This window comes from Cibotium barometz, chromosome 51 (genome assembly GCF_041138505.1).
Source record: "Cibotium barometz isolate CiBa-2024 chromosome 51, ASM4113850v1, whole genome shotgun sequence".
Classification (NCBI taxonomy): domain Eukaryota; kingdom Viridiplantae; phylum Streptophyta; class Polypodiopsida; order Cyatheales; family Cibotiaceae; genus Cibotium; species Cibotium barometz.
The window spans coordinates 31883244-31955332 of record NC_141096.1 but is presented as its reverse complement, the minus strand read 5'-3'; the positions used below and the strand labels follow the sequence as shown (position 1 = coordinate 31955332).

At 41.5% G+C, this 72089-nt stretch overlaps 1 protein-coding gene across 1 annotated transcript; it reads left to right on the top strand.

Moving 5' to 3' along the window:
- Positions 1–41424: 41424 nt before the first annotated feature.
- PBA1 (N-terminal nucleophile aminohydrolases (Ntn hydrolases) superfamily protein) lies at positions 41425–71717 on the top strand. The gene is made up of 10 exons (XM_086787417.1): positions 41425–41582; positions 41698–41764; positions 67596–67672; positions 68597–68652; positions 69077–69149; positions 69447–69558; positions 69634–69707; positions 70941–71015; positions 71107–71240; positions 71354–71717. The coding sequence occupies exons 1-9, from the start codon at positions 41535–41537 to the stop codon at positions 71230–71232; spliced, it is 708 nt and encodes a 235-aa protein (XP_086643543.1). The 5' UTR covers positions 41425–41534; the 3' UTR covers positions 71233–71240; positions 71354–71717.
- The last annotated feature ends 372 nt before the right edge of the window (positions 71718–72089 follow it).

Genomic DNA, 72089 nt, shown 5'->3' with positions numbered 1-72089 from the left:
TTTCCCAAATAGCATAGAGCCTAGGAAGCTTAGACCAGAGTTCTTGACGGGAAAGAGTCTGAACAAGGGGGGCATATATGAGACCCTAGATCAAGTGTACATATGATATTTCAAAAACGTGACCATCAGTCTAAACCATTGCGCGGCGGTAAGGGGGGTGTGGGGAGGGCCTTGTGTGCAAATGAGCCATATATGCAAGTTAACATGGCTTGAATATTATTTTGGTAATAAATTGGTTTCAAGGGGAGGCCGAAAGTAAATCTCGACACATCCAACACTTGGTGTTTCCCCCCCCACTGAGCGTCCTTAAAAACGGTATTTTCTAAATAGAGATTTTTAGCCTTCGACCCTCCTTTTAACGACACATTGGGGAACCTTTGCTTTGATGGTAGCCAACCCACTTTAATGCTATCGCATTCTCTCTGGGTTAAAACCTAAAGGGAGAAAGTGTGCTTATCAGCACAAACCCGGCTTTTACCCTGCCCTTTTTGTGGGTTGATCGGCTTCAATCTCTTCCTCCATTCAAGGGCTCCCGTTGTTGGAAGTGCCTACAAGAACTTTCTCGGCCTTTGACTGCCCACCCCTCATTGTTCTCCCGGGGACTCACTCACTTTAGAGATTTTTCTCTGTCTATGTGGGCTCTAAGCCTTGCAGGCTAGCTTGAACTATAAGTGGATCCCACTCTATGTGACAACACCACTGAGACATCCATGCGAGAGAGAGAGATCGAATTTGAAGACCTAAACGTTGCATTGGTTGGAGAGGAGGAAACTCAATCTTCCCGAGATGGAGCCGTATGACGCGAGAGTTTCACGTATGGTTCTTTGAGAACGGTGTGGATACACCTATTGGGCTAAGGGCCATAGAGACACGTCCTCACTCTCCTAGCCAATGTACACCGCCTTTCTTGGGAGGTTGGCCGCCCATTTTAGATCTTCCTAGTTTCCAGGGAACCCCGGGCTCAATCTAGTTTGGTATAAAGGAAATTTTCTTTTCGTTCATATATATATGGGTTCACACAGCATCTCTATGACATTGTTATGAAATTAACCAATGAGACTTGGACATGAAAAGTCTTCCTGCCTTTATCATTAGCTTGAGTAGTTTCTGTATTCGGCTTTCCATTAGCCTTTGATTGGCTACCCTAATGAATTGAGCATACCATGATGTTGAACATCATAATGGGGTTCTGTTCGGGAGAAAATGGCATCCAGACCCCTCTGCCATGTCAATGGAAATTTTGTAAATAGAATGGCCTTCTTTGAAATTGTCTGATCGATGCTTCTTTGGGGGTGGAAGCACCGACCAAGAAAAGAAAAGGAAGAAAGAATCGATACCCTAGCTACTACTACGGTGACTCCCAGCGGTGTCATAAGCCTAAACTAGGACCGATCAAACCACAGAGCACCACAAATCTTACTGAATGTTATTTTTCTGATAAATATGGACCAAAAATTGGGTTGAAACGCAATTACTTCTCAAAGAACCTGCGGATTGGTCTTTTGATGTATCCCTTGTCTCTCTCCTCAGACTTCTCCTTGTCTTCAATTCGTCATTTTAGTGGTGACGCATCCTCTCAAACTGAAAAATAAATCAAGGAATTGAGAAAGAAGGTGAAGAAAAGAACGCAAGATATAATGGAAAAAAGCAAGAGAAAATTAGAAAATGAAGGGAAGAAGACCAGATCATGGGTGAAAAAGAGCCATGTGGAAGTGGAAAAAAAACCAAATCGGGAGTGAAAAAAAAGCATATATCCCTTTTGTTGTTACCTCCTCTTGTTGAGAATAAGAACTCAGAGGCTTATATTTTCTCCTCGCCTCTATAAGGTTTGGACTTCTCCCAGGACATTTGGCAATGTGGGAGATTGTATTTTCCAGCAATCTTCGACCCGGCACAACCAATTTGCTGTGAAATGACGCTTTTCCCTTTGCCTTTGAATTGAGTATCAAAAGCGTTGAAACATGGGGGGGAGACCCCTACAATACCTGTGTTGTGGGCCACCCCTAAAGTAGATAGAACTAGAATCAAATCATGAAAGATTAATGGAATGAGTGACATAACTGAATAATTGTTTAGCTAGTGAGAGATTTTATGGGTCTTAAATGTTGCATGCTTCTCGGGGTGTTGGAGTATTGAACCTTTCTTTCCTCATCACCTAGCCCGGGATTTAGTGAAATTCCTCTTACACTTTTCAAGATTAAATGATCATTTTGAATGGACGATGCATCCTCCCTCCTTCTTTATCCGCACCGGCCCACCCCTTCCACCCACCATAGTGCTCCCCCATCCATTACTTCACCTTAGTGCTCTCCTGCCCGCGTAACATCACGAGAGGGTTAAGAACAACAACGACGACAGCGTAGTAAGGGGAAGCTAAATAAAAAGGGCTATAGGAACATGAAGGCCTCCCTTCATTGAAAAAGAAAGTGTCAATTGTCTATTGTTTAGGCACTCATGGGAAACTAATCTCTCCTAGAGGACACGTGTGGGAAGTATTCATTTCTAACAATCCCAAAGTCTTTAAGGTTTTGTCCATTTTGTGTAACCATTAGGATGCTTCGAAAAAGCACTGGAGTACAGGAAGGAAACATTGGTGTTAAAGCATTCTTTGGGAACCACATCCTGTTCTTCCTAGATGGATGATTTGCCCCATCAAAAGCTGACATGGAATTTCCTAGAGGGCCCTTTTTGAGCCCAAATTTTGCCTAATGATTCAACATAGCTACAATTTTCAGATTTTCACAATTGGATATCGTTTTGTCAAAACAAACCAATCTCACTTTTGCACCGCTTCACCAATAGGTACTGACTTGTGGGCCGATATAATCGCCCATTTTAGGAATTGTTTTTCTATCTCGGATCATTTCAGGGTGCAATCGCCTTATTCTTGGATCATTTACATGTTTTACAATCGACGAATTCAACTCTTAAATCATGGGTTTCTTCAATCACTCTATTTAACTCATGAATCATAGGTTTCTTCGATCACTCGATTTAACTCATGAATTGTGGGTTTCTTTGATCGTTCGCTCGATTTAACTCAAGATTGGATCATTAGCTTCTCCATTTGACCGATTCCACTCTTTGATTATGATTTCACTTTTAGAATTGCTTGGATTTCTTTTTCTCCAAAGATTTCACTCTCAATAATTTTACTTTTTAACCTGTTCAACTTTCTTTGGGCAATCCTACCTCGATCGATTCCACCTTTAGGGTCGTCTGATTCTACTTGTCGGGATCAATGAGATGACTCCCCTTCTCCAATTGCCCCATTGTACCTTTTCAATCGTCCGATGAGTAGTCGATGATTTTCCAATCGTCCCATCAATGATTCTCTAATTGTTCGATCCAAGATTTTCCAATCATTCGATCATCCCTCTCAAATTGTCCATTTTTACAATCATCTATGATTTTCCAATCATTTGATCGTCCCTCTCCAATTGTCCGATTTCACTTCTTCAATCACAGCAATCTAGGAATGTAATTGGCAATTCCTCCTATAGACCAATCGTCCGATTCTTCATACAATCTGGAGCCTTGAATCAATTCCAATCATCTAATCATTCCTCTCCAATTGTCTATTTCTATAATTGTCTGATTTCACTTTCTTCAATCACGATGATCCAGGAATCTAATCGTCGATGATTCCTCCTGTAGTCCAATTGTCCGATTCTTCATCTCCAGTCTTCCGATCAGGAGCCTTGAATCGATAATTTAACTGAGATTTTTCAATAGCTTTCCAATGAGTTCAAAAGTAGCAGTTTGCTAACTTCAAATTAATCTTTATTTTAGCATCTTTTCTTCTCAAATTCTCCAGTAGAGGCAGGTATGGCTAGTAGCTTGGCAAATGATTTTTTTGGTATTCTTTCCAAAGAGGATAAATTAGATCGGTCAAATAACTCAAAATTACTCCCTATGGAGTTTTAGGGTCATAAATGTCCTTGTTTGCATAGGCCTTATGGTGGGGGCATGACCCCCACCCTGCCCACAATCACTCTTGCTACTTCTTAAAGGGCTTAGGGCCAACAAATCCAACAATAAGTTCCTCAAATTACAGTTGAACAAAGAAGATGGGATTCTCATGATGCTCAAGCTTTAGCATTGATTGCCATGTCAGTTAAAAGGTCTATTATTCCATACATTCACTCTTGTAGAACATCCATGCTTGCTTGGAACACTCTAGAAGTTATGTATCATACTAAAAATGATGCAAGGATTACCTATCTCAAAAGATAAATTAATAATTAAAATATTCAAGAAAAGGGGTCCATGAATGAACATTTAACAAAGATACAGGACTTGAGAGAGAAACTTCTCAATATTAATTAAGTCATTCCTAAAAGGACATGATCAACATGACCCTTAATTCTTTGGTTGAATCTTATTTGGGTTTCAATGCTTCCCTTCATTTCTTATTAAGAGGCAATGCATCCCCTTTTAGCTATTAAGAGCTTGTAAGCTTAATATTGCAAGATTAATAGTCCAAAAAGAATGTTTCTGAGAGTTCTAGCAATGATCAAGCTTTAGTAACCAAGGAAAAGGGCAAGAAATTTCAATGAATGATGACCAATTCCAAAAAAACTTATGAGTAGTAAGGGTGATTCTGAAAAGCCAAAGAAGGTGACTTATTAGTATTGTAAAAAACCCGACCACGCAATTGAAAATTTCTTTAAACTTCTAAACAAAGAAGGAATCCAATAAGGGTTCCATTAGCTCTACTTTCAACAATAAGAGTTCTAAGGAAGAGGAATCAGCTACTATAATGTCGTTATATCCATCAAGACTTCTTACTTATGGCTATTTGTAGTTAATACTAAATAGGATACATGTCTCGCTAACAACTATCAGTTTCTTTGGAAATATTTTTATTATAAAAGTGTTATTTTCATTAGAATTAATTTCTATGCATAGAAAGATGCATATTGTGAATATTTTGATTATAAAAGTGTTACTTTCATCAAAATTGATTTTTATGCATAAATAGATGCATAAAAGAATTTTTTTATTATAAAAGTATTACTTTCAGTCAAATTGAATTTATGTATAAATAGATGCATAAAAGAATTTTTTTTTATTATAAAAGCGTTACTTTCATCAAATTTTGATTTTATGCATAGAAAGATGCATAAAGAATTTATTTTATTCCAAAAGTGTTATTCTCATCAAATTTTGATTTTATGCATAGAAAGATGCATAAAGAATTTATTTTTATTTCAAAAGAGTTACTCTCATCAATTTTGATTTTATGCATAGAAAGATGCATAAAGAAATTTATTTTTATTTCAAAAGAGTTACTCTCATCAATTTTGATTTTATGCATAGAAAGATGCATAAAGAAATTTATTTTTATTTCAAAAGAGTTATTCTCATCAATTTTGATTTTATGCATAGAAAGATGCATAAAGAAATTTATTTTTATTTCAAAAGAGTTACTCTCATTAAAATTGAATTTATGCATAGAAAGATGCATAAAAGATTTATTTTTATCTCGAAAGTGTTATTCTCCTTAAAATTGAATTTATGCATAAATAGATGCATAAATGGATTTTTATAAAAGTGTTATTTCCCACTGAAGTTGTTCTTATGCATAAATAGATGCGTAAAGAATCTTTATATCAAAAATAAGAATTCTCTTACATTCTATAAATAGATGTGATAAGATGTGATATGAATCAGATAGATGAGAAAAAATGATAAGGGATGTGAATGGATGTGATGTGATGTGAATCAGATAAATGTGAGTGAATAGACGAGATGTGATGTCATGTGAATCAGGATGTAAATGAATGATATAGGATGTGAATGAATGTGTTAGCATTTGAATAGAGATGTGAATGAATGATATAGGATGTGAATGAATGTGTTAGCATGTGAATCGGGATGTGAATGAATGATATAGGATGTGAATGAATGTGATAGCATGTGAATCGGGATGTGAATGAATGATAAGGGATGTGAATGGATGTGATGTGATGTGAATCGAGATGTGAATGAATGATAAGGACGTGAATGAATGTGTTAGCATGTGAATCGAGATGTGAATGAATGAGATGTGATGTGAAATGGATGTGATAAGATGCGATGTAAACTGGATAGATGTTAATGTATGTGAAGTGATGAGATGTATGGGTAGATGCAAGTGGATGAGATCTGATGAGGATAAATGAGGAAATAAGTGATGAGATAGAAAAAGATGTGATTAGATGAGATGTATGGGTAGATGCAAGTGGATGAGATCTGATGCGGATAAATGAGGAAATAAGTGATGAGATAGAAAAAGATGTGATTAGATGAGAATGGGAATACTTATGAAATGAATGTGGACTGATGTGGGTTGATGTGTGGATAATGTGGATTGATGTGGATGGATGTATGGATGATGTGGATTGATTTGTGGGTAATGTGGATTGACGTGAATGGATGTATGGATGATGTGTGGGTAATGTGGATTGACGTGAATGAATGTATGGATGATGTCGGTTCATGTGTGAATAATGTGGATTGACGTGAATGGATGTATGGATGATGTGGATTAATGTGTGGATAATGTGGATTGAAGTGGATGGATGTATGGATGATGTGGATTGACGTGTGGATTGATGTGGATGGATGTATGGAAGATGTGGATGGATGTGTGGATAATGTTGATTGATGTGGATGGATGTATGGATGATGTGGGTTGATGTGTGGATAATGTGGATTGACGTGAATGGATGTATGGATAATGCGGATAGATGTGTGGATAATGTGGATGGATGTATGGATGATGTGGATTGATGTGGATGGATGTATGGATGATGTGGATTGATGTGTGGATGATGCGATTGGATGTGGATTGATGTGTGGATGATGCGATTGGATGTGATTTGATGTCGGAATGATGTGATGTGATAGGGATCGATGAAGAAAAAAAATTGTGGGAGGATGAGAAAAGATGGGGACTAATGTGAAAGGATGTGGAGTGATGAGAAAAGATGGAAATATTATTGGAACTGTATTTGTAAGTGAAATCTGTTATTAAAGGACTGTTTTATGTCAAGAATGCTGGGGAAGCATTTTGACCATCTTGTGAATGAGGTCGTGGAGACCTATCTGTTAAAGTTGCAACTACTAACAGAGAGTCAACGGAGGACGTCTCGCGTAGCAAGGTCGACCGAGGTCTTGACCAGCCTCGGTTTGATTTAAATGGTGAGCTTCCGGTACAGTGGATGAGGGACCAAAAAAGCGGCCTATGAGTGAAGCGCTAGGTGACCTGCGAAGGATCAACTATACGGTGCTCGGGCTCTGGGTCACCGAAGATACCCACACATACGTCGGGGAAGCTATTGGAACAAGGAGTAAGAGTTGTTTTCTGAATTCGGGCATGGATCTGGTTGATTGACCTTGCTGGTCCTCAAAACGGATGAGTCCATGGCTCTTTTATATGGATCTGTTGGTTGATCTTGCTGATCTTCAACGGAGACTCCATTTTTGTTAAAGTGAATACTTGCCAGTTACTATGAGCTAGGAACTATCGAAAAGGCCCCTAAGTGGACAAGGGGGTGAGCGTTCTGGTTGCCAATGATGCCATAGGTACACCGATGAAGGAATGTTTGGAAATAAGGATTCAACTGGATAATTAGAGGATTATGATCAGTGACACTATGGTTTCATTAAATGATTGTTTTAAAGACTGTTGAATATGTGAAAAAGGTAATTTCATATTGGGTGTGTAAGTGGTGTGACTAGTTTTAAGTTTGCATGAATATCCGGCTAGGGGGCCTGGGAACTCTTTTCCCTGGTACCCGAGACAACCTAACTAAATTCTTAATTGGATCCCATCACTACAGTGGTTGGGCGGTTGGCTAACCCATGGGACTCTGGATGGGGTTAGGCTGGACTGATGGATCCCTAAATTGAGACTCAATTCTATTCTAGTTTGCTAGATGAAGTAAATCCGGGACAAAAATTGTTCTATGGAAAAGAATCAATGGCTGTGCCTCTCAATGAGGAAAAAAGCGTTGCTCTATGATCCAAGTACAATCTTTTCCTTGATCTGACTATGGGACTTACGGGTTCGGTCAGATCAGTTCAGTTAGTTAAGGCTTTTGACTACGTTAGAGAAAAGTTATCTTGGAGGAATCGCCCGTGCTTTCCGGGCAAGGGAAGTTTTTTTGGGGTTTGGTTTTGGAATAACCGATGAATTAGTCTCTTGTCCGGATATCCGTGGGCGAGGCCCCGAGTGTGGAACCCTGCCCCGCATAAGAAGTGCTACTTCTGCTGCTAGCACCCCTGAATTTGTTGCGTGGTGGGGATAGGGACCTCACAATTATCAATGTACGAACGTCAGAAACATGATGAAGTGCAACCAAGTATGGTAGTAGCTCTCCCATGAGAACATTGTCTTCCTCATCCACATTAAATGAAGGAGGAAAGATACAACTAGATGCAGGGATAACACATCCCTTTAATGGTGTATCATCGACAAGTAGTGTTCTTCTTGCATCATAGCCAAAGATCTTTGATGCATAAGCTAATGGTTTAAAATATGCTTCTGCACTTGGATTATCTGGACAACATATTTTTGCTGTCGCACATGTCTGGCATTAATCTTGTCCCCACACCATAAAAATGGAAGCTTCCCACCTGCCTCTTTCCAAAACCTTTATGATATCTACCACATAATTATCATTTGCAGCTGACCATATTCCCACATTGAAGCTATCCAGTAATGTCTTTAAGAATTCCAAACATCCTTATCGTAGAACAAGATACTCATGGCCACACTTCAAGCTCCGTAGTTTTTGGACTTCCGCCCAATAACACCTCACAAGTAATCCACACAAGTTAAATATAATTGTTAGCATTGGCCTATTAGTAAAACATGTGTCTGGTTCAACATGCACTACGCTTACCAACAAATCATCTGAGGGTGTTTTCATCACTTGTTTCTCTTCTAACTCTCCACACGTTCTAGACACTGCATCATCTTCTATTTCCATTTGCATATTGACCATGGCATCCCCTATCCTCTCCATTAGCTAACTTTCATTTCTATGCAACTCTATGTCATTGATTTCCAATGGCAAATTGACTAGCACATGATCATTAGACACATTATCTACTAGGTTTGCTTGATTTGTATTATTTTCAAGATCCATTTGTTGGACGACATCATTGTTATCATCCCCTTTGGAAATCGGGTTACGCCTCATAATGGACATGCTAGACAAATCATCCTCTACTATTAAATGAGGCATGTCACAAGGTCAAACTTCTCTCTCACGTTCTTCTACTCAAACTTCTTTGAGCTTTGTATTGTTGAGATCACTCACCCTCAGTTTCTTTTAGCTTAGTTTGGGTTGCCACCATTTCATTGTTAACTAGACAATGCACTAGCTGACTCCCCATCATTTGATCACTTGCACTAACCATTGCTTTTGAGTGAATTTGATTCTTTATTGGCATCCCTTTCATCTTTATATGCTTCCACCTCTATGAGCTCCACCACATCACCTTGTTGCACAACTCTATGTTAAGAGAATAAGACTAGTCAATCTCGATAGTCTCATAGTATCTTGAATTATATAGACAATACTAGGAAACCCTCAATTGATATGTTTCCTTCTTAAGATAACATCTTTGGAATAGGCCTTTGTAATAGGCCTATTATTAAGAGGCCATAGGGGTTTCCTCGAAGAAGGATATTTATAGCAATACATCAGGTCGATACCTCTTAAAGAAAAGGAATGTAGAGTCAACAACAAAGATTTTGCATCAGGCCTATGAGACCGAGGGGCCATACGGGTCCCCTAATAAAATTATTTAAAGCTAGAAAGTCAACAAGGCATCCTTTAGCTAAGTCATTTAATAAGAGGCCTATCACTAGGAGTATATAAGGGTTCTTTAACAAGTATTTATCTAGCAGAGAATGAGGGAAAGACATCTCTTTTGCAAAAGGAATATCAACTTGATAGCAAGGCCTTTTACAAGAGTCCTAAGGTCTCCTTCAAAACTGTGAGGTCCCCCGCCCGCTTTGGGGCTCGGCCTCCCGCGTGAGGCGGGGTCCACACTTCGGGGCCTCGCCCGCAAATGTCCAAAACGAGAGGCTAGCCCGGGCGGCCCCTCCGAGACCGGGGGCTCGGAAGACTCCCCTCACCCGGAAGGCAAAGGCGATTCCGCTAATTGGGAAAAATATTTGTTTAAGAAATAAATCTCAAAAATTAAATAGTCATAAATAATCTGATGACAAAGTTAAGTTGACAAAAATATTGTTTTGTCAAAATCATGAGGCGCACGGCCCGTGCTAGGCAGCCAGATCCTCTTACCGATGATGAAGAGTTAGATCCGGACGTTCGTAAAGCCCTACACCGATCCCAACCTGGTCCCTTCAAGGGTGAAGGGGAACAATTAGGAGAAGTAGTGGAAAAATGGATCGAGGCAATGGAAGAGTATTTTGATGTAACCGGTTATAAACGAAAGAGCAAGATTGCTCTCGCCAGATTGAAAATTGTGGAAATGGCCAAGGTCGCATGGAGGAACCATTGCGAGATAAACCATCTCGACCAAAATACCCAGACCGGGTCAGATCTTAAAGCTTACCTCAGGAAGAGGTTCTGTCCTCCGAGCTTCCTGGAAACCAAAATGAATGAGATCTTGGAACTGAAGCAGGATAGCCGGACGATTGAAGAATACCATCAGGCATTTGCCCTTCTCCTCAAATATTCTCCACTTTTGAATGAAGAGCAGTTGATGGCCAAATTCATTCGAGGGATGAACGAGCCATTAGACACTTTAGTGAAAAATGCCAAACCAGTCTCAATGGCAGAAGCTGTCAGAATGGCAAAGGACTTTGCCAAAGCATTTGTTGTTAAGGTCCTGCCGAAGCTTGCACCCTCAAACTTTAAAAGATTCCAAACCCCGGGAAGTGCTTCAAACTTTCCACCCCCAAAGAGGTAGCAAGGCCCTAATCAGAATCAAGATGCTGGAAGATTCAGAAGTGAAGGAAGACCTTTCCCTCAGAACACTTTCTCAGGAGCCCCACCTCTTTCAAGGATTCAGAGGGATGAGCTTAGAAGTGAGAACAAGTGTTTTGGGTGTCAAGGTTTCAGTCACCAGCTTAAAGACTACCCGACTCCTGCCATGTCAAGAGGACAGGGAAGTCAAGGACCCAGAGCGCAGAGACCAGTCCCTTTGTATCAGTCGTCTCGCCAAAATTAGGGGGGGCGATCCCAGGAGGACTCCAACTCAACCATCTACCTCTGTTCAAAGTAATCTCAGAACTCCCTCCCAGAACTAGGGAACCAAAGAGAAAGAGTTCCGCCCCAATCTGCAGAGCAGGCAGAGCAGTTATGATAGCAGAAGTAGTGGAAGAGGAAAGAGGTCAGATTTATGTCGCGATTGAAAACCAAGGGCCAAATCGTCAATTCTCTATCATCCATGCTCTAGCTGAGTATAAGGGTAAGCCATTTAAGCTTTTTATTAATTCAGGCGCAGTACTCATTCATTTATTTCCCCAGGATGCTTGCGTAAGCTAGTCTTAGAACAGAAATCAGGGAAGCCTATGCAAGTTGAATTGGCCCAGTGGGAAGATTCTTTTCACTCACCACCATGAGACAGATCGTATTCAATTTAATCTTGATGGGAATGTAACTAACTGCGAGTTCAGAGTCTTACCTTTGGGATTTTTTGACCGAATCCTTGGAATGGATTAGCTCCACAAAAATCAAGCTAACATTAACTGTCACAAAATGGAACCATTTCCTTCCGTGACCTTCACGGGAACAAAGTTCAAGGAACTGGAATTTCTGGATCCCTAGATCTACAATTAGTAAAAGCTTCTAGGTTACTGAAAGGACTTAGAAAGAAGCAGCTCATTTATGTTGTCGAAATGAATCTGGTAGACACAAAGTTAAAGGCTAAAGAACCAGAATGGTTGAGTGAGTATGATGATTTATTCCCAGCAGAGCTAACTGAGATGCCTTCGATTCGGGAAGTGGATCATGAGATAGAATTGACCCCCAGAGCTCAACCCCAGTAGCCCAGCGCACATACAAAATGCCAGTCCCTGAAGCCATTGAACTCAAGGAACAGCTTAGGCAACTGTTAGAACAAGGGTTTGTAAGACCCAGTGTTTCACCTTGGGGAGCGCCAGTTCTCTTTCAGAAGAAGAAGGATGGAACGTTAAGACTCTGTGTGGATTACACAGGTCTGCTGACAGTTAAGAATAAGTATCCTATCCCCAGAATTGATGAGCTTCTAGACAGGCTAAATGGAGCCCAAATCTTCACAAAGATAGATCTCAAATCAGGGTATTATCAGATCAGGATTAATGATCAAGATATCCCGAAGACAGCCATCAATACTCGCTATGGGCACTATGAATTTACTATCATGCCGTTTGGATTGACAAATGTCCCAGCTACATTCAATCGTCTAATGCAGGACATTCTCGGAGAATACTTGGATGATTTTGTTCTTGTTTTCTTTTATGATATTCTGATTTACTCAAAGAATACAGCTGACCATGAAGCTCACGTCCGTAAAGTTCTTGAGATTCTAAGGAAGCACCAACTCTTTGCAAAAAAGAGAAAATGCACTTTCTCTGTCGACCATGTTGAATACTTGGGCTTTCTGGTATCCAAAGACGGAATTTCTCTAGATTTCGCAAAAGTCCAAGCAGTCATAGATTGGCCTGAACCAAAGACAGGGAAAGAAGTCAGGGGATTCTTGGGGTTCTTGGGATTAACTAGTTGGTATAGAATTTTTATACCTAAATATGCTCTCATAGCTTCCCCCCTGACCAATCTTCTCAAGAAGAATACCCCGTTTCAATGGTTTTCCAGGTGTCAGAGTGCTTTTGATAAGCTGAAGACCACCTTGGTAACCAATCCCGTTCTAAAGTTGCCAAATTTCTCTCTTTGAGGTAGTAATAACTGATGCCAGTGGTTTTGCCCTGGGAGGTGCGCTCATGCAGGAAGGTCATGCAATGGCCTATGAATCCCAAAAACTCAGAACGCATGAGAGAATTATGTTTTCCACGACCTGGAGCTACTCTCAGTAGTCTATGCCCTAAAGTTGTGGAGACATTTCCTATTGGGTCAAAGATTCACTTTGATGAGACAGACCCCAGAGCTTAAAGTGGATCTTCACTCAAAAGGATCTCAACATGCGCCAAAGAAGGTGGATGCAAACCCTGCAGGAATTTGATTTTGAAATCAAGTACCACCCAGGCAAAGAAAATGTGGTAGCAGATGCCCTCAGCAGAAAAGCCTCCTTGCTTGCAAACACAGTGGTGTCAAATCCATTGATTAATGAAGCAAGAGAGAAGATCATGCAGGATAGATTCTTTGGCCCTATTGCTACCCTACTTATGCAGCAAAGCAAAACTCCTCAAGAGTTGAACCGAGTTCAAGGGTATAGCTTGGATGAAGGAATTATGTATTATAATAGCAGGCTATGCATTCCCAATGATGAGGGAACTAAGGGACAAATTCTTAATGAATCCCATGATAGCCTTATAGCAAGACATCCAGGTTTCATCAAGACCTACATGCCTGTAAAGAAAGCTTCTTTTGGCCCCCTGGACTAAAAAAGGATGTACTTAATCATCAAGACCTACATGTCTGTAAAGAAAAGCTTCTTTTGGCCCCCTAGACTAAAAAAGGATGTACTTAATCATGTACGTCAATGCCTGATATGTCAGAAAGTCAAAGCCGAGAGAGTAAAAATACGTGGGAAGTTACATCCATTAGACATCCCCCAGATGAAGTGGGAATGTATCAGTATAGATTTTATTACTGGACTACCTTCAGTGCAATCAGGTTACAACTCCATCTTCGTGGTAGTTGACAGACTAACCAAAGTTGCCCATCTGATTCCAGTAAAAGAAACCTACACTGCTGTGGATGTGGCCAGAGTGTTCCTCAAGGAAATCTTCAGATTGCATGGCCTACCCAGGAGAATAGTAAGTGATCGAGATCCCGAATTCACGTCAAGATTCTGGACTACATTCTTTGAAGCAGTAGGAACTTTCTTCGATCTCACCACAGCTTACCACCCCGAGACCGATGGTCAAACAGAAAGGGTGAGCCAAGTAAACAAAGATATACTTCGGTCATACTTTGGCGCAGGGAACCCAAGAAGTGGCTAAGCTATGTGCACCTAGTCGAATTTGCCTACAATGCTTCTTATCACCAAAGTATCGAGATGAGCCCTTTCAAAGCTCTGTATGGACAAGACTACCTAATACCATTAACTTGGTCCGACCCATTGATTAGGGTCAAGATGTCTAGCCAGATGCTTGACGACATGGAGCAGCGGATGTAGTCAATCCGCAAGGATATAAAAGCTTCCTAGGATAGACAGAAGCAGTATGCAGATAAGAAGAGGTCAGCAGTATGCAGATAAGAAGAGGTCAAACAGAAAATTCGAAGAAGCAGATATGGTCTTCATTCGAGTATGCCCCAAAAGAGGTTCTCTATCTCTTCGGAAGTAGAAGAAGTTATCCCCTAGATACTGTGGGCCATATCTAATTACAAAGAAAGTACGTGACTTAGCCTATGAACTTCTTCTGCCTCCTCATCTCAAAGTATATAATGTATTTCATGTCAGCCTACTTAAGAAGTATGTACCGAGCCCGAATCATGTGCTTAATGATGAACTCTTAACTTCTTCAGCCCAAGGGCAGATGGAACTCCAACTTGAAGAAATCCTTGATGTTCGAGAGAAGGTTCTCAGGAACAAAATTCTGAGAGAATTATTAGTCAAATAGAAGTTCTATCCTTTTGAAGATGCCACCTGGGAGAAAGAAGCCGAACTGATACGGGATTACCCCCAGTTTTGCGAGATGAGGACATCTCGCGTTTTTCAAGTGGGAGAGGATGTAAGATTCCTTCCCAACCCCTCAAGATGTCCATATTCTTCCACTGTAATCAATTCCCTTTTCACAATAATCAAAGATCTTGTTTCTACCTGTTTTGACCTAGAGAGAGAAAATATTTTAGAGAAAGATAATTCAGTTTTTAGATCCTTGGATGGAAAATAATCCCTTCTTATTAAAATAAATTCCCCCGAAATAGAAGTTTAAAAAGAAATTCCTAAGGTGCATTAGAAATAAATTACAATGTGCACAAAAGACCTTAGCCTAAGGGTCAAGATTTTTTGAAAATTTTGGATTATGGTCCAATTAAGGTTCCTATGGAGCAATAAGATTAATCCAAATGTAGGAAGGAGATAAATTGAAGAATAAAAGAAAAAACCCCCAAAAATAAGTAAATGCTCACATAAGATGAAGAGTGGACTAAGGACCAAAGAAAAGAATTAAAAATTTAATTTTGACACCTCATAGTGGGGATATCCCCTCATGAAGTAGGCGCCTTTTTCTCATCATTACCCCCAATTTTTAATCAATAAAATGAGATATTTTCATCTCTCCTCTCTCCTGTTTCAAAACTAGATCCAAAAAGTAAGCCAAACTGACCTAAAAATGGTCAAACATTGGCCAAACTAATCTGGAAAATTCTAGAATCAGTTTGCTTGGTTAGAGGCTCACTTTTTCCTATAAATAGAAGCCTCCTCCTTTGTAAAAGCTTAATGGTGTTTATGCATTAACCTCTACTCCTGTCCTGAGCCATCTACATTGAATTTTTTTAATAATTCAATTGTTTTTGGCCTAATCCTCTCCAAAGTGAATTGGTGGCCACTCTTGCTTCAAACAAGAGTAGAACCCTCAATCCCTCAAGCCAAAGGAGAGCTTACAAGCTCCATGTAAGCTAATTTTCTTACTTGTTTACCAATTTTAATGAAAAATCTATGGTTTTCTTGATTTTTATGTTTTTCAATTGATTGAATTAAATTCAAATGCTATGCCTTTGATGAAAAGGCCACCCCTTCTCTTCTTTACATTCCAACCTTTCTTAATCCTAGAAAGATTAATTAAACCCTTCTTATTGTTTACTCTCTTGAATTTAGAAAATTGTGTAGATTAGAGTTCTATAAATCTAAATTGGGTTAATTTAAGTTAAATAAAGAATGATAAAAATGAGAAATGGTCAGCCATACAAAGGAGGTTATGGCAAAATTTTCCATAATTTTGTGGAAAAAAGTTATTTTTATGTTATTCCAAAAGAGTAATTCCCACCATTTTTGCATCTAAAAGAAACATTCTAATTACTCCATGTACATATTCACCTATGAATATGCATGGATATCACTGATATTAATTTTTAAATTTGATTTCTATGCATAGAAAGATGCATAATGAAATTTTTTTTATTATAAAAGTGTTATTCTTATTAAATTTGATTTCTATGCATAGAAAGATACATAGAAGAAATTTTTTATTACAAAAGTGTTATTCTTATTAAATTTGATTTTTATGCATAGAAAGATGCATAAAGGAATTTTTTTATTACAAAAGTGTTATTTCTAATTAAAATTAATTTTTATGCTTAGAAAGATGCATAAAGGAATTTTATTATTACAAAAGTGTTATTCTTATTAAATTTGATTTTTATGCACAGAAAGATGCATAAAGGAATTTTTTTATTATTACAAAAGTGTTATTCTTATTAAAATTGATTTTTATGCATAGAAAGATGCATAAAGGATTTTTTTTTACAAAAGTGTTATTCTTATTAAAATTAATTTTTATGCATAGAAAGATGCATAAAGGAATTTTTTATTACAAAAGTTCTATTCTTATTAAATTTTATTTTTATGCATAGAAAGATGCATAAAGGAATTTTTTTATTACAAAAGTGTTATTCTTATAAAAATTGATTTTTATGCATAAATAGATGCATAAAGAAATTATTTTTATTTTAAAAGTGTTATTCCTATTATATTTGATTTTATGCATAAATAGATGCATAAAAGGATTTTTTATATAAAAGTGTTATTCCCATTGAAGTTGATTTTTATGCATAAATAGATGCATAAAGAATTTTTATATCAAAATTAGAATTCTCTTAAATTCTATGAGTAATTGATAAATGAATAATTAAATACTCTAAGAGAAATTTCTATCGTTTTATATTCACACAGATTGTAAAAAGAAAATTCAAGAAATCTATCGAGATCAAAATATTCAAATAAATGAGTAATTTATTCTTCATTGGAATTCGTAACTAATTTAGAAATCAGTTAAGTGAATATCAAAGAAAGAAATTCAGTAAAATAATAACTGAATTATCAAATCTTTTCGAGAAAGATAGTTCAGGAAAAATCTTATCCGACTCGAACCTTGAATCAGACTATGACCAAGACCAAACTCTTCGCCAGTTTTGAGAGGAAAGAAGGTGTGACCAGTTTAGAAAAATACACTCAAAACTTACGCCAAATCTGAAACTAAGTTTAAGACCCTTTGAATTGATCTGTGGATCAAGATTATAGAATTCGAGAAATTCTGGTATGAAATTCAGAATGCCGATCAAGAAGTTTTGGGGATACTGATTCAAGAAATACTCCTTGTATTCAAAAGAAAATCAAACTGAAAACTTGCATAGAAACCCTGTTTTCTTAAAGAACTGTCTTACGCCAGAATGCTGGAGGGAGCATTTGGTATATGTTCTTCTAAGGGAAGTTCGATGGCCTACCTAAAAGTGGTAGAATATCACAAGCAACTCCCAAGGATCTTCAATAGCCATTATATCTTGTTGAGCTTATCGCTTACTATTCTTTTGTCTATGTTAATGTAGCAGCTGATCCATGAGTACATATCCATACTCATGCACTATGGAGAACCTTTTCACCAAAGCCTCACCATCAAAAAATTCCAAGTATATCTCTGGATGGGAGGGCATGGTGGGCAAAAGCCTGGTCAATGGTAAAACCCATCGCCTGGAATTTTCCTTCAAATTACAAACCTCTCCAAATGGCGCTACCATCTTCACAAATCAATAATCTCCAATCCTTAGTGAAGATACTTTATCCTCACACAAGTCGACATAATTCTTTTAATCCTCACTAAAACAAGTGGCTACTTTGACAAAAAGCAGCAGCAGCTTAATAAGAGTCTATTTGACTCAATTCTTGGACTTCATGTATATCTGCTTCATAAGAGCACTTAAATATACATAAAAAATAAAAAACCCATGGAAAGAAGCATGCAGGAACATGTCCTACTCAACAACATTTGACAAGAATCCTGCCACATAAAGGGACTTCATCAAAGACCAATTTCTTCAAATGATGAATGTCGCTCAAATGAATCAAATGAGGAACTGAGAATCACCATCTCGTTCTTCTGATGATTGTCTATGTTCCTCCGGATCCTTCCCTCTCTTCTCTCCCATTATTAACATGTCCTAGCATCCCCACTAACACAAATCACATGTAACCTTGCTTATGATTGCCAAAAACAAAGTGAGAAAAAAACCCCTTTTTTAAAAACAATACTCAAATATAGAAATGCAATCACTCACAAAACACCCCACCCCCACCCCATTAGGACTTCCCAATAAACCACTAACCTTTTCATTCACTAACTAGCTTTTCTTATTCCTTCCAGAGGAACAAAGACCATTGAAGGTCACTCAACATCAAAGCCATCGACAAAGCTTGTCCATTCTCCCCACACAAAGGTCTTCTCAACGCGATCACGAGGACGCAATCACCATCAGGAAAGGAGGGAATGTTAACCCATTCCTAGGGTTAACAAGAGATACTGCCATTATCTTACATCAAGGAGTCAAGGTAGATACACCAAAGGGTCATACATTCAAGATATGAAGCAACGGTTTCCAAAGCTAAAACTTGGATGGGCGCTCGTAATGGTCTGATGGAATACTTAAAGTGATCCCCACTTCAAGTACATGTGAGTAAGTTAGGATGAAGTCCTAAGTGATGTAGTTCATGGATATATTATGAGAGTAGTTATTATAATAGCATTAGGCCTCTTATGAGCCTAAAGTGTCTGTTCGGCCACAATTTAAGTGAGTGTAAACACTTATGGCCATGTATATAAGTGAATTTCTTATAATACAACATACTCTCCCATTGTGTGATTGAGTCTTGCTCTTGCTAATCAATCCTCTTATACTAATCTCTCTCCCTAATGCATGCTAGTGAGTGTGTGAGTGAAGTGAGGTGAGATGAGGGACAAGTACCCGTAGTGCAACGCGGCGGTGTGACAACGCTCGTGGAGAAAGCATTTGGTGCAAGGTTGCATGAGTGCACAAAGATTAAGGCGGTAAACTACACTACAAACTTGAAATACTGCTCTATTCCAACATACCATCAAGACCGCTTTTAGAGGTCTTTACAACCTGTTTGTCGAGCTCCTTTGGGGGCCATAGGGTGTCTATTCAAATGGACTTGTCAAGTAAATAATGAGGGTAAGGCCTGTGACCGAGCAGCCATAGGGTGTCTGTTCACTTGGACTTGTTAAGTAAATAATGAGGATAAGGTCATAGCATGCCTATTCACACTGACTTGTCAATCAAGTATGAGAGCAAGGTCTATGACCAATGGGACCATAGGTCATCTATTCAGACTTGATGATAAAGCCTACAATGAATTGGTGACTAGGGGCCTATGACCGGGAGGCCATAGGGTGTATATTAACATAGACTTGTCAAGTAAAGAACGATGGCAAAGCACAAGGGTGCTTATTCACGTGGAATTGACAAGTAAAAAATGGGGAAAAGCCCATTGACCAAGGGGCCATAGGGTGTCTATTCAAAATTGATTATAAGCCCTATCTTGATTATAAGCCCTATCTTGATTACAAGAGGACTATGACCAAGGGGACCATAGGTTGTATATTCAATTGGACTTGTTAAGTAAATCATGAGGGCAAGGCCTATGACCGAGCGGCCATAGGTGTTTATTCAATTGGACTTGTTAAGTAAATCATGAGGGCAAGGCCTATGACCGAGCAGCCATAGGTGTTTATTCACTTGGACTTGTCAAGTAAATAATGAGGGTAAGGCAAGTGACCAAGGGGCCATAGAGTATCCATTCACATGGACTTTTCAAGTAAAGAATGAGAATAAGTCCTATGACCAAGGGGCCATAGGGTGCCTATTCACACCAACTTGTTAAGTAAAGAATGAGAGCAAGGCCTATGACCAATGGGGGCATAAGTCATCTATTCATACTTGATTATAAGACCTACAAGAATTGCTTATTAAGTTCCTATGATGGTAAAGCCTATGACCGAGGGCCATACAGTGGCTATTTCACATGTATGGACTTGTCAAGTAGAGATTGACGTTAAGGCCTGCGAGACAAACAAGGGGCCATAGGGTGTCTATTCAGACTTGATAATAATCCATATAAGACTTGATTAAAAGAGGAATATGTTTAGGCTTCATTATAAGGCCTATAAGGACTTGACTACAAGAGGCCTATAACTGAGGGAGCATATGGTTTCTATTCAAATGGACTTATCAAATAAATAATAAGGACAAGGCCCATGATGGACGGTCCATAAGGTGTCTAATTAAATGGACTTGTTAAGTAAACCATAATGGTAAGGATTACTACTGAGGGGCCATAGGATGTCTATTCAAACTTATTTATAAGTCCTCTAGAACTTGATTACAAGATGCATATGATCAGGAGAGGCACAGGGTGACAGTACAATTGGACTTGTCAGGTAAGGCATCAAGACAAGGGCTATGATTAAGGGGACATAAGGTGTGAATTTAGACTTGATCACATGGGCTTGTCAAGTAAAGAATGAGGATAAGGCTTGTGAACAAGGGGCCATAGGGTGTCTACTCACATGGAATTGTTAGGTAAAGAATGAGGATAAGGCTTGTGAACAAGGGGCCATAGGGTGTCTACTCACATGGAATTGTTAGGTAAAGAATGAGGGCAAGGCCTATGGCCAATGGGCCACATGGTGCTTATTCACATGGAATTGACAAGTAAAGAATGGGAGAAGGCCTATGACCAAGGGGCCATAGGGTGTCTATTCTAAATTGATTATAAGCCTATCTTGATTACAAGAGAACTTTGACAAAGGGGACCATATGGTGTATATTCAATTGGACTTTGACAAGTAAATCATAAAGGCAAGGCCTATGACCGAGCGGCCATAGGGTGTTTGTTCACTTGGACTTGTCAAGCAAATAATGCGGGTAAGGCAAGTGACCAAAGGGTGTCTATTCACATGGACTTGTCAAGTAAAGAATGAGGATAAAGCCTATGTGACTGAGGGGCCATAGGGTGCCTATTCACACCAACTTGTCAAGTAAAGAATGAGGATAAGGCCAATGACCAAGGGGCCATAGGGTGCCTATTCACACCAACTTGTCGAGTAAAGAATGAGGGCAAGGCCTATGACAAAGGGACCATAGGGTGTCTATTCAAACTTGGACTTGTCAAGTACATAATGAGGGCAAGGCCTTTGACCGAGGGGTCATAGAGTGTCTAAATTCAAATGGACTTGTCAATTATATAACGAGGACATGTGCTATGATAAAGCGGGAAATAGGATGTCTATTCAAATGGAATTATCAAGTAAAAAAAGAGGGCAAGCAGCGTGTATATTCAATTGGACTTGTCAAGTAAATCATGAGTTCAAGGCCTATGATTCAGCGGCCATAGGGTGTCTGTTCACTCGGATTTGTCAATTAAATAATGATGACATGTCCTATGATAGAGGGGGCAATAGGGTGTCTAATTACATGGACTTGTCAAGTAAAGCATGATGGAAAGGCCTATGACAGAGTGGCCATAGGGTGTCTCTTCAAGTAAATCAGTTGGACTTGTCAAGTAAATAATGAGGGCAAGGCATGTGACCGGGGGTCATAGGGTGTCTATTCAAATAGACTTCTCAAGCAAATAATGAGGTCAAGGCCTGTGACCAAGGAGTCATAGGTTGGATATTTTCAATTGGTCTTGTCAAGTAAAGCATAAGGGCAAGGCCTATGACCAAGCAGCCCATAGGGTGTCTATTCACTTGGACTTGTCAAGTAGATAATGAGGGCAAGGCCTATGACCGGGGGGTCATAGGGTGTCTATTAAAATGGACTTGTTAATTAAATAATGCAGACATGTCCTATAATAGAGGGGGTAATAGGGTGTCTAATCACATGGACTTGTCAAGTAAAGCATGATGGTGGCAAGGCCTATGACTAAGCGGCCATAGGGTGTCAGTTCACTTAGACTTGTCAAGTAGATAATGAGGGCATGTCCTATGATAGAGGGGGCAATAGGGTGTCTAATTACATGGACTTGTCAAGTAAAGCATGATGGCAAGGCCTATGACCGAGCGACCATAGGGTGTCTGTTGACTTAGACTTGTCAAGTAAACAATGAGGGTAAGGCCTGTGACCAAGGGGCCATAGGGTGTCTACTCAAATAGACTTGTCAATTAAATATTCAGGACAAATCCTATGATAGAGGCGGCAATAGCGTGTCCAATTACATGGACTTGACAAGTTAAGCATGATGACAAGGCCTCCAAGAATTGATTGTGAGGCCTCCCAGACATGACTATAAGGTCACTAGTGCTTATTCACATGCAATTGAAAAGTAATGAATGGGAGAAGTCCTATGACCAAGGGGCCATAGGGTGTCTATTCCTAATTTATTATAAGGCCTATCATGATTACAAGAGGCCTATGAGAATAAGGTTGACCCTATGGCCATGCGGTCATATAGGGTTAATAGAGCTAGAGAAATTCATGGTCTAGAAGAGCAAGGATGACCATTACTGATAGTGCAAGAAGGAAATAATAGTGCGAGAGAGTTTGTAAATTTGACCTAATTTTTCCATGGGGATGATTCCAATTTTGACAATTTTCAACATCAAAATACTAAAATGACTTGGCCATCCAGATGGCCGAGAGAGATTAGTGACCCTATAACCCTGCGGCCATAGGTTTAATATAGAGCTAGAGGGATTGCAAAATTGAATTCATAACATCATTAGGTGCAAATTCAAGGAATTTTTTTAGCAAGGATGACCCTTTCCTCAAAGCACAAATAGTGCTAGAGAACACTCCTAGTGCTAGAGAGCTTGCAAAGTTTGGGAATTCTGAACATCAAAATATCAAATGACTCGGACATCCACATGGTTGAGATCAATTATGAATAGGGTTGACACTATGACCCTATGGTCATTATGACCTTGCGACGGCGGACGCGAGCACGAACGTGAGCACGGGCTTGAAACACGGGCGTGGGGTCGGGGGTGCAGGCCATATAGATGGTTGAGAGAGATTAATGACCCTATGGCCATATGGTTAATAGAGCTAGAGGGATTGCAAAATTGCATCCATTACATCATTTGGAGCCAAGTCAAGAACCTATGGCCGCACGATTTTTAAAGAGAATGAAAATTTTTCTTTTCCAAGATTTCTTTAAGAAAAATTCTCTTGACACTTTTCACTTTCCGAATTCAAAATTTATTTTGACCTTCTGAATTCCGGGTTTACTTTGTCTCTTCATTTTCCCATGACCCTTGACTTTCCGTATTCTGGGAGGATGACCTTTCGGGTTTCGATTTTTTTTTTACCGTTCATATTCTAATGGGTTCGGGGTATATTAAAAATTTTAAAATTTTATATAAAATTAGACAAAGGTTATTTCAAATTTATGGAATATCTAGGTTTGGTGACCAGCATGTGGTGTGTCCATTCAAGTGCCCGTGACCGTTCAAATTCCTTTAAAAAATCTTTTTTTTGCCCAAAAAATTAGTATATCCATTAAAATTACAAATTTTAATTGAATTTGAGAATTCTCGGGCAGAATTGAAAATTTTTGTATTCGATGGGATTCTCGGGGTAAGTTTTTTAAATAATTAACAAAACTTAGAAAAGTTCTAAAAACTATTTAGAACTCTTAAAAATTGATATTTTTGAAATATCAATTGTATTTTGATAAATTTTATTGCTAAAATTTTAGATTTGGAGTGCCATAAGATAGAATTTGGTGGATTTCAAAATTAGTAAATTTTGAGGCCCTAAAAAATTAGGAAAAATTCATGATATTTTTTTTTCTTGAGAATTTAATATTTTCGGGGGTTATTTAGTGTTAAAGTATGTTTTTTACGTGCTAACATTAGACAGATGTGGATTATTTGCATATAATTAATGCGAGTGCGCCTCATATTGGTAGTTGTTTCCGTTTGGATCTAAAATTCCAAGTTGAAGAAGAGGAGGCTATTGGAAAGAGTGAAGTGACAGAGTGTCTAGAGGCAACTATTGCCAAATGCCATGATGAGATGGAGTCACTAAAGATGCAGATTTTGACTTTCCACCAAAAAGCTCTTTTGGCAGCACCTCTTGCTCCTACACCAAAGCAATTGCTCCGTCGTTTGCACCAAAAATGTACAGCGGTGAGAAAAAGGAGAAGAATCAGGAATGTGTAGATGCCTTGCTCAATAGGTTAACTACACATTTTGTCTTTCATCCATTCACAAATGTGCAAAAGCTGCATATGGCACAGGGATTATTGAAGGAAAAATGTTATGTGCACATTATATGTGCATATACTAGGAGGCTAACCCACACTAGTCTTGTGAGCATGGGAGCATGGGAACAAGCTCTAGTGGAGCATGGGTTAGGACTAACCTTAAGGGTTAAGGTTAGGGTCAGGTATCCAAGGATCACACATGGGAAATGGAGAGTCACTTGAGGGCCCTCTTATATAATAGGACATGGGGTACACTCAAGGGATGTTCTCTTGTGTAGAGGATTGTATCTACATTCTTGCCATTTCACTATAGAGCTAAGTGCTATTGTATTGGAGTCATACCTCTTGGTGGTATGGGACACCAAGGTTAAGATATGTGGAACTCCATTATATTTCATGTGTGCAACCATTAGGCTCGGGGGTGGTTGGGTGTGGTAGAGTTTATGCATGTTGATTATCTAGAGAGATCTTAGGGTTTTAACAGTGGTATTAGAGCTATCTCTAGTTAATTGTTGTTGTTTCTACTTTCTTATTCTAATTTTTGGTATTTTTTTAAAGTAAATTTTTATATTTACTAAATAAAATATTATTTTATTGGTTTATTTTGGTGATTTTGCACGTGGATCGTCGATATGGCGATTGGAACGCATGTTACTACTACTCAATGGACGAATCGACGTTGTCGGGAAATTTCGTGAGTTTAATGCTATTTTTTATAGTTTAAAATAAGCATTAATAGAAATTTTCACCAAATACCACATATTTTACTGTGGATATTTTTGGTAGAATGGATTCTCTAAATTTCTAGAATTTTTAGGGATTTTTTTCTAATTTTTTAGAATTTTTTTGAGCATTTTTATGGTTAAAAATGTATTTTTAATGCATTTTGCGGGTTTTCTGCGGGTATGTTTTCGATTTTCTGCCAATTTTTTTTGCTGAAAAGCAATGTGGGGCAGTCAATTGATGCATGGGTTCTCTCCCGTGTGCGTAAAGTTCTTCTCTTCCCCAAAATCTGAATTTTTATCTTCTATTTCTCTCTCGTGCGTGTGAACGCATTTTAATAGGACTTTATTACCATGGCTCATATTGACTTTTTGGTCAATGACAATGTCGATGACATGAGTGATCATCCCAACTCTAGAAGGGAAGATCTTAAGTTCCATGAAGAAGAAGAGGAGGCGGTAGCAAAGAGCAAATTTTTGAAGGTGACACAATGTCTCGAAGCTACGATAACAAAGCGCCATGATGAGATGGAGTCACTTAAGGTGTAGATTTTAACTCTACAGAAAGCTCTTCTAGCCACCTCATCTACAGCTACCAAAGCAGTTGCTCCGTCTTTTGCACCAAAGGTGTATAGTGGAGAAAATAAGGAGAAGACACAAGAATGTATGGATGCCTGGCTTAACAGGTGGAATATACACTTTGCTTTTCACCCTTTCACTGATATGCAAAAACTGCAAATGGCACAGGGTTTATTAAAGGGGAAAGCTTTGACTTAGTGGAAGGATCTAAAAAAAGATTCTATTTCCACTACCTGGCTAGGATTTGAATTTGTATTCAAGAAGGAATTTGTCAAACCAGAGGATGAATATGAAGTTATTGCCAAGTTGGTTAAAAATAGCACGGCTAATCAGTCTTTTGATAACTATGTGCAAAAGTTTAGACAGTTGGCTACTAAAGCCAAGTCTGATGATCATACTTTGTGTGGTATTTTCATCAATGGTTTATCTCGTGATTATCAATACACGAGGTGAAGAAGTGCAAAGTTAAAATGCCTGAGGATGCTATTCAGGCTGCTTAGGTTTTTCATAATACAATGGTTGGTGCCAATTCATCAAAACCAACGTCAAGTGAAAAGAAACCCACGTTCACTTGTGGACAAAAAAGAAAATTGGTTTTCACACCAAAACCAAAAAATGGTGACAATGCTAGCAAAAAAACAAAGTTTGTGAGTAAGGAAAAACTCACATGCTTTAAGTGCAAAGAGAAAGGGCATACAAAGAAATTTTGTCCTTTGAATGAAGCTACAACAACTTCGGCGCCCTGGTCAAAAGGCAGCACCAAAAAAGTTTATTCCAAAGAAATCTGTACACATTACAGAACTTCAAGGTAAATTCTCTCAAGTTAATGTTTCGAATAATTTATTAATTTATCGAATTATGGGAGAAACCAAATCTATTTGTAGAGAGAAAATTGGTCTAAATGCTTTAATTTGACATGAGTTCTAGTCTAGAATAACCCTTAGGGCAAATTTATGAATGGAAAGCATAATTAGATGGTTTAGAAATCATTTGTGAATTGAGGATCGGCCCTAGGCCTAGAGAGAGAATAACCCTTATGATAAATTTATGAATGGAGGGGCATAATTAAAAGGTTTAGAAATCGTTTATAAATTTAGGATTGGTCTTAAGCCTAGACATAGAAAATAGAGTTAGGATTATAGAGAGAGAAAATAACATTAAGGTGGAGAAAAATACCTTATTCTAAATGTCCTAGATGCTTATGAGGCCAAGTGTTGAGTATTGGACATCAAGGGGGTAGATAGGTCAGGCTGTCTCATGACCCTAGAAAGCAAAGAACTTGAGGATAAGTTGTCGGAAGGAGAGCCAGAACCAAAGCAGCATGGCTAGGCCACCGAATCCACATGCAAGAGATTGACGGAACTCCCGCTTCATCAGATTATTGGTTCTCTGAGGACATCTCACATAGCTTCCTCAAAGACTACTGGAAGCAACTGTGGGATAGCTTCCAACCTCAGAAGGTCACTCTTTTCCTTTGACAAGTAGCTCATAGGAGTTTAGCAGTTGGCACGTGGCTGGCCATTAGTGGTCATCTAGCATAGTGCAGAAAAAGAAAGAAAGTAAAGTTAGGATTATAGAGAGAGAGAGAAAATAACATGAAGGTGGAGAAAAATACCTTAGTTTAATTAAAAATTATATTTTTGAGAAAAAAAGAAATAAACAAAAGGAATGTTTTTTAAATTTATTTTTTTAAATAAGCCTAAAAAGCAAGGGGGATAGGTTCTTTTTTTTAAATTAAATAATTGAAGAAAGAAGAAAGAAAAAGCAAGGGGGTCTTTTAAAGAATTTATTATTGATGTTGCTTCTAAATTGAAGAAAGAAGAAAGAAAAAGCAAGGGGGTCTTTTAAAGAATTTATTATTGATGTTGCTTCTAGGCTCACATTTACAAGTTCACATCTTCAGGCTTAAATGTCTAGGTTCATGCCTTTATACTCACGTGTGCAAGCTCACATATCTAGTTTCACATATGCAGGTTCACAAGTTTGGGTTCACACCTCTCTTTTTGGAATATTTTTTCTAAAATATTATTATTCTCTAACTTTTACCTTAATGTGCAAGGGGGTACACATGTACACATGTGCACATAGAAATCCCAACTTAATTTTTGCACATGGTAGTTTGGCTATTTTTATTAAATTTTTCATTTTCTAAAATTTTCTCATTAAAAAATACGCATCTAATGAAAAACCTCATATTCTCTCACTAGAAATATATGTCAAGATTTAATTTCTCAATTATATCAAGATAAGGGAAGAGGAATCTTACATTCTCCCCCACTTGAAGATTTGAGATATACTCATCTCGCAAACTGGGGATAATTTTTCCTCAATTCTTTCTCTTTTTCCCAAGAAGTGTCTTAAAGTGGGAAAAAGTTCCACTTGATCAGATACTCCTTTAAAATTATATTCCTAAGGGGCTTTTCTCTAATATCCAAAACTACTTCTGGTTCCCATCTACTTGACCCTGTGCGGGAAAACAAATCTGCTCATCATCCAATATATGGCTCGGATTCTAGAAACATACTTCCTTAATAAGTTCACATGAAAGACTGTGAATCTTTAAGTATGGAGGAAGCAAAAGCTCATAAGCTTGATTTCCAACTCTCCTCATAATTACATACAGTCCATAATATTTGGGTGATAGTTTCTTGTACTTCCCGAAGGAGCGAACTTCTCTTGGGGTGCACACAAAGAAAGACCATATCACCTTCATCGAACTCTCTGGTAGTTCATTTTAGATCGGCATACTGCTTTTGTCTATTCTGAGCACCTTTGATATCCTTCTTTATCATCTATATCTAATGATCCATTTCATCTACCATTCAACACTTCCACTCTAATGAGTGGGTCGGACCAATTCAACAACATTACAATCTTATCCATAAAGTGACTCATCTCTATGCTTTGATGATGAGATGCATTATAAGCAAATTCTACCAAATGTAGTAATTCATTCATCTCTTGGGTTCTCATCCACAGAACGCTCAAAGAATATCTTCAAGCATTCTCGTCCACAGAATGCTCGAAGAATATCTTTGATCACCAAGCTTACCCTCTCTATCTAGCCATTAGTTTCTGGATGATAGGCGGTACTAAGATCTAGAGAGGTTTCCATAGCTTTGAAGAATGCAATCCAAAGTTTGCATCTCAATCGCTAACAATTCTTCTCAACAATCCATAAAGTCTAAATATTTCCTTCAAAAAGACTTTAGCAACATCAAGGGAAATATAAGTCTTTTTCATTGGAATTAAATGAGTAACCTTTGTCAAGCGATCTACCATAATTAAGATGGAATCATATGTTGCGTTGAAATCCAATTAATTGAAGCTAATCCAATATTGAAATTTATGCTTACACACTCCCACTTTATCTCGGGAATATATATAACTTTCATGACATTTTTATCATTTTGGCCTTGATCTTCTGGCAGACTAAGTAATGACAAACATGCTATAGTACATCCTTTTAAGTCTTAACCAAAAGAAACTCTTGTTTATAGCTATGGAAGTCTTCACATAGCTCGGGTGTCTTTCTTGGGCCATAGGGCTGTCCTGAGCTTCATTTAGAATCCTCTTCTTAAGATCTTTATCCTCGGGAACACACAATCGATTATTGAAGTCCAGGCATCCATCCTCTAATATGAATCCTTGAACTTTCTTTACTTTTTGAGCCTTCTTACTTTCTTGCTTAAGCAATGCAATAACAGGGCCAAAGAATTTATTGGATCTAATCTTCTCCTTAATCTCAACGGGTAAAGGGTTTGAAATTACTAGTACTGCAAGTAAGGAAGTGTTCGAGAAGCGCATCTACAACTACATTCTCCTTGCCTGATCTATACTTAATCTCAAAATCAAACTCCTAAAGTGTCTACATCCACCTTCATTGCCTCATGTTAAGATCATTCTGGGCAAAAATCCACCTTATCTAAACTCTTACAATTTGTAACCAAAGTAAACTTTTGTCCGAGATGATAGTGCCTCCAAAGCTTCAAGGCATGCACTATTGCGAGTAACTTAAGATCATGGACATCATAGTTCCTTTCATGAGGTCTTAATTTCCAAGACTCAAATCCACCTTATGTAAACTCTTACAATTTGTAACTAAAGTAAACTTTTGTCCGAGATGATAGTGCCTCCAAAGCTTCAAGGCATGCACTATTGCGAGTAACTTAAGATCATGGGTGAACATCATAGTTCCTTTCATGAGGTCTTAATTTCCAAGACTCATAAGCTATGGGATGTGTCCTTCCTATATTAGGATTCCTCCAATAGCAAATCCACCGACATCCGTAAATAATAGTGACTTTGAAGGGGTTCCCAAACTTTGGTAACTTCAACACCAGTAGATTAGTCACCGCTAAAGAGACCTTTAGCTTATCAAAGGCACTCTAACACATCCTAGGAATAAAATATCCTTCTTGAGAAGTTAGGAGAAGCAATCTTGGCATATTAGGGAATAAAAAACCGATACCACCCTATCAAACCTAAGAATCCTTTGACCTCTTTTATCGTCTCTAGTTCTGGGTAATTGATAATAGCTTCTTGCACCTTGGTGGGGATCATCTCTGATATACCATCTCTCAATACTATGAACCCTAAATATTCAATCTCATCGCGGTAAAGAAGGTACACTCACTCATCTTGGTGAAAAGTTTGTGCTTTGTGAGGGTTTTTAAGACTTTATAAGACTTTACACAGATGCTTCTCATGATTAGTATAAACCCAAAATATTCAATCTGATTGGTAAAGAAGGTACACTCACTCATCTTGGCGAAAATTTTGTGCTTTGTGAGGGTTTCTAGGACTTTACGTAGATGCTTCTTAGGATCATTAACATTCTTGGAGTAAACCAAAATATCAACAATAAGAATAAAACAAAATCATCTAGATGCCCTTAGAAGATTTCTTGCATTAGGTAGCAAGGGTATGAGTTAATCCCAATGGCACTACTGTGAACTCATAATCTCCGTACCTTGATAATAATTTATAGCAAACCCACACTCACATGCCTTGATCACTTAAGAAAAACAATGTTTTTAGACTCTTACTCATCATAGTATATGCCATATGTTTGTGCATAACCAATCTAGCTTTGAAATGACTTATGCTTCTATCCGCATTGTGCTTGATGTGATATATCCATTTGCATCCTATGGTCGGCTTATCCATAGTAGGAAGCAGGATAAGCTCCCATGTTTGATTCTTGTACAATGCATCCATCTCTTGTTTTATAGCTATTTACCACTCCTTAGTCTTTTTTACATCTTTAAAACACCTTGGTTCAATGCAATCATTCGCCTTTGCCATATACATGTAGTGATGATTGACATAATGCCCATATGTAAGCCCCTATGCTCCCTTGGTGAACTCACATTCTTAGGTATCTCTACACTTCTATATCTTCTGTATGTGTTTGTGTCTCATTCTGATTACCACTTTTTGATGGGGAAGATTCCTCAAGTCTATAGTGATGTCGGTAAAACCCTCTCATCCGTCCATAGGCCCCATTCAAAATTGATGATGGCTGTGCATGAACAGACCTCTCACCCATGTTTTGAATTTCAATTAGATCCCCAAAAACATGTACAACATCATCTTGATGTGCCCCAACAAGTAGTGTATGCATATGTGAAGATACAGTCTTGTTTTTTACCTAGCTGATTTGGACTGATTGCTGTGCAAAATCCAAAGTTTCCCTCATAGAATAAACCTTATGGGTTGGTAGAAAATCATATGAAGTCTCCCCTCCCTAATGGCTTTTTTAAAACTTGATTTGACCTCTGAAGCATGTAAAAACCTCTCTTCGAAACTGCTCTGTAAGCTATCATCAAAACTACCCTGTTTTTTAGCCTTTTGAGGTTTGTCTTACTTGTTTTGCTATACCATCAAAATCGTGAACTTTTCCATGTTTGGCCACATAAAATTAAAAAAATTCATCATGTTTTATATCTTTATATGGCTTTACCACATCATTCACATCCTCTTCATGCATGCTTTCATCACCATAGCTTCCAATAATCCTTCATCAAATTCATCAAACCTCACATCTCGACTTATATATAGCTTCTTTTACATCGGATTATATATAGCTTCTTTTACATCGGATTATATATGCTTTCATTACCATAGCTTGGCCTAGCAACTAGTTTGTCCAACCAATCTTGTATTTCATGATAATCCTTCATCAAACCTCACATCTGGACTTATATGTAGCTTCTTCATGCATGCTTTCATCATCATCACCATAGCTTGACCTAGCAACTAGTTTGTCCAACCAGTCTTGCATACCATGATAATCCTTCATCAAACCTCACATCTCGACTTATATATAGCTTATTTTACATCGGATTATATGTTTGAAAGGCTTTGATCTCCTTACTCACACTAATGAATATGCATTTCATAGATTTGGCTTGTAGCTTCGACCTCACCTCTTCAGGTACATGTATATAACATACACAACCAAATATCTTCAAGTTGCTCACGTCCAGTTTCTATCCAGTGTGACATCCAGTTTCTATTCACGTTGCTCACATATGTTGACATGGCATGCGATATCAAAACTGAGGCTATGTCATACACATGTCCACATCATCCATGTACATGTCAACCCATACATCATCCATGTACATGTCAACCCATGCATCCCATGTGGAATTGCCATGTCAGCTCACATGGTGCCATGTGTGGCACTCGAGTTGCCACATGGCATACGTGATGCCACATCATCACCTCCTTCTCACATAGCTCCATGCATACATACATCCTCACTTTTAAAATATTTATATAGTATTAAAATGATATGTTATTAATCTAACTACCTAATGGTTGATTTTATTTCATGTATAAAAAAAACTCAATATGAAATTTAAAAACAAGAAATTAAAAAAAATATTTTTTAAATTTTTATTATTAAATAAAAAATGCAATTTTAAATTTTAATTTTAATATATTAATTTTTGATAAATAATACTTTTAAAATTTATTTTACTAAATTTAAAAAATCTCTTATCACTTTCCAAATATATATTTGCATTATAGAGGTATATATATATATATATATATATATATATATATATATATATATATATATTATTGAGTAAGATAAAAGAATATTTATTTAATATAAGTATGTATTTTTTAAATAATTAAATAATTGATGTGTTAATATAATAAGAGATTATTCTATTTTATAAGAAGCTTTATGTACCTTGTTTTTATAAAATAATTTATAGTTTTTCCTCGGGGGAGTCACTCAACATAAATATGTAAGCATAGCACGTGAGTTCAACATAAGGGATTTTTAAAACCCCCTTTTTACATACATAAGGGTACCATTCAATGGGGGTATTCACAGATTGAATAGAAAAAGGGTGTGATTTATTAATGAAAAATTCACAGATAAGGGGTTTTTAAAATAGGTCCTAAACACGTGATACAGAGTGTTTACATATAGTGACCCCCTGAGAATTTTTTTAAATTATAACTACACATCTCTAGGATCACGCATCAACTCACAACTTAGTTTGAGCCCTCTCTCTAGTAGCTTCCATGAGAATGGGTTCTCAAAGTTGTAGGAGCCGAAAGCATGATAGGATTAGACTCCTCCCCTCGCCCAAGAGGCTCTTGAGGAGGAGAGGAAAAGGATAGCTCGTGAATGAAAGAGGGAGTGGAGAGCACGCCAACATGCTGCACTGCTGGCGAGCCCAACCCTCCTCCTCTTCCCCTATCCCCTATTTTAGATAGTCCACATGAGTCCCCCCTTCTAGTTCCAAACGAGCCCATCCCTTCTGCTCCACATGAACCTCCCCTTCCTCTTCCATATGTGCCCATTCCGATGCTTTGATTGAGCATCCCAACATGGCGGAGTGTAGGGTGTTATCTTCTATTAGAAGTTAAAGAGAGAGAAGAGCTAGCATGGCAATGCTTACAAGTGTGTGTCAATCATATGCGGTTATCAAGAAAAGGAATAGTGCAGATGCTTTGGCTTCTCAAAGGGCTATTATGGTGGTGGCTATAAGTAGCTTCCAAATGGGGGGTAAGGTGAGTGTGACATCTCGCATCCTTTCCATAGCACCACGCACATTTAGAGTTGGCTCTAGTAGAAGGCAAAGTTTGGATGCCAACGATGCTAGAGCATTGTAGGTGAGTAGTGGTTGTGCACCTAGGCATGATCGTGTAGTTGACAAAACCACTAAAGCCTTAATCGAAAGGTTTTGGGAGGACTCTAGACTAGTCCAGCTCTACTCTCGCCTACTGGACCTCAACTGTGAGACTCTTGGTCATATGAGATGCAACTAGATCGACAATCCCTGCAGATGCTGGTGCCTGTACACAGAAGGTCAACGTTTTAATGAGATATCTACCAAATGCACAAAGAACATTTGAATGAATTGTTGATACACTAAAAATAAAGAACTACCTCGATAAATGGGATCCTAAATCGTGAAAAAAGCTGCACCACATATGCTGGAGGTTCTTTGTAGGCTAAATGCACATCCACGCCAATGTGTGAACCTAGTGCCTCAACACTAGACAAGGGCACGAAAACGAGATCCCCTTGAGTTATGCGAAGGGCTGGTGGAGGTCTATTGGGACCCTGGTCCTACATACACCCTCTGCCAACACCACCACACCAGGGCTGGTGCATGTCTCCTAGGACCTTGGTCCTAGTACCACCACACCACGCCAGTGGTTTATGTAGTTTAGCTGATGTCCTAAAACACACTTTGTGTATAACCGGGATATATCTCGTCGTTTTGGTGGTTAGGTATCCTCTCATAGGCAGCGACATATCGGCTATAGATATGTGCTACCATAACAGGTAGGAGCACCTAGAAATAGAAAGGGGCTTCCCCGCCCCAGGTCACACTCCCTGCCTTTCGACAAAAAAGTGTAAAACTCCATCTCTAATGCTAGGTAGTCTATCTACCTCACGATAAGATAAGCCACGTGACACTAGATACATGCTGCCTCTCTATCCACTCATCTACAAACAAAATGCTAGAAAGGCTGCAGAGCAAAGGGCCTCTAGGTCTAACACAATGTGTAGTGTGGATGGACTATCTATAGTGGTAGCATGAATAGTAGATAGCTTGTGCTCAATGGTGGAAGTTATAAAGTTAGTTATGGAGTCGCGTGGCCTATCGCGTGATTCTATGCTAACTAAGAGACTAGAAGGTCAAGAATGATAGCACTATTTAGAAAAGGACAATAGGATAATTAGGCATAAAGAAGCCTAAAAAAGGGATAAAATAGGATTATGCTAATGAAGGCACTAATCACTAGAGCTAGAGAGCTTGGTGTGTGAGAATGGTAGCTTTGTTTTTTAACAACCTTTTATAACACCTCGAATGAGGTCGGTTTAGGGCAGCAATAATTAGGGATTTTTTTTCGCAAGACAACTGGACAGTGTGGATCAATCCACAGTACCTCAATCGAGGTATGGATGACACAGATACCATCATCATACCTCAATTGAGGTACTTTCAACGATCTAGATTTCATGGAGGACCTCGACCGCTTAATCAAGGTACAAATGATATGAATATGACATGTTGCATACATATACATGTACTGATCCAAAAATAGTCCCAAGCAAGAGACATAGAGAGTCTCATAAGTGAGGGAGCAAAATATGTACAAGACTGAATGAATAGTGAGAGGCCAGCCCCACCTATTTATAAGTGAGGAGGACTGGCTGACTGGAGCTCAATAAGCTGGCCGACTGGAGCAGAGGAGCTAGCCGACTGGTAAAATACCAAAAGGGCTGGGAAAAATCCCAGAAAAATATGGGAAAAAGGGGTGGCCAACCCACAATCAAGGGCCATACAAAAGGGACCAAAAGGACACCAGAAATGGGCAAAAACTGGGGATGAATGTGCTAACAACTTGGACCTTGGTCAAGGTATGTAAGCCAAGGCTTAGTGGACGGGTGGCATGTTGCGATTTGCCTATATACCTCGATCAAGGTAAGCCGCCCACAAGTTTTTGTGAAGGGTGCTTGTCCCATCTTTAGGTATATGGGACGGGTTTGAGCACCCTTAGCTTTCAACCATCCCAACCTTGACTGCCTATTGCTAGCGTCACTTCTGTCGACCTCCTCCACCTCTGACTATGTGCCTACACATTCCACGGCCAGCTAAGGACACATCTCTCTAAGGAGTTTTTATGGCGTACGTCATCTAATGATCCTGAGCTCCCACTTATGCCAACTTGTCAGCCCACAGGGTAGCCATCCCCACCATCAAGGGCTACCCGTCTTTAAGCTCAATCACTAGCATGGTGAGCAATCTCATCATTGACCCTCGCCGACATCACCAATGTAATTGGCCACTCCTACTTGCAAGTGGTGTCACTGAGCTCCCACTTATGCCAACTTGTCACCCCACAGGGTAGCCATCCCCACCATCAAGGGCTACCCGTCTTTAACCTCAATCACTAGCATGGTGAGCAATCTCATCATTGACCCTCGCCGACATCACCAATGTAATTGGCCACTCCTACTTGCAAGTGGTGTCACTGAGCTCAGCTCTCCAAGTCTTAAAGGTGGTTTAGTTTTTTTCATTTTTTTTAAAGAGAGAGAATCAAAACGTTGGTGTTTTAAAACCGTGGTGAGAAGAGTCCTCTATAGAGAGGGTGTTCACATGCTTATTTATTGACCATACAAGAGATGTAATAATTGTCAAGATGCGAAACTCTTGTGGATCAACTAACATGAAGAAGATAATCAAGAAAAAGATTAAGAAACAAAAATCTAAACCTTTTTATTATGATGCTACAAAGGCCATGAATTTCTTAGAGTTTTTACCATGTAACATGCATTTATATGGAGATGGGGGCTTTTAATCTTTGCAATTTTTATTTTTTTTGTAAAGGGTTTTAGACAATGCTCTTGTGCTACAAATCTAAGTGGTAAGACTGCCCTTCATGATCATGGCCACACTTCAAACGGATAAATTCAACGGCATGGGATTTCACACATGGTAGGATTTCACACATGGTAGGTTAAGATAAAATTCACCTTAATGAAAAAGGACTTGTGGTCAATTGCAAATGGTAAAGAAAAGAAACCTTCAACTAGAGAAGGAGAGTGAGTGTGGTTGCTAAAGGATGAAAAAGCTATGGCTATTATAGCCTTAGAACTCAATGACAACTATATATATCATATAGCGATGCCAAGGATGCCACTGATGCATGGAACACACTAGACAAGATATTTGGGAGCAAGGGTAAGCACTCTAAGATTGGGTTAAAGATCAAAATTTTTGAGTTAAAAATGAAGCCCGCAAATACTTTTCCTACACACCTCAACTATATAAAAAGTTTGATGGCACAATAAGGAGTGTTGCCTAGTGAGAAATATGGTCACCTTGTTTCAACCTTGAATTTAAGAAAAAGCAAGAGAACTCTTGTCTTAGTTGTGAATCTTCAAGCCAAACTAGGGAAGCGGTCATGTTGAGGCATAGGTAGAGGCCTAGGAGGGGTCAAACCATGTAGCTCATATGACAGATAGGATTGAGGCTCTTGGAGTCAAACCATGTCATCGCTATCTTACCCAGGAAGAAGGTTATCAAATTGAGAAGGGGTGTTAAAATGGCAATTTGATATTACATGAAGGTATTGTGAGAAGAGAATCTAGCATCTAGCACAAGTGGGCATGTGGCTTCTATATTTGTGGAGAAGTTTTAGGAAGAATGATGGAGTAATCAATAATGTCATTTCTACTATAGTTTTGGCTATATAAGAGTCGTGCTATTAATCTTATCGGTAAATCAAATGGTGTAATATCAACTCTATGCGTTTGCTATTAATCTTATCATAATCGAATGTTGTAATATCAACTCTATGCGTTTCATTGGTGTTCGACACTCTCTCTCCCTCAGTTTTTTCTACTATCATGGCTTTTTCATTTGAGCCTCCATAGCTCCTACCTTTGTATCTCTAATGCTCTAAAATCCAAGACTCTGACATCAGATCCCATTCTTACACATAGCATCCGTGCCTCATGCCAACACTTTGCATACTTGTATTCGATCCAATTGTCTTGTCTTCTCTTTTTCATTGGGTCTTGTTCTTGCTCAATCTAGATCTCTTATCTGTTGCACTAGGGCGACTTGTTGGTGTACCAACTATACTAGGGCCAGTCAATAAAAAAACATTTGGCTTTGTGAAGATGCCCACCAAAGAATCCTCCACCTTGTCCAATCAATTGGGCATCCCAATCAGAGTCCATGGGGCTATGAGATCCATGCACTCAAATGGAGATCTTCACACAAAGTAATCAACCATGCTCTATATCTCCCTCTAAGGCATTCGTGTTACTCAAGCAAGGTAGATATGCCCAAAAGGGCAAAGCAAGTAATGCTTCCCTTCTTTTTGTCGACATTGCCATGTTTTTAAAAAGAGGCTCCTGGATGCTCTCTAATTCTTCCCTTCGTTCTATATCGACATCATTATGCTTTCAGAAAGAGTATGAAGAAGCACCTAAATCCATTTGGCCATGTCTAGCAAGCCACCCATAGTTTGCAGTTTATCAATGTACATGCCATACTAGGTGTCCGAAATTCTTCCATTCTTATGGACAAACCAACCTCATTCACATGCGCCTTATCAATTGGCCTTGTTACACATCAACAACTTTCTAAAACCATGTGTAAAAGTCAAAGAAAGCATAATAATAAGTGTCGAAGAAAGTAGAGTGTTTTCATCGGAGGAAGCTTCTAAAGGGGCCCAACTTCTGCCCAATGCCCATGCATGCCACCTATAAATATATCCACGGGCTTTGCATGTAATAGACACATAGGTGGCGTTCTTTCATAAACATGCATTAGGCATCATCGAGCCACTGAGATACATTTTTGGATGGGCGGCCCATGGCGGGTGTAAGCGTGGCCCATGGTATGACCCATTATGTGGACCTTCCTCAAATCATTTTTTAAGAACTTTCTATGGCCTCATCTTTGACCACACTACCCATTTGATCCACATTACCTCTATCCTAAGTGCTTGACAATAAAATCCCTCAAACCTCAGAGGCCGCCCAGCTTCTTTATAGACACAGTTATGCCAAAGTCCCTTTGGTATGCCTAAAACAATCTAATGACCTTGACTCTCCAAGAAAAGGGTTATCAAGTAACTGTTGAAGAAAGCAGTAAGAGAGTCAAAGAAAGGAGTTGAGTTTGAGAAGTTCATCCACACAAGTACCCTTTCCACCCATTTTCCACACACGTCACCTACGAGCATTATAATTTTTTCACTTCTTGCATCTCACGGCACACACAATCACATGTACGTTGTCAACGCTAACCCTTTAGGTACATCTCTAGATGGGGGGACCATGGCCGGCTTGGGGGAACCCATCACCTAGAGAACCCTTGACCTTGCCAACAAGCTTTAGCGTTTGTAACCTTTTGCTTGGACTCCACTTTATCACCACCATAACCTCGCCTTAGCTAACGTCTATGCCATGAAGAAGCCTTATCTCTCAGCATCACATTGTGAGATCCACATATACTCCTATGTTGTGCCATGCCATCTGTCCTTGTAAATCATTCCATAGGCGTTTGGGCACTCATTCTGCCAATCACAAGGTGTAGACCGCTTCTATCAACTACCTCATGTTGAAGGGTCCATGCCACTCCCACACCAACGGAGGCATGACATGAAGAACCTCTACTTCTTGCCTATCACTTTTCATGCCACATCGACAAGCTACTTGCCACCATCAGACTACCCAAAACTTCCAATCACTTTGCCTTGCATCTGGGTAGGGCATATCTTAGACTATCCACACCTTTCTACCTCAGCAAAGCAACTTCACCACTGACTTAGGTGACGCAAAGGCACGATCTCACCATTAGGAAGGGGCTATGTTAACCACTCTATTGATTAGCATGGTTTCACTTGCCTGACCTATCGTAAGGCACTTTGCCATCTTACCCATGAACATGCATTTACCTTTTGTAAGAGGGCAGTGGAACATATAAAACAGCCTTACCATGCACTTAATGTGTCAAACACTAAGTTCAATGACTTAATGTACTCAAAGATGGAGATTATCTTATATGACATGTATACAAATAGCAAATGGATCAACCTTCTATAATGTGTACTAAAAATGGAGACTACCTTATATAACATGTGTACGTACAAACATTGTGCATAAAGAAGAATGAAATATTGGATGTATCAATTGTAATCATTGCCAATCACATCATCCAAAATAACCATACATTATCATTCCATGATTCAACAAAGGGATCAATCGCACCACAGATGTGTAGTTTTCCCAACCATTATATAGTTATTGGGCAAAGGATTTATTATTGTTGATACCTTAGACGTTGAACAATCTTGGAAAAAGCATTCTATATTAATGTCTCCAAGGTCTATTTTAGTGAATATGATTTAATTCCACATGTGGGAGAAGGAGCCACACACATCAGGGGGGACATTGCACCCCATGTTGTGTCTCTTGATTATTGTCTTGGTTTTGGTCTATGCTTGATTTTGTATTTATAGTACTTAAACTTAAACTATTTTTTTGGTTAATTTGGACAAGACAAATCTCCATTTGTAAGAGCCTCTATTGTTTCCCATATCTCATGTGCAGATACTTGGTCCTAGCAATGTAATCGCGCATCATTTCTGCCTCCTCCTGCTTAAGGTTATGTACAATGGGGATCCATTTGACTCCACTAGGTGAGAATCCCACTATGAAAGTGTGTCTCAAGTCCTCGTTAGCTAGCCTTTTCAAGTATGTTTAGTGAACTAAGCCACTAGCATGCTTTGCCTTTAAAGTTCGAATGAGTAGATCTTGGTGGGATCATCAATCGTCCCATGGCCTCACAACTTTGATCGAACTTCTCTAGGTATTGAATGAGATCTCCAGTTCCATTAAATTTAGTCATCATCCTTGAGATGTGGATTGGCTTGGATTTACGTGCTATGTCGCAACCCCCACTTTCCCATTTCGAATGCCATCCTTAGTATGTCTTTTGCGTATTCACACAGTGGGGGAACATAAGGAGGTGGTTGCACGAACCCTTAGTTTTAGGGTATGGGATGTCTTGCCCTAAGGGGTTGGCGTGCACAGTTTCCAATGATGCTTGTCCTTCTTCAGCCTGGCTTTGAATTTGTAGGCTCGTTTTTGCTAAGGACACATTCTATGAATGCTCACATGGATCCCTTTGTGATGACATTGGCTCTTTATCCCTCCTTGAGTTCCGAGTTTCTCGTCGAAATGGAGAAGAACTAGAACTTGGTTCCGTGGTAAAGGCACTTCTATAATGAGCTCCTGTGGGGAGCGAGACTTTTGCTTGTGCTGTGTGCACTTGTTGTTGGGTGTATTACAGTGCACTTATCCCTGGTGGTACAACAAAAGAGATATGTCCCATTTGCCATAACCGTGATTGCTGGGTTGCTTATCGGTCTTTACACACTTTGAAAAAAGGGGAGAAAATCCCTAAAAAGGGGGAGAGATCTTCTCCGCCCATGCTCATGAGACTCCCCATCCATCCCCTCGCCTATCCTAAACGTAAGGGTTGGTATGTAAGCCCTCTTAGAACATCAAAGGACATACAAATTTTTGATCCTGGGATTTTGTTTGCCCTTTCTTATACTCCCCCTCACTCCACAAAGGGGTGATAGGAGAGAGTTCCTCTTTCTTATACTCCCCCTCACTCCACAAAGGGGTGATAGGAGAGAGTTCCTCCTTGCCAAAATAAAAAAAAAGAAGAATAAACAGCCCTAAGTTATAAATTTTTTGCCTTATATATAAAGCGTATTTTGGGTGCATATTTTGCTTCTTTCTCACGCGCTGAGAGTTGTTTCATTCTTGCACAGAACAGAAGTTCTACTGCTTGATTCAAACGTGCGACCATGGAACCCTGGACACCTGATTGGTCGAAGGCACCCCACTCCATGGGAGTGCGTCCTCCTACCCCCTAGATTTATTATTATTATTATTTTTTGAAATTTCTGTGGGCTTCATTATTCATGGATTTTCAGATTTATTTTTGTTTTTCCTTCTTTTGGGCTGCAGACAACTATCATGGCTGTGCAGTACGACGGAGGCGTAGTTTTGGGAGCAGATTCGCGCACTAGCACTGGTAAAGAAATAGATAAGCTTTTTCTGGACCTTTTTTTTTTTTTGAGAGTCAGATTTTGTGTTTTAAAATTATCTGGCATAGCATATGGGTTTCCTGTTTTGATATAGTTTTATTTTTTACTTTTCATTGGGACAAGGTATAAATCAGGGTTGTGGGTTCTTCAGCACTCAGAGCTTTTGAATCTTACAAAAACTTGATGAATTGGAATGAATTTGGCGAGTGTAGTTTGTGCTCCCTTTCTAGAGAGTGGCTATGAGTCACTAGTTGTTAAAATGTCCAATTGTTTTGTTATGAATAAAAGTTATTGGGGAAAGGGTGATTTGCTATAGATGCTATATGGCTCGGGAAAAGTCGACAGCATATTAGCTTCCCCACGCATGACAGAGGGCTCAAGAATCTGGTGAATTCTTTCAGATTGTGAAGGGAAAGGAACATAAGGTTTTAGGGTCAAGTTGATTGTGGGAGTGCAACACGGGATTCCAACTGAGCATACAACAAACAGATAAAATGACCCCACGGGACACAATAATTGATCCTGCAACACTAGGCTACTATGGTTGCTCTTTGAAACTGTCATGGCCCCCAAACTTAGCACATAGGTTGTTAAAAGGACAAGCAAGTCTTGGGCCAATGAGGTTTTCAATTCTGAGATTACACTGTTTGACATTTAGGGGGCTCATGTAATAGAGTTTGCATCACAATAAGGGCTACTGGAAGTTCTGAAGAACATGTTAAGTGTACAGTGTGTATACGTGAAAGAAATGAGATGCTCATCGGAAACATTGCTTTGGGCTTTTCATCTTCAGAATCAAGCCATGGTGCTTGACTATGTGATGCAAGAGAAAATAATTGTATGTTGTTCGCACAAATCAGAAGTTAAGGTCTGGTGTGCGCTTTTGGTGAGGCTGCTAAAGGTTGCATGGGATGTAAGTGCAAACAACAGATCAGAGTGCAGGTTATGCACGAGCTTCTCTCAAACTTTTATTGAAGAAGACCGTCTCAGCTCTCAATACTCTTACACTCCCTTTGTCTTTATGCAAGGAGATTTAAGTTACAAATATGAATAATGACATTGGTTGCTAGATAAGGTATTCATAAGATTCGTAGCACTTTCTTTCTGATCCATCCAAAAACCTAGTTGTCAATGGAGCCTAGTGCTTTACAAGGCAGCTCGACAACATTTTGATCGCTCCAAAAACCCACTTGTCAATGAAGCCTAGTGTTTGATAAGGCAGCCCAACAACATTATGTGTGACATAAATAGCCTGACCCACTAGTCTCACACACCTGGAGGGAAGTGAACACAAAACTATCGTTTCGAGACCACGCACAAATAGGGGCTCTCATACTAGAGCTTAGCTCACACCCTCACAGAGACCATGACTCAAGCCTCCTTGGGTGTGAGCACACAAACATGTACAGGTATGCGAACAGGCACGAGTACACGAACAGGTACTGGCATTCCTTATCCACCATGCCTAGTCTCCACACAATACCCTCATGATCAAGGAGTGAGGCTTGGAGGTTCTTTCGTTGAACGTAGCGGAGGTCAACGTGATTACCCCCTGTGATTACAGTCTCTTCCTTTTCAAAGCTTTGGGTGGCGTAGTAGGAGCAAGGCTTGGGGTTTTGTCACCTCGGTTGGGCAACCTTCTTTGATACCCTCTCCACTTGAAGGAGCTTTAACCTATGTGGGTCGACCTTTTTGAGGAGGAGTTTTAACTTATTAAAGGTATTTACAAAGAGTTATTGTCTTACAATGAACAACGTGTTTGAACCGTGTGGGATGAGTGCAAAATGTTCGGAAAACCTCTAGACCAATTTGTTTTCTCCTACAGGGAGTGCATTCTTAAGTTAAAGATTATAGATGACTGTCATAAGGTTAGGGGGTTTATCAAGATTTTGGACTCGTAGTACCCAAGATTTTACTGACTCCCTAGGTTGTCGCTAGTCCTCTAGCTCCCAATCCTATGGTTGGTGCTATTGTCAGGTGGGAGCTCGGAGATAAGCAAAAGGGCAACCATGCTCAAGACTTTTGGCTACGTAGGTGGCTAGAGAGTCGTTGGTAGTACGGAAGATGGGTTAGGGAAGAGGCCACTTGGTGAGCTCGTTTTTCGTTGACTTTGTTGGATAAGCAAGTGGAGGGATTTAGCACAGGCATGACCACGAGCATCAAGTTTGAAGCTCGTCGTACTAAGTTAGTGATCTAGGGCACAAAATTTGTGCAGATTTTATGGTTGCCTCTCTTGTCTCAGGGATCTAGTCGTTTCACAAGTTTATCCCTACATAGATTGGGAACAACACACTTTTTGGATTGCTTGAAATGTGTCCAGGGCTTCCATGATCATAAAATGTGAGCCAGGGATACGTAACTTTCTAGGCATTAGCAGGCTAAACGAGAGATTCGAGAGGTGCACAATGTGCGGTGATCTACGTTTAGACCATTGAGATGGTTGCTAGTGCTTCTGAGAAGTACAAGGACCTGCATGACCTTTCTTCGGGACAATCTCCCCTCCATCTAGATTGGAGAACCACAAAATTGAGCTCCTCCTAGGTGTCGATTCCCCGAGCAAGTTTCCATATTGCCTCTTCAAGGCCATGGAAACGGAGTTGGACTTTAACTCCAAGAGTTTTTGCAATTTGGTTTCATACGCTTTAGTGTGTCTCCGTTCGCAACCCCGATCCTTTTTGTAAAAAAAAAGAATGGATTCCTTTGACTTTGAGTTGACTATCACGCTATCAATAAGCTGACAGTCAAAAGCGAGTTCCCAATGACTCGGATTGACTACGAATTAGGGTATCAGAATGCACTGCGGAAATGAAGACAACTATTGTACAGAGAAAAACACAGAAGAGAGAGAGAGAGAGAAGCTGTGTAACTCTGCTATATACACATAAGAAAATCCCAGAATCTACAATGGAGAGTGTGGAGGGCAAGGGGCCATTTTATATGGCCCCAGGCTGTTGGTCGGCTAGTCCAGAATAGGTCGATAGCAGCCATACGCTCACGACTAGCAAAATCCTAGTCGGCCAGGTCTGCAGAAGAAGTCGGGCTACAAAGAAACAAGTCGGCCAGCAACTGGATCAATCGACAGCCCCAGCCCAACCACACCCAAAAAAATGGAAAAAATACGTGGAGAGTGAGGGAAAATGGGGGAACACCAAAACTGGGCGGGCACACCCACAACAGAGGCCTTGGTGTAATATATAGACAGGAGATGACTGCTAACACCCCCTCTTAGCTTCTAGATGTGGGACCAACCCCAGTGAGTTGGAGTGCTGCTGGAGCATAGCTTGAGGTAGAGACTTCGTGAAGAGGTCTGCCGCATTGTCCTCCGTCGAACAATAAAGAAGTAAGATGTCACCAGCCAAGATCTTCTTTCGAACAAAGTGATATTGTATCTCTATGTGCTTGGTCTGGGCATGGAAGGCCGGGTTCCGAGCAATAGCGATAGAGCTTTGGTTATCGCATTGGATGACCGTGGGCTCCTTCTGTGGAAACCCAATCTCGCCAAGCAACCTCCGTAGCCACACAACCTTGCAAGCAGCACCACAAGCAGCCTGGTACTCTGCCTCTGTAGACGACAAGGCAATAGTTGGTTGCCTCTTGCTGCTCCATGAGACAGCTCTTGAGCCGAGGGTAAAACTGTAGCGTGATGTAGATCTCCTCGTGTCTGGATCTCCTTCCCAATATGAGTTACTCCAGCCTTGGAGTCGGACTCGGTCCTTTGTTTCCCCTCTAGTGTCGCAGAAGAGTCTCAAGATTCTTCGTACCCTACAGATACCGCAAGATCCGCAATCCTGCGTCCCAATATGACTTCAAAGGCGTCCACATGAACGAGCTCAACAGCCCTGCAGGAAAGCTCAAGTCCAATTTGGTGTTCAGCAACCAGATCAATGAACCAACCAGCTTCCGGTACAGAGAGGCATCAACCGGCTCACAAGGATCATTCACAGTAAGCTTCATGTTCGGCTCCATCGGTGACGTGATAGGCTTGCAGTTCTCCATCCCAAAGGCCTCAAGTAACTCATGGACATACCGCTGTTGAGACTCGAGAGACAAAGAACCCCCTCTGGGTCTGCCAAATCTCCAATCCCAAGAAGAAGTGGAGTAAGCCTAAGTCGGTCATCTCAAACTCCTTTGACAAGGCAACCTTCAGCCTAAGTCGATCATCTCAAACTCCTTTGACAAGGCAACCTTCAGCCTAAGTTGGTCATCTCAAACTCCTTTGACAAGGCAACCTTCGTCACTGCTATGTGCTTCACATGACCGCCAGTGAGAATGAGGTCATCCACATAAAGGATGATCAATGTGACCAAACCGCTTTCTCGAAAGAGATATAAGTTAAGATCTGCAACGGATCTCTGAAATCCAATCCGTAGAAAGAAGGAATCAATCTTTTGATTACAAGCCATGGGAGCCTGCTTAAGACCATACTAGGCCTTCCGCAACGTATAAACCATTCCCTTTGATCTTGGAACCTGAGGCTGCGCAACATACACCTCCTCTTGCAGGTCACCATTAAGGAACGCGGATTTCACATCCATCTGATAAACGGGCCACCGTTGAGAAGAGGCAAGAGCAAGGGCAAGAACGGTCCGAATCGTGGTTATTCTCACTATTGGTGCAAAGGTATCCTCATAGTCGATGCTAGGCCGCTGAGCATAACCCTTAGCCACAAGTCTGGTTGTGTGTTTGTCCACCGACCCATCTGACGTATACTTGGTCTTAAAGACCCACTTGACACCAATGACTGACCGTTTTGACGGCCTCGGAATCAACTCCCTAGTTTTATTCTTCTCTATTGCATCCAGTTCCACTTGCATGGCTTTCCCCCAAGTATCCTGTGAAAGTGTAACATGCAGCGGAAGTGTTCGTAATTAAGGATCCTGTCACACAAATTCTCACACCGCCTTCTGTATTCTGAGTTTCGTGAGTTTAGCAATCTACTTTTATGACTTCAAACTTTAAGAGATTGAGAGAGAGATATGGGGTCTCGAATTACCCACTAAAGGGCCCCCTATCCCGTTACCGGAATAGTATTTGCTTTATTACTTTGAAGAGACTGACTGTGGATTGACGATAAGCCAAACGCAAGATCTCTGAGGACCAAGAGTTGGGCTGAATTGTACACGGTTGTAGAAGCACCAATGATGACCAATCGGCGTCATGTGCAGAGTGTGTATCTATCGTGTGTACACGCACACAAGACTAGCTTTGAGGTTTGGGGAAGCTTGGAGCTAGGCAGGCTGATTGGCGAGTTGAGTTAGGGATAGACTAATGGGCAGGCACCCAAGTATGGACGAGCAGGCGCCCAAGTGTGGACGCCCGATGACCGGCCAAGGGCCTATAAAAGGGTGGCCAAGGTTAGTCATTAGTTTTCAGAGTCTCGCATGTCTTTGTGAGAGCTCTATGGTCGAGCTTGGATCTAGTGCAAACGTGCACTTGCTTTATGCAGCTGAGGCCGGCAGCAGTCTTGAGGCTCGTGAGGGTAGCTTCGTGGCGGTATGGGACGTCACGAGGTAGAGATTGGTCGGTATGTCCATCTAGTTAGCTCAGCTCGTGGCTCGGTGGGGACAGCCAAGACTTGTGGGCTTGCCCACGGCTGTCAAGGTTGGGAGGTGAGTCAGGCCTACACCCCCTTCACGTTTATTTGGTTTGTTTGCAGGTTTCGAGTCTTGTACCAGGAGCGTTCTACGAGGTGATCCTATGGGGATTTTGTCAAATTCCCACCGGATCTCCTCGTAGAACGCTCCTGGTACGAGACTCGTAGGTTTCGAGTCTTGTACCAGGAGCGTTCTATGAGGTGATCCTACGGGGATTTTGTCAAATCCCCACCGGATCTCCTCGTGGAATGCTCCTGGTACGAGACTCGAAACCTGCAAACAAATCAAACAAACAAGAAGGGGATGCAGGCCTTACTCACCTCCCAACCATGACAGCCGTGGGCAAGCTCACAGTCTTGGCTGTCCCCACCGAGCCACGAGCTGAGCTAACTAGGATGACGTACCGACCAATCTCCACCTCGCGACGTCCCATACCGCCACGAAGCTACCCTCGCGGGCCTCGAGATTGCTGCTGGCCTCGGCTGCGTAAAGCAGGTGCATGTCTGCACTAGATCCAGGCTCCAGACCATAGAGCTCTCACAAATCACGCGAGACTCTATATCATAATGACTAACCTTGGCCTTCATTTTATAGGCTCTTGGCTGGTCATCGGGCGTCCACACTTGGGCGCCCCCCGTCCATACTTGGGTGCCCGCCCGTTAGTCTATCCCGAACTCAGCTCGCCAATCAGCCTGCCTAGCTCCAAACTTCCCCAAACCTCGAAGCTAGTCTTGCATGCTTATAGCACACGGTAGATACACATTGTGCACATGACATACTCTCCTTCCTCTAAGAGCTCACTCCTGAGCTCACTAATAAGCTAGGGTAATCTCTCTGAAGAGTAGTCAATGTCTCCCATGTAGCGTCCTCCTCAACACGATCCTTGCACTTGATCTTGTATTCCGTGATAAGCGTATTACGCAATCTTCTTTCACGAAATCCAAGAATCTTTTCAGGTTCGTGTGGAACAAATGTCATGTCCTCGACATCTATGATTTCTTGAGGAGTAACCAACTGGTCTGTTCCACCTAGTACTTCCTTAAGTCTACTGACATGAAATACAGGATGGACTTTCACATGAGAAGGCAAATCCAATTCATATGCAACTGAGCCAATCCTTCGTGTAATACGAAATGGTCCACAGTATCTAGGGGATAATTTCGGAGATCGACCTGTCCGTAAAGTCTCAGAATCTTTCGGAACTCGCAAATACACCATCGTTCCTTCAGAGAACTCTCTGGGTGAACGACGTCTATTAGAATAAAATCTGTCTCGGTCTTGAGCACTTCTAATAGATTCCGTTGCAACTTGTAACATTTCTTGCATATCTTGCAAAAAATTACGTGCTGCATCATGCTGAAGTCCTGAGAATCCCACTGTAACAGGTGATCTAGGTTGAAAACCATACATAAGCATGAAAGGACTAAAACCTGTACTCGTATGCTTAGTATTGTTATAAGCAAATTCTAACATAGGAAGATAATCCTTCCACGAACTCTGTCTTTTGGATACATATGCTCGAAGCATATCCTCCAAAATCTGATTCACTCTTTTAGTCAGGCCATCAGATTGAGGATGATATGAGGAACTCAAATGCAAAGTTGTTTCCAACTTCTCAAAAACAAGTTTCCAAAAATCACTCGTAAACTTAGAGTCCCTATCATTGACTATGTCTTGAGGTAACCCGTACAGTCTAAACAATTGCTCGATAAACTGTCGTGCTAATTGCGTAGCTGTAATAGTCTTTTGGATCGGTAAAAATCTAGCCATTTTTGTCAAGCGATCTACCACAACCCAAATAGAATCGTGGCCTTGATGTGTTCTTGGCGATCCGGTAATAAAATCCATGGAAATACTTTCCCATTTATTACTTGGGATTTGCAAAGGATGCAACAACCCAGCCTGTCTAAAGCGTTCAGCTTTATTTGCCTGACAAATTTGACACTTGAGAACATAATCTTCTACATATCCTTTCATCTTTGGCCAATAAAAAGTGTGTTTCACTAACGATAGCGTCCTGTGTACCCTAGGGTGTCCGGCAGAAGGGGCGTCGTGACACTCCTTAAGAATCTTGGACCTAATGTCCGGGATCTGTGGTACACAAATTTTGTCATTACGGAATCGTAAACCATTCTGAATCATCCACTGGCCTCCTACAGCCTGAATGGTAGGCTTGTAGGCATATGCTCACTTATGGTAGTGCTATGTGTGAACAAGGCTTAACCAAGGGCACTTTTTCCCATGTGGTTTTTCCCCTTGGACATCAAGTGTTAAAGGACACTCTTAACATATAATATTTTGTACTTCTATACTATATGGATGTGGCACACATGCAAGGGTTGACTTGCATTTTGTGGATACCATACTTTTGGCTCTCTCTCTCTCTCTCTCTCTCTCTCTCTCTCATTTCTGTGTGTGAGCTTCTCTACCCTGCACTTAACCCTAATGTGCAGGTTTGTGTGTGTGAGTGTGTGAGTCGAACACCCAACATTTGGTATCAGAGCTAGGAGCTAGCTCTGGAGTAGTGCCTGTGGAGAATCTGCAGAAAAAGCCGACGAAATTCCGTCCAATTCTGAGCTCTGGGGCGTTCACTGGTTTTCGCCGCCCAATCGCCGCCCAGCGTCGCCACTTTCGCTCCTCTGGTCGCTGCCGCCGCCCAGCCGCGCCCGCGCTTCTACTATGCAGGGGCCCGCCACAGCCCAGCCCAGCCGGCGGCAGTAGTGCGCAGGCGACCACCTCCGCCCCTGCCTCGGCGGCGCTACTGCTCTCGTCGCCCCTCTCAGCCGGCGCCTCTGCTGCTCCGCCACCGCCCAGAGCTGGCATCCGTGACGGCCGTCGCCCAGCAGACGGTTGTCGCCTCCACCGCTCGGTCTTCCGCACGAGCCTCCGACTCTGCCTGCTCGACTGTTGACCCTGCGCTCAAGCGTCGACGACTACAGGCCCCCGCCAACCTGCGCGCTAGCCCTGTGCCTCTGTTCGCTCCTTGCGCCCTCCGTGCTAATCCACGCCTGCCTCGTCGCCTTTGTTCGACGCCAGCGACTCCAGCACCTCCCGTAACCGGCTCCCGCCTGTTCGACTTGCCAACTCCAGCGACGTGCTCGCTTCCGCCCATTGTTCGCACCCTCTGACCTGAGTGCCCGACGCCTGTCGACAGCTCCTCGACACTCTCTTCACGCATCCATCCGGCTACCCGCACCAGCTTGCAGCTCCGTGTGTTCCTCAACGTTGATTCTCCAGCTGCAACGACTCCCTCCAACAACTGTTCTGCACGACTTGGCTAGCCTGCTGGCCCGTTACCTCTACTCGACTGTCTGCTCACCACCAAGCACCTGCTTCCTCACAAGTGCTGCCAAAGGTATTCTCAGTACAAATTTTCGGTCAAACACAAATACAAAATTTGCAGCCATACCAGTGCAGGTCATATGCAGATTTTGCAGACACTTCTGTGCAAGTCAGATTGAAAGGAAAATTGCAGGTGCAATTTGGGGGATTTCTCAATTTCAGGACAAATTGAAAAAATTGGGCATTTTGATTTGCCTGCAATTTGGGGGTTTTCGAAATTCAAGTCAAAATCAGCAAATTGAACCTCTTTCATTTGCAGAAATTTGGGGCTTTTGTGAAAATTGGCCAATTAGATGCACATTGAAGCGATTGGAGTGCATAAAAATTGGGGATTTTCAGATTGGAGCATGTAATTGGGCATTACAGCTGCGATTTGTCGCGTATGTATACACATTGAATGTAATTGGACAATTTGGTGCAGGTTTACACTTGCTTTGGTTTGCAGGCATACATTTGCAAAGGACATTTGGTTGCCTGGCAGTGCACATTGGTGCTTGGTTTGCTTGCAGGTATATTTTGTTGACATGGCACAGAATGCTACAGATGTATTTGGTGTGCTCACACAGGAGGACAAGCTGGATGGATCTAACTACTCTCTCTCTGGAGTTTCATGATCCATAATTTGCTGGTAGCCAAAGGGCTTTGGGGCATCGTGTGGGGTGATGACACACGCCCACTTACCATACAACCAGCCACGCCTCAAAGGGGAGGTGCTCAAAGAGCTCCTGATGTAGAACCTGCTCCCACACAAGAGCAGAAGAGATGGGACTCCAGAGATGCACAGGCCATGTCATTGATAGCCCTTTCAGTGAAAAGGACTATTATTCCGCACATTCGTTCATGCAAGACATCGAAGCTTATCAGGTACGCAACGAGGCAAGAGTTGCCTACTTGAAGAGGCAATTGGATCTTCTTTCTATGGATGAGGGTGACTCTATGGCAGATCATCTCACCAAAGTGAAAGATTTGCAAGAACAATTGCTCAACATTGATGAGGTTATCCCAGACAGACATATGGTCACCAACACTCTTCATTCTTTACCGAGGAGGTGTTGATCCCGTCACTTTTGAAGAGCTCGTGGGTTTACTCTTGCAGGAAGAGCAAACAAGAGCAAACTTATCGAGCAACCGTGGTGGAGAAAAGGCATTTACAGCCAAGGATAAGGGTAAAGCAAAGAGCTTTAGGCATGGGGGACAACAGTCTAGCAAGGCTGGTCATGGACAACTCTCTTCTAGTGGTGAAAAGTCTGACAAAGGGGATGCAAACAAGCCCAAAAAGAAGGGCAAATGTCACTACTGCCATAAGCTTGGACACTACATCAGTGAATGTAGGAAGCGCATTGCAAAAGAGAAAAGGAAAGAAGCAGGCAATGCAGTAGCAGACTCTTCTGACGACAAAGCACAGCAATCAGCTAATGTAATCCAGGAAGAGTACACTTTTTTGGTCACATGCACTAGTGACACACCAAGTGGGTTATGAAATAGTCACTTCTGGAACACGATACAAAGGCTTGTATAAGCTGGACAGCTATGACAAGCGCAGTTATGATGCAAATACAGTGGCTGCCCACACTCCTGCTATGCATGATGCAGAGCTATGGCATGCTCGTTTTGGGCATGTAAATTTTCAGAGTTTGATGCTTTTGCAGAAGCATCATATGGTTGATAATATGCCGCCTCTTGAGTCTCCACCAAGACATGTATGTGAGGGGTGTATTTTGGGAAAGATGCAATGAAAACCATTCCCCAAAGATAGAGCTGTTAGAGCTGAAAGTAAATTACAGCTCATACATAGTGATGTATGTGGTCCAATGCGGACACCATCCATAGGGGGGCATCTTTACTTCGTCACATTCATTGATGACTACTCCAGATTTGCTTGGGCTTACCCTTTGAAAGCGAAAGCAGATGTGTTTACATGCTTTCGACACTTTGTAGCAATGGCTGAAAATATGTGTGGATGTAAAGTCCAAACATTCCGCTCAGATAGAGGTGGAGAATACATGTCAAATGCATTCAAGGATTATATGCTTCAAAAGGGCATCAAACACCAATGTACTGTGCCTTATACACCGCAGCAGAATGGTGTAGCTGAAAGGAAAAATAGATCTCTCATGGAGATGGCAAGATGCATGGTGAAAGCACAAAAGTTGCCTCACAAATTTTGGATGGAAGCTATAATGTGTGCAACTCATGTGTTGAACAGGTGTCCAACAAAAGCTTTGAAAACCATAACACCATTTGAGGCTTGGTATAGCCGAAAGCCAACAGTGGATTATATGCGTACATTTGGGTGTTTGGCATATGCACATGTGCCAGAACAACTCCGAACAAAGCTAGATGACAAAGCAATTAAATGCATTTTTGTGGGCTACAGCAATGAAAGCAAAGGATACCGTCTTTATAATCCAACTACACGAAGGATTTTTGTCAGTAGAGATGTGGTATTTGCTGAAAATTCAGAACAACCCATGTACAGCTTGTATAAAAGCAATGATACAGGCATACAGGACATGTTTAATGGACTTTTACCCATCGCAATTAGGGGGGATTCAGATCAGCCAGCCCCTACACAAGAAAATCCACATGTAGAACATGTGGAACAGCCAGCCATTCAGCCCCCTGCTATGGAAGAAGTGGAAGATCTTGTCAGGGAAGAGCAAACAGCCATAGACACAGCCAAGTCAGTGCCAAGATGGTTGCTGAAAACTTTGCAAGAAAGCAAACTTGCAGCTCCACTCACAGGTAGAACAAGGGCTAGTTCCAGCCATGCTTTGAATGTACATCGTGGGGAGTCTGCATTCGAAATGGGTGGTCTCTTTGATTCAGAAGAGCCTTCTTCTTATGAAAAAGCACATGAGAATGAGCATTGGTTGCAAGCTATGCAAGCTGAAATTTCTTCTATAATGAAGAACAATACATGGGATCTTGTGGAATTGCCTAAAGGCAAGCATGTAATTGGAACAAAGTGGGTGTACAAAGTCAAAAAAAAATCTGATGGTACTATTGACAGGTACAAAGCAAGACTTGTGGCTAAAGGCTACTCCCAGAAAAAGAGAATAGATTATGAAGAGACTTTTGCTCTTACTTCGAGAATGACCACAATAAGATCAGTGATTGCATTGGCTGCCCATAAAGGATGGAAAGTGCATCAATTGGACATCAAAACTGCATTCTTAAATGGGGATTTACAGGAGGAAATATATGTAAATCAGCCCATTGGTTTTGTAGTTCTTGGTGAGGAACATAAAGTGTGCAGGTTGCACAAAGCATTGTATGGGTTAAAGCAAGCTCCAAGAGCTTGGTATGATAAGATACATGCTCATCTAACCAGCCAAGGTTATGAGAATAGTCCAGCTGAAAGCACATTGTATGTGAAGAAAACCGATGCCAATATTCTCATAGTCATCTTGTATGTAGATGACATGCTCATTACAGGTACAAGCAAAGCACAAATTTCAGATTTCAAAGCTGATTTGAAAGCTGAATTTGATATGTCAGATTTGGGGCCTTTATGTTGGGGTAAAGGCATTATGCCCACCCTTATAGTGTGTACAAGCCCATAAGTTATAGTACATAGTACACTTAGTACTTTTAATGTACTAAGTGCACTATGTGTACTAGTGCAATATACATGTGTGATAGGGGAGTCACACTCATCTTGATGAGTTGACTTATCCCCACAACTCTCTCTCTCTCTCTCTCTCTCTCTCCCTTGTTCTCTCTGTGTGTGTCTCCCACACATGAACTCTAACCCTAATTATGTCTCCCATTCAACTAGTATCAGAGCCAGCCTGCAGCTCTCTGCATGTGCAGTTTACTTCCAACATGATGGTGGAGCCAGGCGCCTACAGCAGTGTGTGTGATCGCTGAGATAGCAGGTCGACTAGGGGTTGACGGGCAGAGCTACGCGTAGCAAACCACAAGGCAGTATTCGCAGGCAGGCTGGGCGAGCATGTGGCAAAAGGCAGCTGAGCAGGTTGCCCAGCCAACCAGGCGCAGCCAAGCGCCTACAACAGCTAGGCGGATAGGCGAAGGCAGCAAGCAGGCGTGAGCAAAGCAAAGCGCTACACGGTGGGCTACTAGGCGAAGTCGACGGCTGGAAGGGGGGCAAGTTCGCGTCAACAGTAGCGCTGGCCCTTCGCTCCTCAGCACCTCCGTCGTGTGTAGTGCTATCCACTAGGCAGGCGGGCGTCAATACAACAGGCGAACACGCCTACGTGCGAACCCGTAGTGCGAAAGGGAGGCAGGCGAGCGTGGAACTTTTCGTGCATCCATTCGTGGCGACGTGTAGCGCTGGCCCTTCGCTCCTCAGCACCTCCTGTGGTGTGGCTGTTGGGATACGAGCCCAGAGGGAGCTCTCTACTCCTTATGATCCTCCACAAAACGGGACAACAGAGAGGATGAACAGGACCATACAGGAGAAGGTCCGTTCTATGTTGTCACATGCTGCGTTACCTCATGGTTTTTGGGCTGAAGCTGTTATGACAGCCGTTCATCTTATAAACAGGTCACCTAACACGAGGCTTGGTGGGAAAGTGCCAGAGGAAGTATGGACAGGGAAGCCTCCGTCATACAAGCACTTGAGAGTGTTTGGTTGCGTTGCGTACGTGCACATACGTAGGGAAATGCGCACCAAACTTGATCCTAAGTCTCACAAATGCATATTCCTAGGATATGGTGACAAAGGTGAAATGGGGTATAGACTTTGGGATCCCGTGAATAGAAAGATTGTACGCAGCAATGATGTCATTTTTGATGAAACATGCATGTATAAGGAGCCTGCAAGGCAACAGGAGCCTGGCAGAGTCATCTTTGATGATGATGGACATCATGGACAACAACCAAGGGCTGTAAATCAGCCATTACAGCAGCAAAACCAGCCCTTAAATGGTGCTGAAAATGGTCCAAATGGACAGCCAGAGATGGCAGAAGATATCCCTATGGATATACCACAGTTAGAGGAGATACCGGGCATGATTTTTCAGCCTTATGGCATGGAACAGGAGCCACCAATGGGTGATATGCAGGCTGGACAGCAACCTGCAAATGATGGTCATTGGGTACGGAGGTCCACTAGACCCTCCAGAGCCCCTGACAGGTTTGTTCCAGGGGTTGACTACTTGATGCTCACTGACTGTGGGGAGCCCTCTTGTTATAAGGAGGCTTTACAGAGGGCAGACAAGGCTCTTTGGGAGCGTGCCATGAAGTCAGAGATGGATTCTCTGCACAAAAATGGAACATGGAAGTTGGTGCATTTGCCTGCAGGCAAGAAGGTTTTGCCATGCAAATGGGTTTATAGGCTCAAAGTTGCACCAGATGCAAAGCCAAGATACAAAGCCAGGTTAGTGGCTAAGGGCTTCAAGCAGGAATATGGTGTGGACTTTGAGGAGATCTTCTCTCCAGTGGTCAAAATGACCACACTTAGAGCTGTATTAGCTTTGGTTGCTCATGATGATCTGGACTTGATTCAGATGGATGTAAAGACTGCTTTTCTTCATGGTGATCTCCATGAGGAGATATATATGCAACAGCCAGAGGGTTATGCAGTAAGTGGAAAGGAGAAGCTTGTATGCAAGCTGAAAAAGAGTCTTTATGGGCTAAAACAGGCACCAAGAGAATGGTATCATAAATTTGATACATTCATGAAATCACAAAAATTCAGGAGAAGTGACATAGATCACTGCTTATACACCAAGAAAGCTTTGGATGGCAGTCTATTGATCCTCATCTTGTATGTTGATGATATGTTGATTGCCGGGAAATCTTGTAAAGAGATGGATGCCTTGAAGCAGAGGCTGCATCAAACCTTTGATATGAAAGATTTAGGTGATGCAAATCACATTTTGGGTATGCGGATACTTCGGGACAGAAATCAGCATGTGTTGTATTTGTCTCAGAAGGAATACATTGGCAAAGTTTTGCAGAGGTTCAATATGGACGGGGGGAAGAAGACTAGTACTCCTTTGCCTCCATATGTGAAACTCAGTGCTATGGACAGCCCACAGTCAGATAGTGGCAGGGTTGATATGGCCAAGATTCCGTATGCTTCAGCTTGTGGCAGTCTCATGTATGCCATGGTTGCTACTAGGCCGGACATTGCATTTGCATTGGGAGTGGTTTCTATATACATGGCCAACCCTGGCAAGAAGCATTGGGAAGCAGTGAAAGGTGTCATGAGATACCTGAAGGGCACACAGGATATGTGCATTTGCTTTGGCAAACAGGATGCATTAGTGCATGGTTACACGGATTCGGATTATGCTGGTCATCCAGATAACCGGAAGTCTACTACCGGTTATGTGTTTACATTCACAGGAGGTGCTGTGTCATGGATATCCAGGATGCAGAAGTGCACAGCCTTATCTACTACAGAGGCCGAGTATATTGTAGCCACAGAGGCTTGCAAGGAGGCATTATGGCTATCTCGGTTAGTGGTTGATTTGGGTTATACAGGGGATATTCCATTGTTGCATTGTGACAGTCAGAGTGCCATCTAGTTGGCAAAGAACCCTGTCTTTCATGCAAAGACGAAGCATGTGGATGTGAAGTATCACTTCATCAGAGAGGTGATAGAGAACAAGCAAATTCAGCTTGTTAAGATTCATACGGATGACAACCCGGCTGATTTGTTGACAAAGAGTTTGCCTCCGGAGCGGTTTGCTCATTGCAGACACTTGATGGGCATTGGATGAGGCCAGTTTCAGCCTTGATATGGCCTTGTATATTATCATGTACATGCTGATTTTTTCTTTTCCTTCATTTAAGGGCACTTTGCCTTTAAGTGGGAGGTTGTTGGGGTAAAGGCATTATGCCCACCCTTATAGTGTGTACAAGCCCATAAGTTATAGTACAAAGTACACTTAGTACTTTTAATGTACTAAGTGCACTATGTGTACTAGTGCAATATACATGTGTGATAGGGGAGTCACACACTCATCTTGATGAGTTGACTTATCCCCACAACTCTCTCTCTCTCTCTCTCTCCCTTGTTCTCTCTGTGTATGTCTCCCACACATGAACTCTAACCCTAATTATGTCTCCCATTCACTTTACACTACTATCTCGGCATACAGTTTATGCATACAGATGATGGCATTGTCATGCAGCAAACTAAGTACATAAAAAGTTTGCTAAAAAGGTTTCACATGGATGAATGTAAGCCCATTTCTACTCCGGTAGAACCAGGTGTACGGCTTACTATGCATGATATTGGAGAACCTTTTGAGGCCGGCATTTACAGCCAGGCAGTGGGATGTCTCATTTACTTGTGTAACACGAGGCCAGACATATCTTTTGGGGTGTCTTTGTTGAGCAAATTCATGCACAGCCCAGACACAAAGCATTGGCAAGCAGTCAAACGCATTTTTCGTTATCTTAAGGGTATCCTGGATCTTTTCTATCCCGGGGGGGCAGCTTGCAGCTTTATGCATACAGTGATTCAGATTGGGCTGGTGATTATGATACTAGGCAATCCACCAGTGGGAATTGTTTTTTTCTTGGCAGTTCATGCATGTCTTGGTTGAGTAAAAAGCAACCCACTGTTGCTACATCTACTTGTGAGGCTGAGTATAGGGCAGTCTGTACAGCTAGAGTAGATTGTGTATGGTTGAGGAGACTATTGGCTGATCTTCGTGAGTGTCAGCAAACACCCACCACCATTCTCACTCATAGCCAGAGTGCTATGGCCGTGGCACGAAATCCAGTATTTCATGCACGTACCAAGCACATAGAGATTCATTATCACTATGTTAGAGAGAGGCTACATGCAGGGGAGATCAGTTTATCTTATTGCCCTACATAGGATAATGTTGCAGATCTATTCACAAAGGCTTTACCTCGAGAAAAGTTTGAAGCTTTCCGCAAAGCTTTGGGCTTACTCTCATACAGAGAGTGATCTGCTACCTTGTACAGGTTCACACTTCCACTACAGGGGGGATTTGTAGGCATATGCTCACTTATGGTAGTGCTATGTGTGAACAAGGCTTAACCAAGGGCACTTTGATGTGGCACACATGCAAGGGTTGACTTGCATTTTGTGGATACCACACTTTTGGCTCTCTCTCTCTCTCTCTCTCTCTCTCTCTCTCTCTCTCTCTCTCATTTCTGTGTGTGAGCTTCTCTACCCTGCACTTAACGATAATGTGCAGGTTTGTGTGTGTGAGTGTGTGAGTCCAACACCCAACAAGGCTGTTCAGTCATCGAGTCTTGGTCAATCAATGAGCTCCCGTCCTGGATCTTCTGCCAAAATGGACCAAAATAACTATCAGTCCTGCAAAGCCCTCTCAATGACTGAAATAAGTCAGTAGAAATCTCGATGAACGACAAAGTATTCACCTCTCTAATTCGACTAAGCGCATCTGCAACACTATTCATGGACCCTTTCCGATAACGGATCTCAAAATCAAAATCTTGCATTAACTCAGCCCAACGAGCTTTCCTTCCTCTCAAATCATCTGCATCACACACATACTTGATTGACTGATGATCAGTCAATACCACAAACTTGGAGCCAAATAAATAATGTCTCCAAACCTTGAGAGCATGAATCACAGCATAAAGCTCCTTCTCAAGGGTTGGCCAACGAGATTGAGTGTCGTCTAGCTTTTTACTTTCAAAAGCAACCGGTCTACCATCTTGAAATAGAGCAGCCCCGATGGCATAGTCACTGGCATCAGTTTCTAGAACATAAGACCGACTAGGATCTGGTAATGCTAAGATAGGTGCTTCCTTGACTTTATCTTTCAAAAGTCTGAAGGCCATATCCAAATTGTTATTCCAAGTGATAGGCTGATTTGACTTACGTCCACGACCTTTCAATAAGTCGGTCATCGGTAGTGTGAGCTGAGGTTTTGTCTTAAAATAGATAAGACAATCGTGAGGTGTCTAACATGATCCTCAAGAGTACGACTATATATCAAAATATCATCTAGGAACACCACCACAAATTTTCCCAAATGTTGATGAAAAAGACTGTTCATCATTGTGATATGCAGCGGAAGTCTTTGTATTGGAAGATCCTGTCACACAAATGCTCACACCGTCTTCTGTATCCTGAGTTTCGTGAGTTTAGCAATCCATTTCAATACTTCAAACTTTAAAGAGATGAGAGAGAGATATATGAGAATTGTACACCAGATTGGGTCCCGAATTACCCACTGAAGGGCCCCCTATCTCGATAACAAGATAGTATTTGCTTTATTTCTTTAGAGAGAATGACTGTGGACTGTAGATAAGCCAAACGCAAGATCTCAGAGGATCGGAGATTGGCTGAACTGTACATGGCTGTAGAAACACCTCGATGAACTGATCTCAAGCCAATGCACTCTTCCCAAGGGCATGAGGAAGGGCTGCACACCTGAGGTTGAGAAAAGGAGATGGTGGACTGTTCTAAGCTATGTTAGAATGCTGTAAATGCTTATTAATGCTGTGTTACCTTCACCAGATGACTGTTGCATGTATGGATGATGCACAGAATGCTGGATACTGATGTAAACAATTCAGGGCTGAGAACTGCTGTGGACTGAAACACAGACCTGTAGGGATGATGCTGGACCGAAACGCAGGCTGTACTGCTGCTGCTGGACAGAAACGCAGGTGTGCTGCTGCTGGACAGAAATGCAGGTGACTGTACGGCTGCTGATCTGGAAACGCAGAGGTGTACGGCTGGACAGATGCTGAAAACGCTGGCTGAATTCTAGCGTTGAACCGAGGCTGGACTGTATGTTGAATCAGGGCTGATGTGATGCTGGATGCAGGCGCCTAGGGCTGTAGGGACTGCTGAACTGCAGGTGTTGGATGAACAAGGCTGGCTAAAGCAACCTCAAGCACTCGAAGGGCTGGATGAGACTAGTCTAGTGCTGAAGGCAAAGGAACTCCTAGGGCTGAGGAGGAAAGCTCTTAGCACACTGAAGACTGAATGAGAAACTAAGCCCTATGCAGGCCTATTTATACTAACTAGAGGTTGGTCAAGTTGGCTGGTCATTTAATAAAGTTTATATTTATAAATGACAATAAATGCTAAATAAATACTATAAAATATAAAAAAAATACCAGATAAATCCTAGTAAATTTCCTAAGGCTTCTGGGATGTTCTAAATGATGCACAGGCATATGAATGCATATTATGCAGGATGCAGACTGCTTTCTGATGCAAACCCTAAGGCTTCTACTGACTCTACATGCATGAATGATTCTCTCCAAGTGGGTTAAGGGACTTGACTGACTGACTGACCCGCTAAGGCTGTGGAATGACCTACGTAGCTCGTGCCTGACTTATCCTGGACTGAGGATGTACAACGGGGTCACGGCGTACGACAAATATCATCCTACTAGGTTCTAATACTTGACAATTGCTGCACTTCTGATGATGAGCCATCTTGTCACCATGCACTGAGTGCAGAGTGCATGTGACATTCCCTCCTGATTAGCTTGGCGGTAGGTTCATGGCTTCCAAGTAGTCCGCCAATAAGTGGGGATACTCCTGGAAGAACTCCTCGTCGAGCCATATGGCTTCGTGGGTGTCTCGATCTCGGAATTTCGTATAGAACTGACGAATACGTCGACCGAAACCATGCTTCCATCGATGAAGAAGGATCTGCTCAGGCTCAATCACTTCTGCCTCGTCTACCACGTCTGGCTGCTGTTCATCTGAAACATCAAACACTTCTGGACCAACATATGGTTTTAGCCAAGAAACATGGAAAACATCATGCATTGTCCAACTGGCAGGCAACTTTAACTTCATGGAGACATCACTTAACTTCTTAACTATTGGAAAAGGGCCAAAACTATGGAATGAAAGCTTGGGACAACGTTTGCCCACTTGTTTCAATCTCTGCTTCATGATATGCAAATAGACCCAATCCCCTTCCTTGAAGTGGACATCTCGTCTAGACTTATTTGCTTGTCTGCTATATGCTTCCTGAGCTTTGGTCAAGCGGTCCTTGATTGACTCAATGATTTCGGAAAATGCTTCCGTGGTTTTATTAGCCTCTAAAGATGGAGACACCATTCTCGTCAAAAGAGAAGAAAAACGGCGACCAAAGACTGCTTCATATGGAGTCCGTCCGACACTGGATGAATGAGTGTCGTTCAAGATAGCTTGGACCAATGGAAGATAGTGCTTCCATTTGGACTGCTGGTCATGACAGTATGACTTGAGGACATCAAAGGCCAATTGGTTATAAATTTTTGTCTGGCCATCTGTCTGGGGATGGAATGCACTAGACAACTGCAACTTAGTTCCAAAGTTTTCAAATAATGCCCTCCAGAAATGTGAGGTAAACTTGGAATCTCTATCTGATGTTATGGTGCTAGGCAAACCACACATTGGATACCAATGCTTGAGAAACAGACGGGCTACGTCCTCGGCTGTGGCCGTATGCTTGCATGGGATGAGCATGCAAAATTTACTAAAGTGAGCCACAATGGTAAAACACTGAGTGTTACGGGATCCAGTGGATGCTAGTAGAGGCCCTACAAAGTCCATAGATATGTCGATGAAAGGTCTGTCGGGGATAGGCAAAGGTTGAAGTAAACCTGCCTTCTTTGTATGGGGAACCTTGACTTTTTGACAAATCTTACAGGCTTGTACATGTGCATAGACATCACGCCTCATCTTTGGCCAATAAAAGGACCGTTCTAATTTCTCGAGGGTACTGTTGATACCCCTATGTCCTCCAACTAAGGAGTCATGGGCATCGTGGAGAAGAGCGGAACGCTTTTCCTGAGTAACATAGAGACGGTTCTTGTAGAAGAACCAACCGTTCTATACTGAATAGTGGCCAGGCTCAGAAGTGAGGGCTAAACTATACTGAGTACCAAACTCAGGGGAGTCAACATATTGGTCTTTCATACTATCCAAGTCCTTCCCCGTGATTTCGAGAATGGTAGCTTCGTGGACTGCCTGGATACTGGACTTTCGACTGAGAGCATCTGCTACTGGGTTATGCTTACCAGGGATGTATTCAATCATACCTCCAAACTGTTGGGAGATTTGACTCCACCTGGCCTGTCGATCACTCCATTGGGCACTTGGCATAGTCTGAAGCCACTTAAGTGCTTGGTGGTCTGTTTTCACTGTGAAAGCCTGTCCATAAAGAAAAGGCTTCCAATGTTTGAGCGCTGTGATCACACCCAAAAGCTCTTTGTCATATACCGAATAATTCTTTTCGGCGACATCCAACTTTCTGCTATAATATGCCACGGGTCTATTGTCGTGCTGGAGGACTGCACCTATGGCTACATTGCTGGCATCGGTGATGACCTCGAAAGGTTCGTCCCATGATGCTAACTTTAATACAGGTGTCGCCGTTGTATCTTGAAACAATTTTAGGCAACTCTTATTCATGATACCCACGATGCCTAGCGGTCATAGTGGTATGAACTCGACTTTGGAGAAGTTATAGAGGCGGTTTTATTGGCCAAGAATGAGGCGAGACGTGTTCATATGTTCAGCATTGTTTGATTTGTCAGAAGGTGAAAGATCCCCACGCAAAGAAGGTAGGAGGATTGTTACAATCATTGCCAATTTCCAAAGGATCTTTCCAGGATATATCTATGGATTTTGTGACGAATCTTCCTCCAGTCTAGGTAAGTGTGATACGTAGTGTTTAACAATTGTTGATCATTTTATCAAGCTTGTTATGCTTATTTCTTGCAAGGCTAATGTTACTGCCGAGGATGTTACCAGATTGTTCGTCCGGCATTTGTATCCCATAGGTGGCATACCAAGGACCGTTGTATCAGATCGTGATGCTAAGTTTACTAGTCATTTTTGGAGGGCATTATGTCCCGTATGTGGAGCAGTGCAAGTCCGTACTATGAGTCACCCTTTGGAATGATGATGTGGTGTTCGGAGCATTGATAGGCTTCCAGCCAGATGCAAAGGCACTAAGGTAGCACATAGATGCATGCAAAAGCATGAAATGCAGGGCCATAGACTATGTCAATGTTGCCCTACTCTTGGGGTACTCTAGGGCAGCCTATGGGCCATTGTTTGGGCCCAGAAAGGCCCTAGACATTGTCGGCCAGCCCATGGAAGAGCATAGGCCACAATTGGCCAGCCCATTGGTGTTCCCAAGCGTGATTAAGAACAAGATGTTAGATGAACATGATTAAAGACAGAGGAGAGAAGAGAGAGAGAGAGAGAGTTGGTGTCAGGGTTTTATTTGTATTATGGTACAAAAAGGTGACATAAATGCCTGCACATCTTCTAGGCCCTTGGTCTATCCAATAGGGTGACCTTTGGCCTTCTACATGCTTCTACTGACTTTTATGCTTCTTCAAAAGGTTATGATCCAATGCAAATGATGACTTCCACGTATATATGGCAAGAAGGTGCAGGTTGGTCCACTGTGTTGTTGTCGGCCTGCTGTGGACAGAGAATATTGTAAAAAATGCTAATATAAATGTTGCGCAGAATCCCTTAGTTGTCCAAATTGTTGGCCGACTGGCTGATGACTAGTCGATTGCTTGCCTGGGTGCCCTATTGGTTACTGATTGTTGTATGGAAGCTTCTTATGGCTGTCGACTAGATGCCTATGCCGTCCAAGGTCCTTTATGATGTTGTCCTAAACATGGATTATGTTGAATATGCTAAGGTTTATGCCATGGCACTAGTGTGCTCGTGACATCCCCACCTGCTAAACTTAATGACGGGGTGGACACTTTGTCATCCTTTCTTTCTCCCTGAACTTTTGACTTTGACCTTCTACTTTGACTTTGACACTTTGCTTGAACACCTTCCACTTTTGATCTCCACTTCCAAGTCTTGTTGAAGAAGTGAGCATCTGTTCCACTGCTTGCTATCCTTTTTCCTTAACACAACGGCGGGTCACCTATCGGAACTGATCATACCTGTTTTGCTAGGCCTTTGGAATTGATTTGAGAGCTAATGATGTATTGGTTTTGTGTACATACTCCCAGAGAATGCTTTCCTTCAGCTTCGCCCATAGTTGCATTCCGTACTTGTATGCATCCATCTGCACTTTCAATACATACCGTACTGGTACCATGCTCTCCATACCCGTACTTAAAAAAAGGTTTAAAGTGATTAGTGACTAATAACTACTAGTGAATGCATGGTATGTAGGTTGATGTTTAGGAGCTCGAGCGTCACAAACAGCACCATGCCGAGGAGAGTGACATTATACGACGTACGCGATGAGCAAGAGGAGATATACAGATAGCTTCACATAGAGAGCTCCAAGGCATTGATAGACGAGTCACTCGAGCTCTCATGACCACTGCTCTCACTTCTTCAGCTCAGCAGAGTCATCCTTATACCTCTATAGGCACCATGGCGTATACTCGTGGTGCACATTCGAGAGGGAGAGCCACTAGAGCGGCCGGTTGAGGCGACTAGAGCACCAAATGTAGACTCTTGTAGAGGAGAGACATGGACCCTCTACCATTGTTGAGGAGATATCGGGTACTCATGTACCAAGTGATGTGGTGGAGCCTAACACATGGAGACTACTCATCATCCTCATCTTCAAGCTTGGATGATGATAAGTGAGTGGTAACTCATGAGACTTGATTTTTTAGCCAATGGCCTTGTGGTGACTAGTGGCTCTTACTAGTTAGTAGTTAGCATATTAGTATTTATTTCAGTGTTGACCATTGACTAGTCACATATTCAGTGTTGACCATTGACTAGTCACATATTCAGCTCGTAGTGGCTAGCCTTCTACTTTCATGATTTATGATCAAACATGTATGATGTCATATTATATTGTGCCGGCCATATGGCTATTGGTGTTTGTACTAGGATTTTAAATTCAATAGGACTTAATGTTGTATGCTCGTAGCTCATTTGACATTTCTAGAGCATAGATGTTTGAATTTCATTTTTTTGGCCTTTTTTTTTTTTGCGTAATTTTGTATACTAGTGTTACTAAATTATGAATGATTTATAATATATATATTTTTAGTATATATACAATATTTTAAAAAAGTGAACGTACTTAAAGTACTTATCTCGATGCGTACTCACATACTTGTACGCATACCATTCCGTACCGCACAGTACCTAAAGTGTCATGTGCACAGAGTGTATCTACCGTGTGCAGCATGCACACAAGACTAGCTTCGAGGCCTGGGGAAGCTTAGAGCTAGGCAGGTTGATTGGCGAGCTAGGCTAGGGATAGACCGATGGGCGGGCATCCAAGTGTGGACACCTGGTGACCGGCCAAGAGCCTATAAAAGGGTGGCCAAGGTTAGTCAGTTGGTCATAGACTCTCGCGAGTCTTTGTGAGAGCTCTACGGTCAGGAGCCTGGATCTAGTGCAGACGTGCACCTATTTCATGTAGTTGAGGCCGACAACAGTCTCGAGGCTCCCAAGGGTAGCTCCGTGGCAGTATGGGATGTCACGGAGTAGAGATTGGTTGGTGCGTCTTGCTAGTTAGCTCAGCTCGTGGCTCGGTGGGGACAACCAAGACTTGAGGGCTTTGCCCATGGCTGTCATGGTTGGGTGGTGAGTCAGGCCTGCATCCCCTTCATGTTGTTTGGCTTTGTTTTGCAGGTTTCGAGTCGTGTTTCATGATTGCTCTACGAGGAGATCCGTGGGGATTTGACATAAAGTACGCAACCACTATGGCTTCGCCTGTCGTCGTAGACCAGTCCATATGCTACCCGAGCATCTGTTACACTGTTGTCCCCATGCATGCTATGCTTTTCCCTTAACACAATGGCGGGTCACCTATCGAAATTGATCATGCTTGTTTTGCGAGGCCCTTGGAACTGATTTGAGAGCTAATGATGTACTGGTTCTATGAACATACCCCGAGAGAATGCTTTCCTTTGGCTTTGCTTGTCGCCGCTGACCACTCCATATGCTACCCTAGCTGCATTTTTTTGATGGATCTGTGCACCTCCTTGGGACTATGCTTAGTGGCTAAAGCTTGAGCCTGAATGCTCTGATACCAATGTTGCATGCAGGGAAAAGCTTTATTGCTTAATCGACAGCCCTAAGCTTGATTAAGAATAAGATGGTGAATGAACATGATTAAGACGGAGGAGAGAAGAGAGAGAGTTGGTGTCAAGGTTTTATTTGTATTATGGTACAAAAAGGTGACATAAATGTTTGCACATCTAGGCCCTTGGTCTATCCAATAGGGTGACCTGTGGCTTTCTACGTGCTTCTACTGACTTCTATGCTTCTTCAAAATGTTACAATCCAATGCACATGATGACTTCTACGTATATATGACAAGAAGGTGCAGGTTTGTATACTATAATGATGTTGGCCTGTTGTGGACAGAATATTGCCAAAAATGCTATTATAAATGCTGTGCTGAATCCCTTAGTTGTCCAAACTGTTGGCTGACTGGCTGGTGAGCCTGGGTGCCCTGTTGGCTGGTGACTGCTGTATGGAAGCTTCTTATGGCTGCTGATTCGGTGCCTATGCCCTCTAAGGTCCTTTATGATACTGTCCTAAACAGGGATTATGCTGAATATGCTAAGGTTTATGCCATGGCACGGGTGTGCACGTCACAATAGGAAGGCCAGGCCTCAATCGGCCAGGTTATCTTTCTTTATTACCATTTTGTACCCAGGATGATGTACCTCATGAGTATGATGTAACCTTTTGGTCTCATAGGTCATTTTAGCCTTTTGAAGACGTTAATACAACTTTCTTTCTCTCTCGCACTCTTATCACTGTGACATTGTGCTATTGTCAAGAACCAAGGTGCTGAATATTCATTATCAAAGTATAATCTTGTCTGTAAGCGTCTGCATGTCGTTGGGATCTGTTTTAGTTTTCCTTTTTTGCCGTCTTTAGATTGTCTTTGGAGGTTTCCGTTTTCATAAGGGAGAGTGAACATCAAGGTCTTTTGCCTATTGTTTTGCCACACTGATAAATTGAATCATGTGGCAGGTGCATATGTTGCGAACCGGGCATCTGACAAGATCACATGTCTTACGGATAATGTGTATCTCTGCCGGTCTGGATCGGTAAGTTTTTTTGCAAACCACATATGGTAAGTGATGTTGTAATGGCTAACTGGGAAGGGGGAACTTTTTACATTTTTGATTTCCAAATGGTGGCTTGCTCTCCATACAACTTTCCATATGTTGTATGCATATGGCTTACCGCATACTTGCTAGAAGAGCAAGTTTTCTGTTATGAGCATTATCACGGGTGTCTTTGGGTTTGGTTACACAAAGTACTGGTAACATTCCAGGGCTACTTTTTGGAGGATACAAGATTGTTTGACCAGCGTTGAGACCAGGGTTTGACCTTGTGCTTTTTGACCTGATTTGAGCAGTTTTTGCACTTATGAAGAGTTCTGTTGCTCTTTGAAAATCATCCCCCCCCCCCCCCCCCCCCCCCCCCCCCCCCCCCCCAAAAAAAAATAAATAAAAAAAAAATAAAAATAAAAGACGTGGTTTTTCCGAATATTGAATATTGAGGAGATCATGTTTGATCCAAGTAAGGGTATGTCCAGCTTTGTTTTGTTGTCCTCCCAAGCTATTTAATTGCTTTTGCTCCATCAGCCTTGTCAGTCTGGGGTTTGCGTAATCATCTTTGCTCCCCAAGTTCATGGAGTTTTTAAAGCTTTCTGGTGTGCTCCATGGTAGGATCATTACTTGTGCTTTTTGAAGTTGCCTTTTCGATCACCACAAATTGGCACTTCATAAAATGCCCATGATGTAGCTGCGTGGGTCTTTGGACCCCATCCAGAATTGCATGGGCCCTGGAATGAGTCCTGCAACCTATGTTACAGTTTTTTTTTTTTTGAAAGAAGAAGGGTGAGGTGGTCACTGGGAGGCTGGTCTGTTGGTTGGAGCCTGCAGTAGCTAATTTGGTACTGAACTGTTTCATTTGACAGGGAGTCTGGAGTAGCTAATTTGGTACTGAACTGTTTCATGTGACAGGCAGCTGATTCACAGACCATCTCAGACTACGTTCGATATTTCTTAAATCAACATACGTAAGTGTCTCGTTACAAAGCAGCTTGTGTGTTGGTGCATGTACAGTTTCTACCAGCTTGCTGTGTAACTCCTATGATGTGACTTCATAGCATGTAGTCTATGTTATGCATGGAGTTGATGATTTGAAGCTTTGTGAAGATCACACTTGGTTTTTGTAAAATTATGTGTACCTTCCTTTGTTATATTTGCTTACTATGGTTAGGTATCTTTATCCATGAACATGCACCTCTCCTCCTGGGTGTTGATGTGCGTGTGGGGATGTCATACTATGTAGTCCATGCTATGCATGATGGAGTTGATGTTTTGAAGCTTTGTGAGTAGACTCTCATGGAGTTAAGATCACACTTTGTTTTTTGTTACGTTTGGGAAATAGCTTGGACTTTTCATCGGTGTATATATACACATCTTTATTTTATTCTGCAGGATCCAGTTGGGAAGACCTGCCAATGTGAAGACGGCTGCAACCCTTGTGCGTGAATTGTCATATCAGAACAAGGTATGTGTTATTCTCACTCACTGCTAAGGGTCTTTACAGACAAAAGGGCCCTGCCTCCATCAGATGGGTTGGGTTTGGGGGCTGGGGTTGGACAAGGGGAGATCCCCGCCCAGGAGGGATGGGTGGGTGAGATTTTTCCATTTCAGTGGCAGGGTTTCTTTCTTTTAAACCCCCATGAATACATGATTTCTAGCCATGGAAATAACACGAGGTGGCATGCACATCAGCTTTGTCGAGGTGACATGCCACATCTGTTTTGTTGTGCTGACTTAGATGAGTCTTTTATGTGCGTGGCAGTCTTTTTTGGAAGCGGGACTTATTGTGGGTGGCTGGGACAAATATGAAGGCGGAAGCATTTATGCCATACCACTCGGTGGCACGATTCTCTCTCTTCCGTTTGCCACGGGAGGTAATTTTACTGGTCTAATGGTGATCTAGAAAGTTTTAGAATTACCATGGATTTACACTTGTTTTATGTGTGTAGGATCCGGTTCTAGCTATCTATATGGGTTCTTGGATCAGGCGTGGAAAGAGGGCATGAGTAAGGAGGAAGCTGAGGCAAGCTCTCTTGTTGTCTTTAAACAGATGATCTTATGTTAGTCTTTTCAATTGTGGTTGTTTTGGCATATGGGATAATAACATAGTCAAGAGCTTTTTTGTGGGAGACATCTTCGGCGGGCTGAAACAACCGATGTGATCAATGAAGCTACAACTTATGAGTACTGTAGTGGGAGATCATAGGGCATTCCCTATAACCTAAACAAAGCATATGATAAAATTGAATAAATCGGTGGAAACTAAGAGGTATGCCGAGAAGACACTGGCAAATAATGAAGGCACGATATGTCAAGGCCTGATAGGGTTGTAGAGCCGTCTCAAGTCCTTATCTGGTGATGCACATGAGGGGGATTCAAACTCATAGATGGCCAGAAGATTAAAAATAGTCCTCTGCTCTGAGGAGTGTCTCTGGTTGTAGCATTGCATGGAGGGTGGTCTCTTCTGCTGAGCTTCGGGTCTTTTATTGGTTGTCGTTCGAGGGCGTCTCTTGTGTTTGGACATCAGGATGGAAACTCCTTGTGGCTGCAAACATTCTCTCTGTACCATAATCTGGTACACTCTCCCGCAATCTCTCTATCCGTACTGTAGTCTGATATACTTGTCCCCCCTCCTTAGTCATTTGTTTCTCAGGCTCAGCACTGTCTAGTGCTTTGGAGAAAAGTTGTAAGGAGTGTCTGACAGGGGCTCTGTTATTCTTGCTTCCTTTGTCCCTTCATGAGTTGGCCTGTGTGTTTGTATCTCATGCAAAACAAGTACCACCTCTGGTCCTCATATGACTTGACAAAGAGGATCAAATTCCTCTTTGAATAGGCAGTGGAAGCTCCTTAGCCCATGTGGCATATGAATCTTAAGGTAACATGGCATCTGAATAAACCCATCTATCATAACTAATAGACCATGATCTCAGTATGAGCTCATTCTTGATGGGAGTGTCTCTAGCTGTATCATGTTTTATGGATGTAAATATGTCAAATGTCATCTTTGGTGACTGAGCTCTAGCCTTGATAATGCACGGGGTTGTTTGAGATATTGATATGGTGGCAAAGCTTCTGTAGAGAGACCGTGTGCTGTCATCCATGTCGTTGCTTTGGTGTATCAGAGAGAAGCATTTATTCAATTAATTAGATTACATATTAATTAAGGAATATGTTATCAAAACAACTAATTATTGGCCTGCCTTTGTAAAAGGAAGGTTAAGTGGTAGGTATTGGCTAAAAAGCTAATTTTGTGCAGGCTTTGGTTGTTAAAGCGGTCTCGTTGGCCATTGCACGTGATGGTGGCAGTGGTGGCGTAGTAAGGACAGTTGTGGTATGTGCCTGCAAGAAGCTATATGGTTGAGTCACCTGATCTTTTCTAGCAATTTACCAACATCTTTCCTCAATTGGGGTCTGGGATGCAGATAAACGAACATGGTGTGACAAGAAACTTCTATGCCGGTAATAAATTACCTCTCTGGTATGAAGAGATCCCTGCTCAAAACAGTCTGTTGGAAGCAACAGCTGAAGTGGAACCAATGAAAACCTAGCTACGAAGGTTAACACGGCACCTCTAATCCGCCTCATGCTTTTGCTTATTGTATATTATTGCGATCGAGGGATAATTATGCCAGTTGCCATTTTCCAATCTCACTTGTTTTTCTGAATCAGGTGTCTGCTGTGAACCATCCGGTTTGTGAGCCGTCGACACTGACTACAGTGGTTTAGCCAGATACATGGGTTAAAAATTCAGGATTTTTTTCTGGAAAGAAAAGTAAAAAAAAATCAGGGTTTAAACGGGTAAATTTCCTCGTAAACAGATAATGAATAGAAGACTGCTGTCTTAATTTGAAACAAAGATTGGAGTTTGTGGTGGCAAAAAGGTCCTGTGCTCATGTGAGTATGCAAAGGCCTTTGAATGTATGTGCTTGTTTTGTTGGCTTAAATCATTAGAAGAGTTACTAAAAGGGATCCTTGGCCTTTTGACTTATCTTAATTAAGGTGATTCTTGGGCCGATAGGCCTTTCATAGCGCTTATAGTTGGCCTCAATTGAATGATCACAAGTGTGCACCATAGATGTGTAAGCATGTGCATGTGAGTGCGAATGTGGGCCTGCGTGTGCATGATGATATGGAGTCTTGCCATATTATGGATGCTGTATCCTGTATTACCCGACTCTCTGACATGCAGATTGTGGCACATAGTTTCGCGTGATATGGTTTCTGAGTGTGTTGTCCTGCGTATGTCTCGCTTATAAAGTTGGGGTCTGCTGTTTGATTCAATCTCATCTTTTTCTGCTGTCTTTCTAGGTCTCTGTCTAAGCTCAATCATGGCTATGGTTGGGAGATGTCTGATATCTGGTGGGCCCTGAACTTCTAGAAGAGTGATTTGCTACTTCCTTTTAAT

Bases quoted from the DNA above. Each gene is read 5' to 3' on its own strand.
- PBA1 (XM_086787417.1), top strand. From the start codon at position 41,535: ATGGAACCCTGGACACCTGATTGGTCGAAGGCACCCCACTCCATGGGA. The intron at 68,653-69,076 runs GTAAGTGTCTCG...TTTATTCTGCAG, and splicing joins TATTTCTTAAATCAACATAC to GATCCAGTTGGGAAGACCTG. The intron at 71,016-71,106 runs GTATGTGCCTGC...TCTGGGATGCAG, and splicing joins GCGTAGTAAGGACAGTTGTG to ATAAACGAACATGGTGTGAC.